Source organism: Pezoporus occidentalis, unplaced genomic scaffold, assembly GCF_034315485.1.
Source record: "Pezoporus occidentalis ecotype Australia unplaced genomic scaffold, CSIRO_AGI_Poc_V1 ctg342, whole genome shotgun sequence".
NCBI lineage: Eukaryota > Metazoa > Chordata > Aves > Psittaciformes > Psittacidae > Pezoporus > Pezoporus occidentalis.
Window position 1 is genome coordinate 1 of NW_026915397.1, and position 56,781 is coordinate 56,781.

General features: G+C 42.3%; 2 protein-coding genes and 2 long non-coding RNA genes across 6 annotated transcripts; 2 read left to right on the forward strand and 2 right to left on the reverse strand.

Annotated features, from left to right (window-relative positions):
- The first annotated feature begins 10,244 nt into the window (after positions 1 to 10,244).
- TMEM123 (transmembrane protein 123) lies at positions 10,245 to 27,977 on the forward strand. 2 transcript variants are annotated; one of them, XM_062629850.1, is made up of 6 exons: positions 10,245 to 10,449; positions 16,100 to 16,168; positions 18,916 to 18,984; positions 24,194 to 24,385; positions 25,818 to 25,971; positions 26,898 to 27,977. In XM_062629850.1, the coding sequence occupies exons 1-6, from the start codon at positions 10,362 to 10,364 to the stop codon at positions 26,920 to 26,922; spliced, it is 597 nt and encodes a 198-aa protein (XP_062485834.1). In that variant the 5' UTR covers positions 10,245 to 10,361; the 3' UTR covers positions 26,923 to 27,977. The 2 variants fall into 2 exon arrangements, with proteins under 2 accessions (XP_062485834.1, XP_062485835.1); XM_062629851.1 differs by having other exon boundaries at positions 10,426 to 10,443.
- Positions 27,978 to 28,445: 468 nt separating this feature from the next.
- Positions 28,446 to 33,172, reverse strand: LOC134169371 (uncharacterized). Its single transcript, XR_009966865.1, has 3 exons — positions 33,036 to 33,172; positions 29,908 to 32,579; positions 28,446 to 29,375 (listed from the first exon to the last, which is right to left on the reverse strand). It is a non-coding gene; the product is annotated as an uncharacterized LOC134169371 (long non-coding RNA).
- On the forward strand, positions 32,731 to 33,506 carry LOC134169372 (uncharacterized). Its single transcript, XR_009966866.1, has 2 exons — positions 32,731 to 32,862; positions 33,095 to 33,506. It is a non-coding gene; the product is annotated as an uncharacterized LOC134169372 (long non-coding RNA).
- Positions 33,507 to 37,778: 4,272 nt separating this feature from the next.
- Positions 37,779 to 48,242, reverse strand: LOC134169366 (inhibitor of apoptosis protein-like). 2 transcript variants are annotated; one of them, XM_062629836.1, is made up of 9 exons: positions 48,091 to 48,242; positions 44,375 to 46,473; positions 44,175 to 44,274; positions 42,944 to 43,022; positions 42,331 to 42,370; positions 41,065 to 41,307; positions 39,422 to 39,676; positions 39,226 to 39,267; positions 37,779 to 38,414 (listed from the first exon to the last, which is right to left on the reverse strand). In XM_062629836.1, exons 2-9 carry the CDS (start codon positions 45,246 to 45,248, stop codon positions 38,221 to 38,223), a joined length of 1,827 nt encoding a protein of 608 aa, XP_062485820.1. In that variant the 5' UTR covers positions 45,249 to 46,473; positions 48,091 to 48,242; the 3' UTR covers positions 37,779 to 38,220. The 2 variants fall into 2 exon arrangements, with proteins under 2 accessions (XP_062485820.1, XP_062485821.1); XM_062629837.1 differs by lacking the exon at positions 48,091 to 48,242 and adding an exon at positions 47,682 to 47,881.
- Between the last annotated feature and the right edge of the window lie 8,539 nt (positions 48,243 to 56,781).

Genomic DNA, 56,781 nt, shown 5'->3' on the forward strand with positions numbered 1-56,781 from the left:
CAGGGTGTCTGATGTCTACATTCTTATCCTGTCTTGAACAGCTGCAACCCTAACAGGGAATGGACCAGACCATGGTGCGCTCCTGTCCTCATCCACACAGTCAGAGAGTCACTTCCTTCTACGGAGGACACTGACACAAAGTTAAGTCGCCGAGACCTGCAGAGCCCTGAGCAGGGGTTCCCCATGTGAGTGACTGTTGCTGCTGCTTAGTTTGCTGTCCTGCCATTTCCAATTGCAGGCCCAGACAAGGACAGGACCCAACAATGGCTCACTCTTCTCCTCCACCACACTGCCAGATTTTAAATGCCTTCCACAAGGACAAAGACCAAAGATAAGTCATTCACTGCGGCAGAGCCATGGGCAGGACTCGCCATGGTGAGTCAGGGTGTCTGATGTCTACATTCTTATCCTGTCTTGAACAGCTGCAACCCTAACAGGGAATGGACCAGACCATGGTGCGCTCCTGTCCTCATCCACACAGTCAGAGAGTCACTTCCTTCTACGGAGGACACTGACACAAAGTTAAGTCGCCGAGACCTGCAGAGCCCTGAGCAGGGGTTCCCCATGTGAGTGACTGTTGCTGCTGCTTAGTTTGCTGTCCTGCCATTTCCAATTGCAGGCCCAGACCAGGACAGGACCCAGCAATGGTGCTCTCTTCTCCTCCACCACACTTCCAGAGGTTAAACGCCTTCCACAAGGACAAAGACCAAAGATAAGTCATTCACTGCGGCAGAGCCATGGGCAGGACTCGCCATGGTGAGTCAGGGTGTCTGATGTCTACATTCTTATCCTGTCTTGAACAGCTGCAACCCTAACAGGGAATGGACCAGACCATGGTGCGCTCCTGTCCTCATCCACACAGTCAGAGAGTCACTTCCTTCTACGGAGGACACTGACACAAAGTTAAGTCGCCGAGACCTGCAGAGCCCTGAGCAGGGGTTCCCCATGTGAGTGACTGTTGCTGCTGCTTAGTTTGCTGTCCTGCCATTTCCAATTGCAGGTCCAGACAAGGACAGGACCCAACAATGGCTCACTCTTCTCCTCCACCACACTGCCAGAGATTAAATGCCTTCCACAAGGACAAAGACCAAAGATAAGTCATTCACTGCGGCAGAGCCATGGGCAGGACTCGCCATGGTGAGTCAGGGTGTCTGATGTCTACATTCTTATCCTGTCTTGAACAGCTGCAACCCTAACAGGGAATGGACCAGACCATGGTGCGCTCCTGTCCTCATCCACACAGTCAGAGAGTCACTTCCTTCTACGGAGGACACTGACACAAAGTTAAGTCGCCGAGACCTGCAGAGCCCTGAGCAGGGGTTCCCCATGTGAGTGACTGTTGCTGCTGCTTAGTTTGCTGTCCTGCCATTTCCAATTGCAGGCCCAGACAAGGACAGGACCCAGCAATGGTGCTCTCTTCTCCTCCACCACACTTCCAGAGGTTAAACGCCTTCCACAAGGACAAAGACCAAAGATAAGTCATTCACTGCGGCAGAGCCGTGGGCAGGACTCGCCATGGTGAGTCAGGGTGTCTGATGTCTACATTCTTATCCTGTCTTGAACAGCTGCAACCCTAACAGGGAATGGACCAGACCATGGTGCGCTCCTGTCCTCATCCACACAGTCAGAGAGTCACTTCCTTCTACGGAGGACACTGACACAAAGTTAAGTCGCCGAGACCTGCAGAGCCCTGAGCAGGGGTTCCCCATGTGAGTGACTGTTGCTGCTGCTTAGTTTGCTGTCCTGCCATTTCCAATTGCAGGCCCAGACAAGGACAGGACCCAACAATGGCTCACTCTTCTCCTCCACCACACTTCCAGAGGTTAAACGCCTTCCACAAGGACAAAGACCAAAGATAAGTCATTCACTGCGGCAGAGCCATGGGCAGGACTCGCCATGGTGAGTCAGGGTGTCTGATGTCTACATTCTTATCCTGTCTTGAACAGCTGCAACCCTAACAGGGAATGGACCAGACCATGGTGCGCTCCTGTCCTCATCCACACAGTCAGAGAGTCACTTCCTTCTACGGAGGACACTGACACAAAGTTAAGTCGCCGAGACCTGCAGAGCCCTGAGCAGGGGTTCCCCATGTGAGTGACTGTTGCTGCTGCTTAGTTTGCTGTCCTGCCATTTCCAATTGCAGGCCCAGACAAGGACAGGACCCAGCAATGGTGCTCTCTTCTCCTCCACCACACTTCCAGAGGTTAAACGCCTTCCACAAGGACAAAGACCAAAGATAAGTCATTCAGAGCCTTGGGCAGGACTCGCCATGGTGAGTCAGGGTGTCTGATGTCTACATTCTTATCCTGTCTTGAACAGCTGCAACCCTAACAGGGAATGGACCAGACCATGGTGCGCTCCTGTCCTCATCCACACAGTCAGAGAGTCACTTCCTTCTACGGAGGACACTGACACAAAGTTAAGTCGCCGAGACCTGCAGAGCCCTGAGCAGGGGTTCCCCATGTGAGTGACTGTTGCTGCTGCTTAGTTTGCTGTCCTGCCATTTCCAATTGCAGGCCCAGACAAGGACAGGACAGCTGCAGAGGTTAAACGCCTTCCACAAGGACAAAGACAAAGAGGGTCATTCATGCGGCAGAGCCATGGGCAGGACTCGCCATGGTGAGTCAGGGTGTCTGATGTCTACATTCTTATCCTGTCTTGAACAGCTGCAACCCTAACAGGGAATGGACCAGACCATGGTGCGCTCCTGTCCTCATCCACACAGTCAGAGAGTCACTTCCTTCTACGGAGGACACTGACACAAAGTTAAGTCGCCGAGACCTGCAGAGCCCTGAGCAGGGGTTCCCCATGTGAGTGACTGTTGCTGCTGCTTAGTTTGCTGTCCTGCCATTTCCAATTGCAGGCCCAGACAAGGACAGGACCCAACAATGGCTCACTCTTCTCCTCCACCACACTGCCAGATTTTAAATGCCTTCCACAAGGACAAAGACCAAAGATAAGTCATTCACTGCGGCAGAGCCATGGGCAGGACTCGCCATGGTGAGTCAGGGTGTCTGATGTCTACATTCTTATCCTGTCTTGAACAGCTGCAACCCTAACAGGGAATGGACCAGACCATGGTGCGCTCCTGTCCTCATCCACACAGTCAGAGAGTCACTTCCTTCTACACTACACAGGCCCAGACAAGGACAAAACCAGACCGTGGCACACTCACTGCCTTCTCTTCGCAGCCACATAGCCAGAGATTTCTGTAGCGTTCCATAAAGCCATTGACCTAAAGACAAGGAACCAGAGCCAGCCTGCACCATGCATCTTCCCTCAGGCATCTGGAAGCTCCCCACAGCCATGGATAAGGGGAGCTCTGTGCTACTCACCCTCCCTGTGTGAAACTGACCTGGAATAAAATTTTCTGATTCCTGAACCAGGCTGATTCTTCTGCTTTGTGTGGGTTTTGGGGACAAATCTGCTGGGCCCTTTCCTTATTATCATACAATTATAGAGTGTTTTAGCCTGGAAGGGACCTTCTAATCCAACACCCCTGCCATGGGCAGGGACACCTTTTGCTAGACCAGGTTGCTCAAAGCTCCATCCACCCTGGCCTTGAACTCTTCCAGGGATGACACAGCCACAACTTTTTGGTCAACCTGTCAACCTGTTCCAGTGTCTCACCACACTCTCACCACACAACTTTTCCCTAATTTCTAAATGTACCCTCTTGCAGTTTAAAGTCATTCCCTCTTGTCTCATCAGTACTTGCTCTCACCAAAAGTCCCTCTCCAGATTTCTTGTAGGCCCCTTTAAGTATTGGAAGGCTTTTGTAAGGTCTCCCTGGAGCCTTCTCCTCTTCAGGCCCTACAAGCCCAGCTCTCTCAACCTGTCTTCATAGGAGAGGTGCTCCAGCCCACTGATCATCTTCATGGCCTCCTCTGGACTTGCTTGAGCAGGTCCATTTTCTTCTCATGTGGGGGGCCCCAGAGCTGGATGCAGGATCCTCCTGGCCCTTTTCCTTATTGTCCTGTATACACCAAATGGCTGTATCTTTGCATATGCCTATGTTTTAAAATACAGGTATCTTTATATAAAGACATATAGAAAGTGGACATTTCTTTTCCTGATGGGAAGGAAGTTAGGAGCCAGCCAGAGACTGCTTTGAGATCACACTTTTAAAAGAAATCAGGCTACCACTGGGTAGTCTGAAAACACAGATGGGAGCCAAGATCAGTGTCCTTGGGTCAGTGTGTTGAGGCAGATATCAGCCTGTGGTACACAGGCTCCATGCACACTTCTCCACAAGTCGCTTTTTGTCAGTTGTGCAGCTGGGATGTTCTGTGCAAACTTACAGGCTTACAAGAAAATCAGGACACTTCTAGCAATGGCACTTCTGCCTAATTGGGCATAAAGATGTATGCGACTTTCTAGAAGTGTTTTTATTTCTTATTCTTTAAAAATGAAGTCACTATTAGCAATTTGTTTTGATTTACAGAACAGTTCATTAACACAAGAATTCATAAAGACAAGACTTTAATACTTAGGAATATGCACCCAACATTCTCTCAAGCAACCACTACTGACAAGTACCCTGGCTGCTGTGTTAGAAAGAAATGAAGAAATCTGATTTAAGTACAGAAAGAAGAAGAACAAGGCCTGTGAAGAGCAAGGAGCTAGACATGGGCTGGTATGAAAGAAAGGATGATAGCAATAGGCTAAAGCAAAATGATACGGCAACGTGAAACAAGACATACGGTTGCTCCAAGGGCTGTGCCATTAAGGTTCCATAACGAACTTTGTTAGAATAGGTGTTTCTTCATACCATCAGACTGGCCAGGCTCTGAAATCCACTACTCACTTCCAGATCACTGAAATTTACCTGAAGTTCCAAGTAGGGTATTCTGTTGTTGCTGTTTCATTTGTTGCTTTTTTTATTATTTTCTGTTTTCCACTACTACAAACACCTGCGGTATCATCTCTGTAAGGTGGCTGCATTGCACTCAGCCAACAACCTCCTCTTTCAGTCACAGCACAACAGAATGACATTAGCTGTCTTGCTGAGCATCTTAAACTCCCATTCATCACTAAATTATCTGTGCACTTTCACTGGAAACTGTATAGTCAAGAAGTCCACCACATTTAATTTTCATAAACCATTTTCATCAATGCTTCAGTGTGGAAAAATTGCTGTGTAAGAGGAAACCACTCTATATTTATCATTTAAATTATCCATTCAAATTATGTCAATTATGACTGGAATTTTTTTCCTTCTGATAACCACACCACCACATAAGAGGCAGCTGGTTGTCACACTCAGTTTCTTACTCATTAGAGTACAAGACAACAGAAAGAAGTGGCTAAGGACTTGGCAGGTATGGTTCACACATTCCTGGCCATTCATACTCCAGACTCCATACAAGGCTCCATGCTTTACCAGATTCTTGGCTAAAAGGATGCATGCCTCAAGACATGCAAGCAAAATTATCTGCCAGGCACAGCACCCACAGAAATACAACACTATTCAGTTTTAGTACAGAATTTGCTATAGGAGATAGCATTATAGAGTTTGCAGAACAGAAAAGACATCATGAGGTTCACACTTAACACCAGTACCATACAGTGATAAAAAAAATTGGTGAATGGATTGGAAAATTTAAAGCTGTCCGGGAACAGAAAGAGTTACAGGCTTTTCAAACAACCACTCATACAGATCTTTCTGACTGAAACACTATAATTATGGTTGATTTTCATTACAGTTGTTCACTTCTGGGACAACACTGAGCTCAAGGAAACACAGTATTCATTCATAGGGTGACAATTCTTCATGTGGGCACTGCTGCTTAACAAAATATGGCTAATCCTGGCAGTATCAATGTAATTTAGAACTTAATTCCTTACTGTTTAAAATGTATGCATAAAAAAAAACCCTAAGGAGACTGCCAGTGTGATCAACCTTGGTTCTTACCACTCCTTCTACAGAGCTGAAGTGTTAACTCTGCATTGCCAAGAAGCCTGAAGCTTAAAGCTATCCTTTGCTACCCAGCAAAACACATTGCATGTTCCAGTCTTTTCCTGATTAGAAATACTTTGCTGTTAGCTGGCAGTGTTGCTCTAACTCTGATGACTAAGACTATAAAAATGACACGGTTTGTAAAGTGAGGTGTTACCTGTTATATTTGGAATAAGACATTTTGGGGTGGGGAATGAAAACTCGTTTACAAGGGTTTTTTTTCTGTCACAGCACAACAGAGAGAAGCTAGCCATCTTGCTGATCATCTTAAACTCCCAATTATCACTCATCTGTGCACTTTCACTGGAAACCAGAAACCGTAGAGTCTTTATAGTCAAGCACAAACAGCAGACATCAAGGTAAGTACATGTTGGGAATGACTGTTCTGGGTGTAACCTAAATTAGTATTCAAACACAGGAAGTCTGCTGATCAAGTATGTCAACTAGGAAAAATGACAGCCTACAGAAGTGAACAACAATGCGTTAATAGTTGATGAGATGTATGGAAAACTAGTGGTCATAAAACTTTTACTGAACAAATAGCAACTCCACAGCTTTCAACACTGAGTGGAATTGGCACTTCTGGTTCCTATGTTTGCCTTTGTAGGTCTTTCCTGAGGATCAGGTTTCAGACATGAAAAAAAGTTTTCCTTGTTCCAGCTGAGTGTTTCTGGTTGTTATTGATAGTCCTTGTGAGTTAACCCTGCCCTGGAGCTGTTGAATAAAGAGTTCTTGTTCCAACTGGGTGTTTCTCTTTCTTTATTGATCATTATCTTTGTGGGTTAACCCTGCTTTGGAGCTGTTGTTTAGTTTCACCTGCACCATCTCCACAAAGACATTTCAACATCTCATGGACAAAATGGATCTGAGATGCTTCTGTTTAAAACCCATGGATTTTGACAATTCCACTGTGGGACTTTAATACTTGTGTGAATGTCCTAGAAGTTATAAACCTACCTCACCTACACCTACCTGATAAAGGACAGCCTTTGCCAATCAAAGACATTCCTCTAAGAGGTCAGATTGTACCTCTGAGTGAACTGCCTGAATGTCAGGGCCACGAGTGCACTAGTAAGCCTTACAAGGTAATAATAAGCCTTGACCAACCTCTATCCACATGCCCTCTGCTCATTCATCCAGGAGTGCTGCTTCAGCTCTGGCCTGAGCCTCAAGTCTGCCTGAGCTGCATCATAGCTGTGCCTGTCCTCAGCTGCCCTGATTTAGTGACTGCTTTTCCTGGAGGGGCTCCAGACTGACAATCCTGTCTGATACCCTGTCCCCTGGACTGACACTGGATCTATACTATAACCTTGTTTGTGAGCCATCTCCTGCTGTTCCCTCCCAGATGGACTCCCTGGATGAGGCTCATCACCTTGACCTGGCCAAGCCTGCCAGTGGACCCTGCCACTCTCACTGCCCTGCTCACATCCTGTGGGGCTGTGCCTTGGTTGGTGACCTCCTGTGGCCACTCTCAGCACCCAGCTCATCTGCACTGTAGGGTAGCCCCATTCTTGCTGCTGACACTGGATATTGTGCCTAAAATTAGGACAGAATTTCCACCTCACCAATCCTATTTTCATGTGGGAATCCATATGAGAAATCATTCAGTATGCCATGTACCAAAAGGAGACGATAACTTCCTTGACATTTTCTCAGAATGCTTCCTTCTTGGCATATAAACAACTTCCAGCCCCCTCCAGACACACTGTCAGAAATTTGCTTTCCACAGAACAATAAATACCAGATCAAACAAGATCATGCCAAAGCAATCAACACAAGACCTTCCAACACCTCTGCCTTTACACAGGAAAGAGCCTTGCAACACAGCCAAGTTCCTGCTAACTTACCACTTCTGCTGTAGTTATGTCGCTATGTCCCACAAGCCTATGACTTCTCTTTGTTCCATGTATCTTAGCTACTCTTTTCCAGCAGATACAAGTTGGGCAATGTCAATTAGGCTGCTCCAAATTAAAATTGCTTCCAGTGTGTTCTAAGCCTGACATTCACTGGAGTTCTGCAAGAACATTCGTATCTTTATCTTCTACATATACATTAGTTTAATAAAAATTATTAGAATCATATAATAGTTAGGGTTGGAAAGGACCTTAAGATCATCTAGTTCCAACCCCCCTGCCATGGGCAGGGACACCTCACACTAAACCATGTCACCGAAGGCTCTGTCCAACCTGGCCTTGAACACCGCCAGGGATAAAGCATTCACAACTTCCCCAGGCAACCCATTCCAGTGCCTCACCACCTTTACAGTAAAGAACTTCCTCCTTATATCCAATCTAAACTTCCAAAGTTTTAACCCTTTACCCCTTGTCCTATCACTATAGTCCCTATTCTATGAGCTTTGCCTCAGTAATCAGAGGTCTTTTATACTTAGCTGCATATGGGTTACTAGTATTTCTAAGCTTTACTGCAGTTAAGCTAGCTGCAGATACTACTCCTACTGTGCTCATAAAGAAAAGCTTTGGAAGATGATCTCAAAAAATTCACAGGAAAAAAATGCATGTTAGTCTTCAGGTACCTCAGTCATGACAACCACACAGGAAGCAATGCAGAACAAAGGTGCAGGAAAATGCTGGAAGTATAACACACACAGCTATTTTCACCAAATGAAAACTATGGGACCTATGTAGGCTAGAATTATTTAAAGCAAACAAAATAAAATCTTCATTCAACATTTTAGTTTAGCACTGGCTTGCTGACACTTACAGGGCAAATGCCTGTATAATTCTGTCATTAAGGAAGGGAACCAGATTTCACACAGTACCCAAGTAGTTTCACAGCCTGCCTGTGTGCTCCCAGGCCAGTCACTTTCTATTGCTGGCTCAGATGCATCACTTGACATGGAAACATCACTGTGCTGCAACAAACATAAATGTAGTAACATGTGGCAAATATTCTACCGCATTTTTGGTGATGATCACCCTTACAGTTATCCAAGTTACAAGTGGGTTTTTTTTTCTAATTTATTAGAAAGCAATATTTAGCAGTACGTAATTTTCCTTCCTTTTAAAAATAACCTGCAAGTTTGATTTTACTCTTAAGAACATATTAATAAATTCCCTTTCAAAGATGAATTTCTAGTATCAACTCTCTCTTAGACGTACACAAGAATTGAACATGGCTGTTACTTTTCACTTTTTCTTACTGCCTTTGTGGTTGGTTTCAGAATTTTGTAAGCACATAGTGAAATTTCAGAATACCTCTACTGCATTAGCTCTGGTGATTTAGCAGCATAAAACCCGACCAGAGAGTGTCTGAAAATTGGCACCACTTAAACAGGCTGTGACCACAGAATCATAGAACCGTAACTAGGTTGGAAAAGAACTTTAAGATCATCAAGTCCAACGATTATCCCAGGACTGCAAAGTCCACCACTAAACCATGTCACTAACGGCCTCATCTACATGGTTTTTGAACAGCTCCAGGGACGGTGACTTCAATACTTCGCTGAGCAGCCTGTTTCAGTCACCCTTTCAGTGAAAAGAATTTTCCTAATATCCAATCTAAAGCACCCCTGGTGCAGCTTGAGGCCGTTACCTCCTGTCCTATCACTTGTTACTTGGGAGAAGAGACTGACCCCACCTCACTACAACCTCCTTTCAGGCAGTTGTAGAGAGCTGTAAGGTCAGCCCTGAGCCTTCTTTTCTCCAGACTAAACAACCCAAGCTTTCTCAGCTGTTCCTCACAGGACTTGTGCTCCAGACCCTTCTGGAGCAATCAACAAAGCAAACAACCAGTTTTGTTTCTCTTCTTTGGACATGCTCCAGCACCTCAAAGTCTTTCTCGTAGTGAGGGACTCAGAAACAAACACAGGATTGAAGGTGCAGCCTCAACGATGCTCCAGTACAGGAGGATGATCACTGCCCTGACCCTGCTGGCTACGCTGTTGCTAATACAAGCCAGGATGCCGTTGGCCTTCGTTGACACCCGGGCACAAGCTGGCTCATGTTAGGGGGCCGCCAGTCAGCACCTCCTTTTCCTCTGGGCAGCTTTCCAGCAGCTCTTCCCCTAGCCTGTAGCGTTGCGTGGGGTTGTGCGAGCTAGAAGGGACCGGCTCACACCAACAAGGTGAGCGCTATTTGCAAGCCGCACTCCCGCTGCTCCCCTTGCGCCCGCTGGCACTCGCGGTGCCCGAGCACCTCCTCCAGCACTACCTGGTCTCTCCTTGGGGTACCACAACACGCGGCCGACCCGCCTGCTGTAAAACCGGCGGGACGATGAAGGGGGCGGACCTCGGCGGGACGTCCCCGTGGAGGGGCGGGCTGAGGTCGCGGCCTGCGTTGGGAAGGCGGCACTGCGCGGCTCAGCCTTCCGCTTCTCTCCGCTGTAGCGGCCGGGGCAGGTGGCGCCCGGCGTGTTCCGGTGGTCCCGCAGATCCTCGGTGGCCATGCGGCTCCTCACCGGCGCTTCCAGCGCAGTGCGGACGGCAGCACTACTGCTGCTGCTGCTGCTGCTGCTGCTGGCTCCCGGTTCCCGTGAGTAGCGGCCGCGGCGGGACGGGCGAGCGGGCGGCGGCAGCGCTGCTTCTCTCTGGTAGCCGTGCGGACCCAGGCCTTGCAGTGCAGCCGGGAGTGCGGGTGCGCCCTCGCTCCCCAACGAGTGCCCCTTGGCTCGGGTTTCTAGCTGCGAGCAAGCTTGGGGGTTGCCGGTTCCTTCTTCCCACCGGCACTTAAGAGCCGGGAGCGCACCGTGCGCCGGGCCGTGCCGGGACCATAGCGAGAGTCTCGGCACTCGGGATGGGTTTGAAGTGCAAACCGTAACTGAAGAGCACAGAGAGAGGGATGGGTGGGGTGTGGGGGTTCGCACACAGCGGGGGATTCACAAACGCGCCCGACCCTGCCCGCTCGCGGCTCCCATCTCCTTGCTCCCCTGCGAGTGCGAGCATGAGCTCGGAGGCGGGGCGAGCGGGAGATGTTCCCCAGAGCCCGCAGGTGACGGGGCCTGCCCGTGGTGGTGTCCGGATAAGCGAGTCTTTGGAGAGCCGAAGAAGCTGCGGTGCCCTAGGCCGGGCTGGGAGGAAATGCTTCCCTTGCGTGTTGTCGCTGTTCCCCGAGGCACGCTGTCGCTGTGGCCAGTGGCTTTTTGCAGCTTCGGGGATGCGGTGGTTTTGCTGCTGGGGCAGATGGTGTGTTTTGTCGTGCTTCTGCCGGACGCTTGCAGCGATGCCTCTTTCAACGGCAGATTCTAGTCAATGCAAAGCCTCCTGTTTTCTTGTGCTTTAAGTCGGGTGGTAGGAGACCGGATTCGGGGGATAACAATCGACATTCACTCAAAAAAAATGAGAGACAGAAAAGTCTGAGCTCCTAGAACTGCCTTTTCAGAAGACTGAAATGCCCCATAATTTCCCAAATAAGCCAAAAGATAGGTACTATAATTAACTTGCCATGTATAATGTTGAGGATTGTCAGTCAGTCCAGCAGTGTTAATATGTTGTCTAGTCTAAATTATAGATCGATATTAAAAAAGTAAAATGAGGGACATGTACAGATTTATAATTGCCCTAACAACAAAAAAAAAAAGAAAAAGAAAACCCCAAGCCAAACTGTTTTTTAAGAAGTTTATCAGTATCCTGTTTACTGCTTTGCCTTTTGGATCTTATGGCCTTCATTTCACACAGTAGACTGTCATTTAATTTCATGTAAGATTGGCCTGATCTTCTATCGTGCTGCTTCCTGAGTGCATGTGCTGGTTTAACTGAGCAGTTAGTGCTGTCTGCTGGGGCAGAGATGATCTCATCTAACTTTTGATGGTCAAATATAGTCTTTCCTTTATATGTGAATTTCTGGTATAGACCCTGTTTATAATGTATGGAGAGTTGTGCCCTTTTAAGGTTCAGTCTAGTGTGTCTATTGAAGTATCCTTTTTTTCTGCACACTTAATCAGAAACTTCCAGAAGCAGCTGCTGAGATTTGTGTTGATCTCAGCAAAAGCTATGATTCACTAATGAACACACAAGAGAAAGTGTGAAACGCATCAAATACCACAATTTGCAAAAAGTGAAAGTGGCAGTAAGTTTGCTCTTACTTCCAGTAGATTTCTCCTTACTCCAGTTAATTTTTTTGGGCAAGCTGGTTTTTTCAATGTAATTTTGTTCTTTTACTCTGCTGGACAGTTTATTTCAGTATGTCGGTAAAGTCAGTAGAAGAAAGCTCACCAAAATGTTACGGTTTAGGAAAAATCCATCCCACTATTATGTAAAGTCCAGCTGGCTTCCTGGTATCTTAGCGAGTAAGAAGAATCATGCTCCCTGGCAGAAAGGTGCTCCCATCCTCTTCCTGTTCAGACCAGATAGCTAGCAACGTCTTCCAAGAGCTTACCTGTATACAAAACGACTTGCAGTACAAAAAAGCAGCAGCAGCCTCCAGACCTGAAAACAGGCATAGCATCTCCTTACTTCTCTTAGATTCAACTTCTTTTAGAAACAACAGCAAAAGATGTTCTTTTTCATTCTCAAATTGACCAGTGCTGAGGATTGGTTAGTTTCATTTATGCTTTTCCTTAAGCATCTACGCAATGGTGTTTACACTTCATTTTGCAAGACTGTGAGATAGTTTCACAATGTTAAGGCATGTCTGTAAAGTTGCTGGGGTAATCCTGCCTGACCTTTGTCTCAGGATGACCTACTTTTTTGGTAAGTGAAGAATGCCACTTCAAATAGGTACCAAAAGACCTTCTTTTGTCAAAGGGAAAAGAAATAAAGTTTCCAGATAGCAGGGATTTGATTTAAAATTTGTTAAAATTGCGTGGCAGATGTTACAGGAGACTTGGGGTCCTGGGTTGTTTCTGTTTTAATCTCCAGAATTTGAGTTTCATTCATTTCAGCTGAGAAGAACGAGTATGCTGATGGTGGAGACTCTCTAAGCCAGAGTTATACTGAAGTTGCTGCTCTTACCATCTCTGCTTTAGCCATTGCAGCACCTCAACTGTTACTCATTTAAATTGCTTTGAGGTTGGTGTCCAAGTCTGAGATCTTCCTGATGGACTGTGCATTTTCAGTGCCTCTGTACTTTCTGGTTTTTAAACCAACAAAACTGTAATGACTTGATCATAAACCTCTCTTACTTACCAGCAATGCATCAAACTTGAGAAGATACAAAGGCAAAATTTTATGTATGACTTTTGAAATGTCCGCAAAATGAACCTGTAAAGTTGTGCTTAGCAAAAATATGAGTTTATGTATTAATGTCTTTCTGTAAAGAGGTTCAGTTAAGACTAGACATAAAGCTTACAAGTCCTTACAGATACATTTCTTTGTAAATCTTATTTGTCAAGATAAATATGTTTATCTTAAATAACTTTGCAGGAGTGGGTAAATTGACCTTTGTTGCATGCAGGAAATTGAATGAGTAGTAACCACCCATCTGTGGATGCTTCTTCTACCAGGCTTCATCTACAGAGAACAGTAATTTTGTATTTGCCTGAGCTGGAAACCGCAGGTTCCTAACATTAAAGGTTCATGGGTGTTATCCACTGTGTTGATCTTGTCATGATCTGCTGAAATCAAGTCCATTTAAAATCTTGTTGTGTTCATTTTCAGTAAGTACCTGTCACCCTGCAGCTGTCTATGTGGCTGAAAGAAGGCAGATTCAGATGGGGTATTAGGAAGTTCTTTACTGTGAGGATAGTGAGACACTTGCACAGGTTTCCCAAATAAGTTGTGGCTGCCTTTTCCCTGGCAGTGTTCAAGGCCAGGTTGGACAGGGCTTTGAGCAGCCTGGTCTAGTGGAAGGTGTGCCTGTGGCAGTTTGGAACTGGATGATCTTTAAGGTCCCTCCCAACCCAAACCACTCTGTGATGCTGTGTGTTTAGCACAAAGTTGGATCTTCAGCTCCTGTCTGACTGCCACTTCTGGAAGCTGAATTCCAACTATAAAGCTAAAAAAACTGTCCTAATTTTGCCCTTTTGAAAGTTTGCTTATCCGGATTGTCTCCAACTTCTGTCGTCTCATGCAGTAGAGCAACAAAACTGCGAGGGGCCCCGCAGGCACTCGGTGTACCAGACTGTGCCTTAGTGTTTCACAGGAAGCACACTTGCCTTCAGATACACCCCAGCCAGCCACAAGCAGTTATATTTTGAGCTGCAGCTGCACCTAGCCTTAAACACAGGAAAACAGTTGTTTGACAAAAATGTTGTTGACGCCTTTTCTCTATTCTTTTCCAGTATGTGGTGTGCTGTTTTACTTTGGGTATTTCCTTGGTTCGGTTCTGTTTCAGCATGAAAAATTAACAGGGAGATCCTTCGTTTCTCTTCGCCTTCCTCTTTTCCCTGCATCACAGGGGAAACAAGCATCAGCATGGAGTTTCTCTATCAGGGTTTGTAGAATCAAAACTCACACCTGTATGTGTACACCTCGGTCAGTGCAGAATTCTGGCCTTGGCACTTCTGCTCCCTGGAGAAGGCCAGAAACCCACACTGTTTTGCTTTGGGCCAGGTGCCCTGTGTAGTCTGTGGTCTCGAATGAGTCTCTGGCTCTTGTCAGAGCCATTGCTGTGTAAAAGCTTATGCTGCTTTTCCTTTTGCCTTAACCCAGGAGTTCTTCCTGCCTCTCTGGATGAAGTCTCCTACTGTCCCTGCAGTAATACACACTGCTTCAAACCCAAAACCACAGTCTGAGGATAGACAGCGGTTTGGGAATAGTGTCATATAAAGATTTTCTCACTTGTCTTATTCAGTGCCATGTATTGCAGTGTGGCATATTCTTTTGCAGTATCCCATGTTAGTATGTGCTTGTATTTTGGAGCAGCTGCTAGTGATCCAAATTAAGAAACCTGTCAGTGTTCAGGGTTTTTTTGAGGAGGAAAAAAAAAAAGTATCTTTTAAGCTGGATAAGGTCCCTGGTGTCTTTTAAGGTGTGCAATCCAAGCTGATCTGAACTAGGACTAATACAGTCCTGTCTTCTCTTCTACCTCTAGTTCTTGCTTCTGTCTGTCATCTAATCATGCAGGGAGCACATGCTGCTGGTTGAGGCAGCAAAAAAACCCGTTGTGTGCTGTTGTTGGGGGGGGGGGGGGTAGTGTTCTGTTGGCTTAGCTTCCTCAGATCATTGTTTAATGTGGGGTGACTTCCTCTGCAGGATTGGGTCCTTCGTTGGGAAGCTTAGTTTACCTATGTCCCAAACTCCTTTTTTTCTTTTTTTTTTTTTGTTTGCTTATTTTGCCTAAGATCCCTAATTAAAAAGTCTGACATATCTTGCAGCGCTGCCCCCAGTCTTCATATTACAGGGGTAAGATACGACGAGTGGTTTGCCATTTGTATTTGCAAATTTTACATTTCTGAGATCTTAACTAAGGTTTTGGAGCCACTAAGAAAATGCCCTATTGCTGTGATACTTAGTTCAGGTTATTTGCTTGCCTTTAGCAGAATATTGTTGTAAGTGATCAAAACTGAACGCTGCTTAGCAAAGGCAGAATCCACACAAGTGATCCTCTTGCATGCATGTGAGTGCCAGACTTTTCTTTTTGTGTCGTTTCTAAATTTTACCACTTGTCTGTAGACCAGGCCTAAGGACAGAGGAACCTTTTAGGGTATGATGATACTTCACTGGAGATGTGATCCTTCTCTATCCCACTTCCCACCTGTCAAATGCTCTATGGACACATTAGCATGCTGTTAGCCCTAAACTAAGCAATGTAACTTCTGAATGGAGCTTAACTGTTTTACCATGCTGCCCATGTAGGGGCAGAGCAAGTGCCCGTCTGCCTGCAAAGGCCTTGCAGGTTTTATAGGAAGCGATTTACATGGGAAGTTCTTTCTCTTCTACTGTAGGTAATGTGAGTCATGTTATTACTAAAGGAAGGCCTGATTTTCTGCCTCTTCAGTCTCCTTTCATCTCAAGGAAGAGAATTTGGGATGGCGATGATGGGGAAGATAAAACTGAGGATGGGAAGGAGTTTCCAGTTCATTTGATGGTTGAGTAGTGCAGGTGTCATTTTTAATGTGCTAAGAGCAGGCTGTAGTGGTACCATGCTTTTACATCATCATTATACCTAACTCCTGTCCATAATAGTTTAGTCACTTCTATGCCCAAAGCAGTTGACAGATGCTGTACAAACTTCCTCCCCTCTCCCCCCACTTCTTATTAATAAAGCACCTAAAAATATCTTATTTTTCTTGGGTTTTATGTAGGAAGTGAAGAGATGATGAATACCAGCAGTACTACACCCTTCACAACGATTCCAGACCCTAAGTTGAAAGGTAATATGCATTTCTGTTGGTGTTCCTCAGTAGCATCAAGAAAAACAGTATGTATTTTGTATACCTTAAACTGCCCTGTAATAGTTTTCCCTTTATTTCATTTTATTGAATTGTAAACAGCTGCAGGGTAGGAGGGAGGTACTCTAATTGCCACATCTATTCCAGGACAACTAAAGATATTTAAGAATAGCAGAACACAACTTAATCCTCATATACTTAGGTACCCCAGAGCAACAGAGAAAGGAGAAGTGGGAAAATTTGATTTCTAGAACTAGAGAGACCAATTTACAGTTAAAAAGACAACCACCAGCTCAAGAAGTCTGCTAGGCTGGAATTGAGTGCTCTTGAGAAAAAGACAAGGCATTCTTTCATTTTATTTTTAATGTCAGAATGAATTCTAGGTCCACTGTGCTTGAACTCATTGCTAAAGCACACATTTATTTCATAGTGTAGTCTCACTTTGACAGCATTAAGCTGTACACCTTTAAGCATGTACCATGCAAAAGGCATATTCCTTGAGACATTTTTGCCCTGTACTCCTTCACTCATATCACTTGCTGTTGGCCATCAAGTGGAATATATAGCCAGTACTCTGCTCATTGACTCACTCAGTCATGAGTTGATTTCATTGCTGACTCCCAAACTCCACACCTAAATCGCAGGCTTCTTTTCATCTGTATAAGCATGCAGTCCACATCCAGTTGTTTTCCCAGGATTGCAGAAGTAAGCACTCTTAACGTGGGGGAGACCCAAAGCTGTGTTCTGGTTACAGTAGTGGGCCAGTATGGGAAAGGTTTAGCCGCAGGTATATCCATGGCTTACGTTGTTATAAAAGTCAGCACATCCAAGAAAAAAATGTATTTGTAATTGTACAATCACAGACTGTTTCTCAAAGGCAGTTTAAATCTGCAGCTTAATATTCCAGCTATGTCAGTATGTATCCAAGGGTTGTGTGTGCAGTACACAATGGTGGGTGTCCTGGATTCAGCAGTAGCAGTCATTTTTTGTCCTTCTTAGTAGCTGGTGCAGTGCTGTGTTTTTGACTTTCAGCCTGGGAACAGCACTGGTAACACCGATGTTTTTAGTTACTGCTCAGTAATGTTTAGTCTGACCAAGGACTTTCTGAGCCTCATGCTCTGCCAGGGAGGAGGGGAAGCTGAGAGGAAGCAGAGACAGGACACCTGACCCAAACTGACCAAAGAGGTATTGTGTACCACAGCATGTCATGCCCAGTATATAAACTGGGGGCAGTTACCCAGAAGGGCGAGATCACTGCTCGTGTCAGGCTGGGAATAGGTTGGCTGGTGGTGAGCCGTTGTATTCTCTTCCCTCGTTATTACCTCATTATTATTGGTGGTAGCAGCAGTGATTTGTGTTATACCTTAGTTACTGGACTCTTCTTATCTCAACCCGGGGGAGTTACATTCTTTTGATTCTCCTCCCCATCCCTCCGGGAGTGGGGGAAGGAAGGGGGGAGTGAGCAAACGGCTGCTTGATACTGAATTACTGGCTGTGCTTAAACCACAACAGTGGGTTATGTCAATGAAAATGCAAAGTGATTCCCTCTGTAATTTCCTCCCTCCTCTTTTTGGTAGGTGATATAAAGATGAAAATTTGTTGCATTTGTTTTTACACCTGAGCTTGTTCAAAACATATATGCAATTGCAAAGAGGGTTGCCAGAGCTGGTTTAGACTAGACTTCTCCAGTGGTAAGAACAGCACGTCTGTTAAAAGGAAATAGGCTTCTTGATTTTGGTAGCTGTGTTGCTGTTCTCATCGTCTCTGAGGTCATGCGTTTTATTTTCCAGCTATGCCGGAAAGCAGTAGAGCTGCTGCAAGGCAGATAGCACTAGCAGTGTGGGATGATGCTGTAAAAGATCATTCACTTCAGAGAAAAGAATAATCACAGAATGGGCATAGACAACAGTGCAGAATGAAGGGAGGGAAGTATGGACAGTGGTACTCCCACGAATGGGAGTTACCAGAAAGCTCAGTAGCTCTTTGCCTGGAGGAAGAGACCATTAATCTGTAAGAAACTTGGAAGATCAGTGCAGCAATGAGGACAGAAGTGAGAGGGTGCCTGAGAACCTAGAAGTAGCATGAGTTGCTGAAAAGAAAACTGGTAAAGTAGAAGTGAAAGAAAGGAAGGAAGGACAAAACCATTAAGACTGAACCATGGTTTATATTTTAAGTTTTTGGAAACAGGTACATTCTTAAGACCGTCTTTGTGTGGAAAGAGCTTAATCTTACTGAAAGATGCTTCCCAGGGCATTGGTCTTTCCCTCCCTGACTACTCTGTGCCAGCATGAGACCAGTTTGTAGCAGAGATGGGGAAAAGTGAAAATAAAAAAAAAAGATTGAGGGACAGGAAGCAGAACTGAAATAGGGGAATAAAAGCTAGGGGGAAAAAAACCCTACAGTGCTTATGTAGGTCAAGAATGTCAGTGACAGTATGGCTGGTAACAGCAACTGGAATAGGACATGGTGTAGACATGGATGAGAGAAAAAAGAGGGGATGTAAAGAATTCAGATTTGGGCACTGCTGCACATACACTGTAACAATTTTCTTGCTGCGCTGAGATCTGGAAGCATTTTGCAAAGGAGTAAACCCATCTGGTTTGGGATGGAATGCTTTCTGCTCTGCTCACACCTGTAGCCTTCAAACAGAGATAGCCCGACTATTGTGTTGTGGGTACATTAAAATGAAAATTAATAATATTTCTTTTCTTGTTTTGTTTTCCTTGAAGGCAGTAGTAGTTTGCCCTCCAATCTCACTGTTGCATCATCTACAAAATCAACAACAACATCTACAGTAGGTATGTGTGTGTTCATCTGTGTGTTACTATGAACCTAGAAGCTAGCTGCAAGTATACCCCAGATAACGCCAAATTTGAATGAAATACCCAACAAAAGTGGGTATTTGAGAGAGGCATTATCATTTTAGGGCTGAGAGACAACCTGTAAAACAACTCTGAAATTAAGCTATACTGTTTTTCATGTTTAGATAACATGCTTCTCCAGTAGGAGCAATGATGTTTCTGGTGCCATTGAAAAACAGTTATCAAAATTAACTTTCAATTCTTTTTTGCAATTTTATGTTAATTTTTTCACTCTAAGTAAATTTCTTCCATTTTCATGCATCAGTTATTGTGCAAACAGTGTGTATCTCTTTAATGTTATTTGACACTGAAGAGATTTAGGGTATAATGAAGTCCTTACTCTTGAGTTTCAAGAGTAAGAGTCCGTTTCCTTTTAGGTAAGACTAATGGCACCTTATACCATAGAAAATAGTCCTTATAAAGAGTAGTCCTTATAGAGCTCATAACACCAAACACTGGAGTTAAGTGAGACACAAGCAGCAGATCTAGGACAATCTGTCATGGGTACTTTTCCCATTGTTCTACGACTGCCCTCTTCCTTCACAACTTGGCAAAAGAACTGTAGGTGAGCATGATTTCCCAAGGCAGCAGTGTTGTAGCTGTGATGCTCCCACGTAAGTAATGTGTTTACAAAACACATCTTTGTAGGAAGCGTGAAAGCAGATATTTAACCTGTGACACGAACACTTCATCCATTTGTATATGCAGTGCTCCAACTGTTGGATATGTCAATATGAGATTATTTTAAAAAGAAATAAAAAAAAAAAATTCATCTGGGCAAACTTCCACAGGCATATTTCACCACATCAGTAAAGATCAGATAAGAATTAACGTCATGCAGTTGTTCAGTCCGTGATGCACAGATCAAAGGTTGTATCTGAGGGAAGAGAAGCTATTTCCATGCATTAACTGGATCCCTTTTGTGCTAAGAGCCATGTGGAAGCAGGGCAGAAATATTGTGCCTACCCTAGGATTCTTTGTGTGTTTGTGGAGCTCTATGCTGATCATGAGGTCCCAGCTATGTCATGCCATTTCCAGTACAACTCTCACTTTGTGTCTCTCTAGTCTGCAGAGGATAACCTCTGAGCTACCACACTCAGAAGTTGCTTGTTACTCATTTAAGAATAAAATACCCGGGGGGAGGGAAGGGAGGAGGAATCTCTGCAAAGATGCAAAGACCTTCCATTTGATAGCAAGGAAGTAGTGTGGTGTCTCATTCCATTGCCTGCAATGTACCAGTTTAAGCATGTCTAACTTGAATAGTGGAGAGAATTTTATAATCCCCTTCTTGCCTTAGGGCCTTCCAAACGAGTAAAGTCATTGTTAACACAGGTGTTTCATCCACCCTGTGTTCCAACCCTTCCACCCTCTGCTCCAGCACTGATTATGGGTTTCTTGCAGAGGTCTGAGCTTTGCTGTGTTTGGATAATAACAGTAAAAAGAGGCCAGAGCCTTTTTAAGCACAGTACAGCCTAACAGACAGCTGTGCCTTTCTTCACAGGGTTTATGATTCATAAACTTTTTTTTTTATTTACTTTGTTAGAAACTTCATAGATTTTAGAACATCCAGTTCATCCAGTGTTCATCCAGTTTGATTATCTGTCTTGACCTCTTCAGAATAAAGACTGCAGGATATGTGTACTTAATTTTCTTAAACTCTTTTTTTCTTTTAGTTTTTTTTTGGGGGGGAAGCTTTTCATGGCAGAAGCAAAAGTCTCTTCCAGTTATTCCCCATGCAAAAGAGAGTATTTATTTGTTTTAGGAAGAGCATTCAGTAGTAAGTACTTTCTGTGTCAGCACCGTGCTTATACAATTTGAGTAGTGTTTGGTCTTACTGAGTTAGAACACCAAGGGAATAGTGCATGCTGCTAAGAAATCTTATCTTTATACTACATATATAATTTGATGGATATAGCATGTCTAATAAAGACAGCATACAAAGTAAAATACTTATTTCTTTTAAAATAAAGCATCATAAACCTTAACTACATGACTGGCATGTCTGCTTTTTAAATAATAAAATTCACTCAGGCAGTCTGGGTTTGATTAGAGTGAAGTTCTGTGAAGCCCAGCTGTCTTTTGGGTAAAAAATAATTAGGAAAATAAAAGATAAAAGGACAGATGTTGCTAGAAAATGTTCTTCATCTTAACTCTGTTGGTAAAATATCTTTCAAATACACAGAAGAACAGATTGGTGCCCAGTTCATGTTTGCTTCCCAAATTCTCCAGCTGCCTCAGTGAGCCTCCCACTGATGTTTCGAAATGACTGATGCTAAATACATCATGAAAGATAAGTCTGAAAGGGATTAACCAGATTTTGCTCTTTATGTTACATCAGCAAGTGCTGTAATCTTGGTAAAGTAAGAAAAATTACTAGTAGGAGAGGCAAAAGGTAACACACAGATTTGCTGAAATTCCTCATGACAGCTGCTTGGATATTGTTTTTGCTGACTCAGGTTTTATGTAGGGTAATTTAATGTTTGTTAAATAAACACCATCTTTGTGTAACATCATTTGATAATGTTACATATGGAACAATTAACCATTATATTGCTCAGAAACAGGAGCCAGTTTGACACTCAGAAATTATGGCTTAAAGAAAGAAACAACAACAATAAGAAAAACCCACAGAAAACTGACTGGTTGACACTTGCTTTCAGAGTTACCTTTTTTTTTTTTTTGGTATCCTTTCTATTAAGGATGCAGTAACCAGGTCTGGTTTCATGTCATATAACTGTAGATGGTTTCCACATAGACATTTCTTTGCTTATTTCCTACAATGAAGAACCATTTGATATTTATAGATCATTGTGCCTTTGGGGAGTTTACCTGTCAAGTGTTAAAATGTGCCCTGAATTTTATCTGATGTATTTTACACATGCTTCATAGAGGAACTGAATTTCCTAATTGTGACAAGGTAAGCACATGAGTATAGTACTCCAACTGTTCCATCGCAATGAATGCTCATTTCAAAGCGTTTCCCAGGGTTATGGCACAATACAATTATAACATCAAAGAACAGGAAAGTAAAAAACATTTCCTATGGGACTGAATTGGGCTGCTTAAGTAGTTTTAACATTAAATGTGTCAAAAATGTTGTGTAGATCATTTCCTTTCTGAATGCTTACACTGTCATATTGTTTGGGTTTTATGTTTTTGATGTTCACATCTGTATTGTAAGAAGATATACATAAGTCTTAGCAAAGACACCATTCTGTGTGTAAGTTCACATGTTTTAAACAGCGCTTAAAGGAAGATTGTTCGATAGAGAAGAATTTTAGATACTGCATAAAAAAGCAGAAATTTATTAAGTGTGCAATGGTATTGAGATGAAACTACCTATTGTTAGTTGTTTTAGAAAGTTTGAAGAAAACATGGGTATAATTAAACATTTGAATATCCATCATGAAAAGCTTTTGTGGCATTGAAAATTAATCCAGTTTGTGTTAGGTTATAGAAATAATACAGAAGAAGAGAAACTTATCATGGTTGATGAGAAACTTAACATGAGCTGCAGTGTGCACTTGCCACTTTCTGCCAACCGTGTCCTGGGCTGCATCAAAAGGAGCGTGACCAGCAGGTCGAAGGAGGTGATCCTGCCCCTCTACTCTGCTCTCGTGAGACCTCACCTGGAGTATTGTGTGCAGTTCTGGTGTCCTCAACATAAAAAGGACATGGAACTGTTGGAACAAGTCCAGAGAAGGGCCATGAGGATGATCAGGGGACTGGAGCACCTCCTGTATAAAGACAGGCTGAGAAATTCGGGGCTGTTCAGGCTGGAGAAGAGAAGGCTGCGTGGAGCCCTCATAGCAGCCTTCCAGTATCTGAACGGGGGCTACAAGGATGCTGGGGAGGGACTCTTCATTAGGGGCTGTGGTGATAGGACAGGGGATGACAGGTTCAAACTTGAACAGGGCAAGTTTATAGATTGGATATAAGGAGGAAGTTCTTTCTTGTGAAGGTGGTGAGGCACTGGAATAGGTTGCCCAAGGAAGTTGTGAACGCTCCATCCCTGACGGTGTTCAAGGCCAGGTTGGACAGAGCCTTGGGTGACATGGTTTAGTGTGAGGTGTCCCTGCCCATGGCAGGGGGTTGGAACTAGGCAATCTTAAGGTCCTTTCCAACCCTAACTATTCTAAGACAGCTGCAAAGAGAGCTTCTTCCTAAAATACCTTCATACATAAAAGCCTCATACTGTCTTCTTAGAGAAATACTAGTTGCATAACAGTCTTTATGTTTCTTGTTTGTTCCTTCTTAGAAAAATAGGTAATTATTCTTAAAATCATTCTAGCTGGTCGCCTTCTACTGAGGTTCTAAAGATTTTGCTATAAATATCAATCTCTATTATTATTGAATTTTGCTTCATGGCATTCTGAACAATTCATTATTGCTTTCTGAGGAGGGAAGGGGAAGTGTTAAGTAAAGCAAAGTAAAATTTAAAAGACATTAGGTGTCACTTGAACTTGTGAAACAACATTCCAGTCTTTGCTTTAACCTTGAAAGAAAGCTCACTACTAAGTAAATACCAGCCAGCAGATTTACTGTAGTTGAACTTTTATCACATGTGGAAAACTTTTTGAACCTTAAGCTTAACATACATACAGAATTCTTTCTGGTAAGTTTAATATACATGCAGCCTTATTAACGTCAGTGTTTCATTCAGAAGCAAATTAAAGATTAAATCATTAATAAACAGAGGTGGGAGGGAGGGCATTTTCCCACGGAATTCCTTCTTGTCAGAAAAGCTTACTTTTCTGGAAGGTTGTTTGCTTCAAATGGAAAGCTAATCTTGATCCAGGATTTCATCACATTTTAAAATACTGTAAGTTTGGCATGATTCTATGGAATTGGAGAGTGTTATAGGACCCTTCTTCTAAAAGTTATTAAATATTATCCAGATTTTCTTTACTACTTTTCCTTTGAACCACTCTTGACCTTGAGCTTTAGAAATCTGAAGTTAGGTCTTTCCAAATGAAATGCATAGGGGAAGAGTCTGTATGCAAGCCTGGATAGCCATGCAGTGGCATTTTCATTGTTACTCTGCCATTCTCTTTAGCCATGATAAATACTATTTTATTCAGTGAGTATGCAGTTTATTTTTTTAAGTATATTTTTCTGTGTGATATCACAAATAAAAATTTCCCAGGTACGTCCACCCATACTACTCACCCAACCAGCACCAGTCAGCCTATCAACACCACTGTGTCTGTCATCTTGACGACTCAACCCACCAAAACCAGCCAGACAACAAGATTCACCACAGCTCCATCAGTCACATCATCACAACCGAATATTACAGTGGTGACCACTTCCAAGATTTCTTTCACTTCTGTAACAGGTGAGTTCACATTTCAAGATGCTTATAAAGGTTTGTGTATGTGTTGGCACACGTTATACATGAGTTTTTTAGAGTTGGTAATTTTATGAAAGAAGGCATTTGCATGCTGAAAAATGAGAGTAAGGTGGGGTTCTGTTAATTGAGTTGGCTACAATGATGTTGCTCTGAGCAATCCACTTACTTAAATAAGGCTTCACTTAATCTGAGAGACCTGATACATTTAGGAAATAAAATGCAAGTGGTTTGAACCAGCAGCTACCAGCAAGGAGATTAGCAGTATTAGGAGAAAGCCTGGCTTTTAAATACAACTTCTGCATTTGTTCAGCTCTCCCTTCTGCAGCTTACTTGAACCCATCTCTTAATACTTCCTTTTTTACAGCTGATATGTGGCTCAAAATATGCCTGCTACCTTGATAGAAAGACTGAGTTTTGTTAGTAGTGTACTGAATTTTATCCCTAACAGAGGATAGGGTATGACTATGAATGAATCTCTCTTCATGCAAAAGTTGTCAAATACAGTTTCACAGTACCCAAAAACAGGTGTAGCATTCAGTATTTCCTTATGGTTAGTTCGCACCACTTCATGCTTACTCTTCCAAACAGGTTAGGGTGACTGACATGTCAGCAAAGTGTTGTCAGGTAGGTAAAGCTGTCATCAACAGAACTTCTCGTTAGCCACATAACACTCCCTGTAGCAGGTACAACTAGAGACAGGCACAGACCAGGTCTTTTCATGGGAGTTTGTAGCAGATAAAAACAGTTTTCACACCAAAACTGCTACAGCTTACCTCAGGTCACATTATCTCTGTCAATATTTGTGTTGGGCTGCAGAGCTGATCTCACTTGGACAGTGAGAGTACAGTTCCATGAGACAAAGTAAAGCAATCCAACGGCTCATTGCCACCAAAAGTATTTTACTCCCATCACATAACTACACTGGCTGACTTGGTGGTTGTTGGATCACTCTGCAGGCTGATGCACTATGCTCGTCTGATTTAAAGCAACTTCCTTTTCTTCTTTAGTTTCATTTCTGGCATTAATTTCAGGCCAGCTTGGTGAGTTAAATTGGCTCATTGAAGGGTGTATGAAAAACACCAGAACAGGCCTAAGAAGGGCAGGAGCTGCATATGTGGAAAGAGGGGAGAGTAGGGGAGAAAATAGAAGGGGAAAGAGGGAAGCGGAGAGAAGAAGTTACAGTCAGTCTTTCAAAGACAGCAAGCAGTTGAATCCTGTGTAACCAGAGTCTGGCTCTTAAAAATGGAGTTCTAGGTTTCCGTGTGCTTGGCTGGTGTCCTGCCAGTTGATGTAAGTTAAAGTTGCCTGACTGGGTCTTTAGATGATATGTCAGTGGGGTGGGCACAATATAAACAAGTCCCACAAAACACAGTTTTGCAAGCTCTGTAAAAAGTGCCTTTTGTTATCTTTTTTTCAGGCACATCAAAATCTAAGGCTGTCATAGCCAAAACCTCCAGATTTGATGTGGGCAGTTTTGTAGGTGGCATTCTGCTGACGCTTGGAGTCTTAGTTATTCTCTACATTGGATGCAAAACCTATCACTCTAGAAGAGGCATTCAGTACAGAACCATGTAAGTTCCCAGGGGATTGTCCTTGTTAATGTATTACTTTCTTGAGAAGACACAGACAAACAAGGAGAATGAACTGTTGCACACGTTGGTTTAATGTACATTATATTATCATCATTAAGAGGTTTAACTGTGATATTTTGTCTTTCACCACATCAGCTATTCCTTATTATTATGCCTCTCCTCTGTGAGAGAGCTTTGTCTTGTACCTCACCCCTTTTGTAGTGAATAGCTCAATCAAAATTGTACCATCTCATTTGCCATTTATACTCAGCTCTACATAGTTTTCTTCCAGGCTTCTAGACTTGCCTCCTTGTCTAATAATTACTTTAAGAACTGTGAATTCTGAAAAACAGGTTGCTTTTCTTTTTCCTATTGAGTATCCTCCATCTTGGTTGAGAAGCTTGTTTTAAGTGAGGTGATGTCATTAGACTTGTTGGGATGTTACTGTTTAGGCCTCATGTTTTCTCTCTATCTTGAATTTTGCTTGGTGGTCATGGAATTTAACCAGTCCCTACTGCACATTTTCCCATGTTGGTGTTTGAACGGATATTACAGAATTTATATCGGTATCTGAAACAAAGGAAATCTGTCGCTGAGCTTTTAAACTGGCTTTGATTGCCTGTCACTACTGCATGTGGGTAAGATAGGATAAAAATGGCACTGCAACAGCTGATGTAAAAATAGATACTTGAATGAAAGCCAAAATGAAGCTAGTGAAGCTGGAGGAGTGTTGGCAAAATGCAATTGTTCTGTTAACTTCAGATTTGGCTCAGAGAGGACTGTAACTCCCAGAGCAATGTGCCCTTAGTCCTTCCAGCAAGATGTTCTCTGTTCACAAAATAACCTCCTCAGCAGCAGCTGGGTGGCTCTTTCTCATTGACAGTTGCTTGTACTGCAGAACATTAATTACTGTGTTTCTATTACAGTGATGAACATGATGCCATCATTTAAAGAGACTTCAGGGAAGAAGAAACCCATCCTGTCACAGCTGTTTAACTTGCTTCTGGAAGAGTATCTTTCATAAAGATGATACCAGTCTCTAGACCTGCCTTCAGTGTGATCCTGCAAAATGTTGAAAAGCTCTTTAAACATCCTGATTTTTTTGCATTGGCTTTCATAAGGAGAAGAGGAACTCAGTGCTCTGTAGAGACAGTATTTTCTTTTTCCAGTATTTGTAACCAGATGTAAAGAAATGCACATCTTGAGTCATTTTCAGGTACACACACAAGTCTAAAATAGCACAGTGGATCGCAGCCTTGCAATTAAGTTTAGTTATTTCTCACATACTTTATAAATCCGGTGTGTTCTATAATGGATATAGTAGATTTAATTAGGATACATTTGAGAGTAGGCATAGGTTTTTGCAAGTAAAATGGAGTTTTTTTTTTCCTAAGATTTTGTATTAAACTTATTTATTTTGAAGTTTGATGCAAACTATAGTTTAGAAATTTTGGATTTTGAACAACTCGGTTAATTTTTATTGCGCTATAAGGGGATGTGGTTTGCTGACTCTATAGAAGGTAATAATGGGTAAAAGGCCTTAAGTTGCACCAGGGGAGGTTTAGATTGAATTTTATAAAAAACTTCTTCACCCCATCCGGGGGTTGTCAAACACTGGATTAGACTGCCCAGGGGAGTGGTGGAGTCACTGTTCCTGGAGGTTAAAAGATGCGTAGATGCAGCACGGGGACATGGTTTAGTGGCATGGTAGACTTGGCAGCACTGAATTAACAGTGGGACTTTATCTTTCTTAAGGGTCTTTTCCAACCTAAATGAGTCTGATGTGTACTTATAACTTCAGTTATTATCTCACCAGTGACCTGCAAAGACTTTCCTGAGCCTAGCTGCAGGAAGCGTGGACAGGCTGGAGATACCCCTCCATCAACCCTTTCCTCCAAATGGGTGCTTACAAGAAAACAGCCTATATGATCCGTAGCTTCTTCCTTATAGCATGTTGTACTAATGAAGCATGTGCAATTGAAAGTAAAGTAAAAATGGGAAAATCTAATTGCACCTTCATAAATATGAAAAAATATGAAAACGGCTTCTGAAAATTGGCTTTAAGTTGAATGTAGCAGTCCCTTGAATCTGTATGTAATGTTTTAGCAGCATTTGATAAGCACTGGAAGTTACAAAGAGAAGTGGAAAATGTGTAAGATAGCATTTTAGAAGAATATAATTTGCATTTTTACAACTATTTTCAGAACTTGGTACTGTTGCACACGTGTACAGAGGCCTGGTCAAAAGGCCACTGAAGGCAATGGGCCATGTCTTAGAAGGCCTTTAGATTAAGGCCCAAATACACTGGGGGTCCTATGGAAGATGGCTGATGCTGCTTCTGTATCAGTTCTGCACTGAGGTTAACTGAGGTAAACCTGCTGGCTTCAGTAGATGGGCTCCTGATTTACACTGGTGTAAGGACAACTAGAGCAAGAATCAAGAAACACTGAATAATCATTCAGTGCACTGAGTTAGTGTGGGACTTGACCATCCTGGTTACTGCTGGCACTATCCATCATGCATGGCCCAGTGGGGAGGTAGGCACAGCTGAGGAAGGTCACAACAGGAACTGCGTGTACCCCTGTCAGGGAAATGGGATACAACTCATCAGGGAACATAAGACTACAGCTCTGACACAGGTTAACTTTTTTGTTGAGCAATACTTTATTCTGAGATGCAATGTTAAAGTGGCTGTATTTTTCCAAGTAGTAAAACTGTTGAGTCCAAGGCACAGTTGACTCCAGCAAACCATGGCTAATGAGTAGCCTTAATAGCACCAGCTAGGCACCTGATGTGGGCATAGCAGGTCTGGTTTGGTTTTTACTGAGGTCAAGATCCAGGGCGAAGAGTAATTTGAAGTAACTTTTTATGATTTCTTCTAATTGCATTGTTTAGTGGAAAACCTGGGTTTGACTTGAAGAGTTTGTAAACAATTCTTCACTAGAACTGTAGATCCTTTATAAAAATTAAGAAAATTAAGTGCAACTCAGTTACTGGGATTACCTCTATTGTACAGATGAGTAAATAAAATTTAATCTTTGGAGTTACTATATCAAGTTTAGTTGGATTTTTATTTTAGTGGATGGTGTCATAATTCCCTCAACCTTTTCCAGTCATAACTACTGATTAAGAAGTACTCACTTGCATATGACTTTAAAATCTTAGAATAGCAGCTCAAGGGCATTTTTGCCCATCTCACTCATTTGTAATGTATTTTGCAATCGTGTTGCTATAGTAAAGCAAAATTATGTGCTTAAGACTACAGATATGTCAGTGCAAAGGTAGAACCTGGCCTCCTTCAGGTGTTTGGGTACTAGACAAAGTAAAAGTGAGGTGCAACTGATAAATGTAAAATTAAAGGTGAGATTTGCTTCCCAATAGTAAGTGAAAACCCAGGTTTGTTACTGTCCTGGGTTCAGCAGTAGCAGTCATTTTTCTCCTTAGTAGCTGGTGCAGTGCTGTGTTTTTGACTTTCAGCCTGGGAACAGAGCTGATAACACCAATGTTTTTAGTTGCTGCTCAGTAATGTTTACTCTGACCAAGGACTTTCTGAGCCTCATGCTCTGCCAGGGAGGGGGGGAAGCCTGGAGGAAGCAGAGACAGGACACCTGACCCAAACTGACCAAAGAGGTATTGTGTACCACAGCATGTCATGCCCAGTATATAAACTGGGGGCAGTTACCCAGAAAGGTGAGATCGCTGCTAGGGTAGGGCTGGGTATCGGTCAGTGGGTGGTGAGCGGTTGCATTCTCTTCCCTTGTTATTTCCCTTATCATCATTATTATTGGTGGTAGCAGCAGTGGTTTGTGTTATACCTTGTTTACTGGACTGCTCTTATCTCAACCCGTGGGAGTTACATTCTTTCCATTCTCTTCCCCATCCCTCCGGAAGGGGGGGAGAGTGAGAGAGCAGCTGCGTGGCTGACTGAGTTTAAACCACAGGTGTAAAGTGGGAGGAACAGGACAAAAACCCCACCTGCAATACTGTGTTCAGCTGTATGGCCAGCAACACAAGAAGGATGTAGAGCTGCTGGAGCAAGTCAAGAGGAGGCCACAAAGATGCTCCAAAAGCTGGAAGATAAGCTATGCTCTGCTATGAAGAGGCTGAGAAGGCTGGGGATTGTTCAGCCCAGAGAAGAGAAGGCTCATGGAGACCTTAGAGCAGCTTGCAGAACCTAAAAGGGAACTACAAGAAATCAGGGGCATAGAATGAAAAGGAAGGATGGATTTAATCTGAAAGAGGGTAGATTCAGATTAGATACTAGGAAGCTCTTTCCTGTTAGGGTGGTGAGGCACTGGCACAGGTTGCCCAGAGAAGTTGTGGCTGCCCCATCCCTGGCAGTGTTCAAAGCCAGGTTGGATGGGACTTTGAGCAACCTGGTCTAATAGAAGGTGTCCTTGTCCATGACAAGGGTTGGAACTGGATGATGTTTAAGGTCTCTTCCAACCAAAACCATTCTGTGATTCTATGACAGCCTTTCAATGTATCATACCACCAATTAAGTATAGGTTTAGGCCTCAGTCCTTAATGTCACTCTACAACACTGGAAGAAGCAGTGGACCTGAATTTAGCTATGCTTTACACAGGTAAAGGGGTTGACTGTATCAGTAATTTAACTGATTTAGCCTCATAATCAAAAATCTTGATTATGTTAAATAAAGACTGGTACTTAGGTTCTGTAAGGAAAACATACCTGAAAGGGTTTGCCACAGGAATCTACCAAATTGTAGACCAATATGAAGTATAAAGCTGAAGTAGGAACAAAAGGCAGAGAAGAGGTCTTTTGGCTCAGACTTAAGTCCAGCACTAGCCCAGATATGTGGGGAATAGAAAATATAATAGTTGGAAGGGATCTACAATGATTATCTAGTCCAGCTGCCTGATCACTTCAGGGCTGGCCAAATTAAAGCACTGTCCAAATGCCTCTTAAACACTGACAGGCTTGGGGCATTTACCTGTTCCAGTGTTTAAGTATCCTCTCAGTAAAGAAATGTTTTCCAAGTACAATCCTTCCTCACAGAAGTATCTTCCCATTCACTTCTCTGGTGATAAATTATTCTAAATTCAATCACAAGTTTATGATTTGTATTCATTTTATGCCACAATATTCTAGCATAAGTAGCTCCTCCCCTTCTCTAGGTATACTTACTGTACAGTCAGTCTTTTCAGCTATTCCTTAGCTGAGTTTAATAATATTGTAAAGTTGATTCAACAATTTGTAGTTTATCCTCTTGGCAGGACTGTGTATCTGTTGCCAGTACTGATGGCTGAGCCATGTAGTTCATAGTTCTGTCTTGATTAGGAGCCCCTCTGGTGACATAATAGAGAATTACATTTACAGTATCATGTTTTAAGCCCATCACCAGCATTCATCACCAGTCATAGTTGATCACTACATCTCAGTCACACAATTCCTATATCCATTCTTAGTCCAAACATTCATGGGTTTGTGCTTCATATCAGAATTTATTTTAGTTAATACTACAGGCTTGGGAAGTCATCTGGTGGCTACAGAACATAGCTGCCTTGAGTCAGGTATCATGAACATTGCTTTTGCCCTTCAGACACCTCAAAATCAACCATATGACCACATCTCAGGACTGCAGCATCCTGCCTTCCTCCCACAGTGCTTTCCTTTTTCGGCAGCTCTCCTTTAGCCTGTGTTCCACTACCAAACCATAGCCCTTCCACTGTAATTGCTTTGATGGGGACCTGCATTTAAAGGCTTCAAAGCAGTCCAGAAATGCCGCAGTGATAGATTTGGGGGTTTAATTTAATTAAAAATATATATAGAGAGATATTAAAGCATGTTAATGTGTTAATATTCAGTAACTTAAACATTAATTCTTTATAAATCTACTTTCATACCTTTCCTTTTTATTCAGAGACTGTTAACACTCTTACATACACCACTCTGGTTTTGCCCTGAGGACATACACAGCATTCTTAACGTGCTTTATTGAAAAACATATAAGCAACAGAATGACAATATTGCCAAAAGCAAAGTGGAAGAGCACCAGAAAATTGCCTGCATAACTCAAGAGGTTAAGAATTTAGCTGTGATATGGAAGCAGACAATAAGAATGGATCTGTGCAGGATGTAAATATGCTGTCTGGGCACCACTGAAGGAGTCCCAGTTGGTGTATGACCAAGATAAGTCTTGAAACCCAGGAAAGTTAAATGACCTTAGGAATCTGCATTTGACAGTTCTCACAAACAGCATAGCCACAGGGACTGCCAGTTCCTGGTGTTGATCCTGCAGTATCTAAGCTTCAGCTTGTGTTAGAGTTTTGTGTTTGCTTAGCTATTGAAACACTACTTTGAAGATTGGATCAATGATTAATTTTATCCTTCAGTGTCAGGTCACCCCTACACTTCAGAACATCCAATTGAGGAGCTCCAAAAATTGAAAGTACACAAGTGACCCCAAGTTCTGGAGGCTCTTCAGTGTCCTTTTAAGAATACCAAAAGGAAATATATTCTTACCCCCAATACTCAACCTTCAGTTTATCTTTTGTTCTGACCTTCTCCACATCAGGATGAAAGCAGTTTGGAAACCAAGGTGTTGGACCTGGCCAGCACTGAGATGATCGGTGCTTCTAAAGTGCTGGAAGAAAAACTATGTAAGCCTTTCTTATCAGAGTTCATAAAGAAAAGCCACAAGTGTCTGTACAACTGAGGTGTGTTTTGGTTTTGATTGTTGCGTATATGACAACCCCTTCTAACGACTTTATTCTTCCCTTAGAATTGAAGCTATATTCCATTGGGAGATCACAACCTTAACTAATACCCTATACTTCATAAATACCAAGTATTTCATTTCGCTACCTGCCAAATGAAGAGAGCATCCCAAAGATCTTCATTCTGACCAAATCTGCACCCTCCAACATGTAAGCTTGGAACCCTTCGGGAAGTTCTCCATCTTGTTTTGCCTAAAAAAAGTTTCCCCAGGCCACAATTAAATGTGAAGGCTACTCCTAGGACATTACTTATTGTGCAATTTCCTGTTTTGTTCCAGCAGGATTTGGGGGGGGGGGGGGGGGGGGGTGCAGAAATACCTCACCTGCTTTTTTGAAAATAGCACATCAAGATCTGTTTGGATTTCTGTTCTTCCTCACACAGGATGCATGCAGTACCCTAGATTCTTGGGCTTCAAGGGTTCCATGCCAGCAGCCACCAGTGAGGAAGCAGGGCTGCAGCACTGGTAGCTTCTGTGCACATGCTCAAAAACAGAAACAAAAGACTGGTGCTTTAATGCTGTCTCAGGAAGTTAACTGCCTGCACCAGTAACCTCCGGAACAAGAGCAACAACTGCGTGTTTTAAGTAGTTCAGCAGAACAGGGAATACCTTCAATGTCCAGAAAACATGTCCTGCCTAAATTCACGTACCTGAGGTGGCTCACCAGGAATAACACGCAGCAAGAAAGCAGAATTTACAAGCTCAGTCCATCTGCAGCATTAAACACGATACTGCACACCCAGCCTCACTACACTGCAACCACCACAACACTGAATTAAAGGCAGGTGAATACAGTTTGCAATTTCATGTGCTTTCCTTCTGTCTCATGAGGAATACAGCAAAGAACCAAGTTCTGAGAGCATGGTACTATGGAGTTACAAAACAACCACAAACTCTCAGCTACAAAAAGCAGCAATATAAGAATTTTTGTTTATCAATATCATGCAAATGCAGTTTCCAGATATTTCATGTATGGCCATTTATTTTGGCATATAAAGGCAGTGCCCTGTTACAATGAGGGGTGGCCGTCCAATCACTTGTGGACACTAGGCCTGCATGCTGGCTTCAGTCTGAAGAGCTCTGGGCTCACTGGTCAAACAGAACAGAAAGATCTGCATTGTTAAAAAAACACGCCACACATATACATGCACAAAAAAAACAAACCCAAAAAAGAAAACCAAACAAACAAAAACCAAAAAAAAAAAAACCAACCAAACAAAAATAAACCACAAAACCACCCCCCAAAAAAAAAAAACACCAAAAAAACTAACACCACCACACATGCAGGAAACTACTAAGTAATTACAATAAAGCTTCATGGTACTTTGCTTAACAAAAGATACAATTGGTACCTGGGAAGCCACTGTACCTTACAGTATCCCAAACCAGTATCAGAAACTGCAAGTGCTCCAAGCTAGATCCTTTGCAGATAGGATAAGCTTCATTCAGGTAAAGAAATTGCTCATTTATAGAGCATTTATAGAGGCTGGGAATATCATCTTAGAATAGAATCATAGAATCATAGAATAGTTAGGGTTGGAAAGGACCTTAAGATCATCTAGTTCCAACCCCCCTGCCATGGGCAGGGACACCTCACACTAAACCATCTCACCCAAGGCCTCATCCAACCTGGTCTTGAACACTGCCAGGGATGGAGCATTCACAACCTCCCTGGGCAACCCATTCCAGTGCCCTTACAGTAAAGAATTTCCTCCTTATATCCAACCTAAACTTCCCCTGTTTAAGTTTTAACCTGTTACCCCTTGTCCTATCACTACAGTCCCTAATGAAGAGTCCCTCCCCAGCATCCCTATAGGCCCCCTTCAGATACTGGAAGGCTGCTATGAGGTCTCCACGCAGCCTTCTCTTCTCCAGGCTGAACAGCCCCAACTTTCTCAGCCTATCTTCATACGGGAGGTGCTCCAGTCCCCTGATCATCCTCGTGGCCGTTCTCTGGACTTGTTCTAACCTTCATTTACACCAAGTCTGACCAATGATACCAAGCTTCCCACCCTCTAAACCCCCTAAGCTGTGCAAACATGCTCTGCAAGCTCATGACAAGCTCCAGACCTAGAATGCTGACATCTGAAAAACCTGAGCTGCTGGGTCAGCAGAGTTGCACAGGAAGCTGAGGGCACAAGGGCTGTTTGCTGCTGTTTAACCCAGACAAAGCTCTGGAAAATGCTTTTAAAGGAGGAAGTGGACAGAACAAAATGTAAGCGTGGTCAGCTTGTTCACAGGGAACAGAAGTCCCTTGATCCTCTCCAAACTTGACAGTATGCAGGCAGTCTTCTCTGTGGTTGAAGATTTTGCTAAGGTGCTGTTTGCAACGTGCTACAGAGTCAGTTTCATTACAGCTGTCTTGGAAAAGTACCAAGGAGAGCTTGACTGCTCATGCAGCACTAGAGATCAGGGCAACCACAACCATCATAGTGTGGAGTAGTTGAAAGCCATAACCTAGACAGGCCTTCCTGACAAAACAAGGTCAAAGAACTTTACCTAGCAGTTTCTGTATCATTCACTTCTCAGAAGGTAGTTCAGGTGCCCAGATGCAAGCAGCCAGTGCTGACTGGAGTTGGGCTGACAGGTATGTTGCAGGCCCAAAGATACCCTCAGGCACCACAAATGACACCAAACATCTGCATCACTTCTAAGGCCCAGCATATCCTGTCATCAGATCTATGTGTAGTAACAGCAATGGTTGAAAAACTCTAATTCCCTATGGTTCTAAAGAAAAATGCATTAAAAAAATGCTTAAGAAGTCTGCCTACTACTGTTTTCCCCTATCTTCTTCTCTGTTCAGAAACACATACTAACAACTCTACACTTTCCAGGTGAACCTGATCTCTCCAGCTCCTCCTGCAGACTCATCTTAATTTGTACTAAGCACACTTAGGGTTCCAATATTACCAGTTCCTAGGTCTGAACATCAAATTTCAAGTCATTTGCTTTATTCCTTAACAAGCTTTCATAACCTTTGACAACTTTTTAAGTTGCTACACAAAAGAGCCTTCAAAAACATTTCAAGACCAGAAAAGCAAACATATGTTAATCAAAACTGTTTAAAACTACATGCTACGTTTGAAATATTTACATGTTTAACACCAAAATTAAAAGGAAGACATGTACATGTAATGAAGTTGGACAAAAGATATGAATTTAGAAGAATTACAGCAAGCCAGCTGACAGTTAAAGAATCCTACGTACACGGAACATATTCCAAAGCATTGAAACAATTAGTGCCAGCTAATGCACAGCATTAATTGGTGCTGCAGAAATTATGAAAACATGGGTGAAACCAAACATCATTGTTGCTGAATTCACACTAAAAATGTTTAAAAAGACAAACCAGTCCATATTCTTACACCTCTCTCCTCACCCCCAGACAGCAAAGCAAGACTTCTCAAAATGAGCAACTCCAGTAGTATTTTGATAGGGACTCCAGCCCATGACATGCTGCTTGGAGATACAGGATAGATGGCAGCTAGAACGTATTTGTCTTCCTGTGCTCAACTGTCCTCACCAAATTTAAAGTGATAAGTTTTACTGAAACAACCTGAATCTATTAACAAATCAGCCTCAATCGTGTCATTAACAAATAAAAGTACATGGTTTTGCCCTTTTTAGCTATCCAAAACTTTGATATAACATGCAGGCTGCAATTATGCTAGAAATAAAATTTACTGTTAACTTTGCATACAGCCTAAACCCCAAACGCAGTGGACAGATTGCCCTAGATGGCAGGTGATTATAGCAGGAGATCCAGAGTTTCCCTTCACTGACTCAGAGGGGGACTTTACTAACTTACAACTCAGATGTACCACAGGAAAGATGTCTACAAGCATCAAACATAACAGCACCTCTAAGCATTAGTGGGAATTTATTTGCTAGTGACAAACATTTCCCCCCACTAAACACAGGCCTTGCTCTAAGCATTGGGCAACCATTACAGAGGGTGAATCACGAGGAGTCACAAGCTGCACAGCCCACACAAGCTCTTTTCAATGTATACACTTTACTTTTTCACACACACATGGGGGGCTCTCCTTTTAAAGGTTACACATGTATATCTAAAGCCACGTATGAAGTGATGAAAGCCAGTTACACGCACACAACTTGAAGTTTGAGGAAGCCAATGTTTGCAAGGTATTTTCACCTCACACTACAGAATGTAAAGACACCACAGTACAGTTAAAAACATCTTATTTCTAGCAGGGATGAAGATTGAGAGATTCACACTTGGGCATGAAGATATGACTGAAGACAGCTGACGTAAGAGCCAGACAAACCGAAATCACCACTGCAGGATCTGATTTCATCCTGCATTCCAGTGTTTGACATTGAATCCCTGTAAAATACCTACGAACCCCCTTCCCTCCGTGGGTATCTACTATGCAAGTCTACAGATACAAAGCTTAAAAGGATAAAGTAAGAGTCAAAGAGTAAAGAAACAGAAGTCCCTGAACTACCAGCTTACAAAGTAAGACCCCATGACTTGAGATGGGGCTAGAAGATCCTATATAATTGCACAATCATAATTAAGTTCCAAACACAGAAAAGTAGCTTTTACATTTTAAGCCCTAGCATAAAGGCTATACTGCTGCATAGCTACCCTCTGCCTCATCTCTAAGGTCATGGGGGGCAGGATTTCTATTCTTTGAAAAACCAAGGAGAAGGAAGTTCCAGATGCCATTACGGTGGGTTTTTTTCATGGGGTTTGTTGTTTATTTTTTTAATGAGGATAAAAATCAAAACCTTTTGCTTTACCAGTGGGAATCACCAAGCAGCAGACTCTCACTCTCTGCTCAAAAACAAATAAAAGACACACAATTAAATTTTATTGTACTTTTACAGGTAAATAACCAACCCCAAACTTCTGCCAGGAGAAGCAGTCTACAGATAAAAGCCAACAATGGGAAGAGAGAAGCGCTTGTTTGGGAAGCAGAAATATTTTAATTCAGTCTTCATATACACTATAATTAAATACACATTACACAAGTATCTACACAAGGCAAAACTTTAAAAAAATAACTCCTGCTGTCCCTGCAACAGATACCCTCTTTTCTCCTCAAGTCCACAATAAAGCCAGAACAGAAGCCAAAGCAGTAACTGAAGTTAATCAATATTAATTATTAATAAACAGCAATCTTAATGTATTTCCTCACATCCACATGGAGGAAACTCATGAGTTACACCAGGCTCAATTTTAAGATCCAGAATTTTTTTTTATTCAAAGTGACACAAGGGCATATGAGTGAAACTGCTTTCCTTAAAAAGGAAAGTTACACAAACTTCACCTGAGTACTGAGCTAGCTTTATGAACAGAAAGTCTTTGGCAAGGATGGCCTGGTATCCCCATAATGGTGATAGAGTTTACTATTACACAACAGTGTTAGGTAGTTGATTAATCATCTTCTGTATCACAATTTTCCATTCTTAGGACACTGCTGGCTTAAGCTTCAGCAGCTAGAAGATAACACTACCGAAGACATTTTGGAAGTTTCCCTCTTTATGAAAGGAACGTACGAACTGTGCCCTTTATTGTCCCCCTGCAGATAGGGCATTTTCTAAGGGATGGTGCACAATGTTTGCATACCACTAAGTGACCACATGGAATAAAAACAATGGAAACTTCTCTGTCCATGCAAACTTTACATGTTCTTTCCTCCTGCAGTCTTCTTAATTGCTCTTCCATAGGTAAACCTGAAAGAAAACATTTAACTTTTTAACAAGCCTGAACATATACATCCATGTTACCCTTTCTTTCCCTCTCTGTATTCACTAAACAGCAGTAAGACAGTAAGTACATTTTCAGAGTTCAGAAAGTGGCATGCAAGGAACTAGTCTGTACATTCCACTTCTGTGAGATAACAACAGCTCAAGGGTTGGAGGCCAGCTATAGCTCTTGAGGCCAACCCCATGTTAGCATTTTAGCAAATGCTGTACTTTTCTTGCTTGGGTATTTGAAGCCCAGAGCACAAGCTGGCTGGTGGAAGTGAGCTATGTTCAGGCTTGTATACTTTTCTGCAGCCTATTAACTTATTAAACTACAGGACTAAGAACCAGAGCAAACTCAGCCCCACACCTGGTAAGTTTTTAGCTACCCCACTGTTGGTCAAGCTACATTTTAGGACACCTATAACCTACTCTGTAAAAGCAGAGATGATGATACCTGTTGTGAAATGCTAACCTATTGACTGCCTAGTCTCTACCAAATGCCTGAAAAAAAATACTGTACAAGGATCAAGTCCAGTACGTGCTTAAATTGTCAAGCTCCAGAAAGTTCTACCTATGACACGAAAGCGTATGTAAGAACATAGCTTGCAGCAGACACACTTGCTTTCAACTTTGCGCATGCACTTAACTTCTTCAGGTAAGTCCATTTTACCAAAGCAGAATTAGGGACAGTGTAAAGTGCAAAACCTATTTCTTTAGCAAAGTCATTTTCTTCTTTAAGATGTTAGCTGTTCGTCTCACAATACCCTTTAAAGTAAGAAGGTAGAGTCTGAGATACCTGAAGCATCTTCTGCAGGAATATACTTCAAGTTCTTCTCCACTAAAATAAGAGAAAAAAAAATCCTTAGTCATTTGGCTAATCTACATTCAAACAGCATCTGACTTTTTTTTTTTAATCTTTAGGTTGCTATGACAGCACTGATTATGCATTTCTACAAAGTTATATCTTTAAAAAAAGAAAGAGACACACATACCAAATAAATCTTTGTACAGTATGGGGTCACAATCTTGTAGACAGTTTCTGAATATGCTGGCTGCTTCATTTCCTTTCACTAAAACTGTATCTATCAGTTCCCTTGCCTGCAGTGCTGTCTGAGTCTTTTGCTTAATAACATCATGCGTAAGTTCTGTGATCACTTTGGCTGACAGCAAACTCTCGAGGATTGGAAGTACACATGTTAAACGTTGGAATAAAGCCATTCGGTTCTTCCGGATTAAGGACAAATCATCTGGAATGCAGAGAATTAGATGTTTGTTAAGCAAACACTACTCCAAGTTGCATTTCTGCTTAACAATAACTGACACGTATTTTAAACTGTTTGAAATGTTCACTTACTACACATTGTTGATTAAGAACTGAGTACGTTTTAGTGGCACTCACACATGCAACAGACTTAAGAAAACCACATACAAGCAGCTTCTGAGCTGAAGCCTTTTCACCAATGAAGCCTCCTGCTCCCACATCTAACTTAAACTATCTGAGGGGATTTTGTCTAACTTCACACTAGCAAGACTCACTTAGAATTACAGAATACCAGGTTGCTAGGGACCTCAAGCATCATCTGGTCCAGTCTCTCTTGGCAAAGCATGACCTAGACTAGATGTCCCAGCACCTTGTATAGATATATCCTAAGTGTCCAGTGCTGGGGAATCCACCACTTCGCTGGGGGCATTACTCCAATGGCTGATTGTTCTCACGTGAAAAATTTTCCTCTTCTGTCCAACAGGAATCCCCCTGGGAATAATTTGTGCCAATCACCCCTCATTTTTAACACGTGACTCCTTGTAAAAAGGGAGTCTTCATCTTCGTAGGCATCCTTTCAACTTAGGTTCTCCACAGAATTTCAAGAACAATGCCTCTGCATAACACCAATGCTGACTCACTAACCAAAAGGTTTAGTCAGTGGCAGTCAAAATCATGTCCAAGATGCAGATATAAATCAAACTTTTGTAAGAGGTGTCCAACAGAATTATGTGGAAGAAAATCAAGTACAGCACAACCAGACTTGTGAGATTGCCTTTTTTTATATAGATTATCACAAAAAACAAAAAAAAAAAATTTATGAAGATTTAATGGCTGAATTCATCTGTGCTTTTTTGATATAGAATGCAAGTAGGAAAGCAGCAGTCTTAATTCAATTTATAACTGAGAAGTTTCAATACTGCTTCACAGACTCAAAAACAGTAGGTTTTTTTTAGGCTTCAAAACTTGTATGTTATTAAAGCAGTAGGAAACATTAAAAGACACTCAAACACAGTTAAATAGCTGACCTGAACGGTTGAGTCAGACACAGAAAAAGCTGAATTTTAGCAGTCTTACAGAACGTAAATTTGTAAAAATTTCTGGCCTCTTCTATGAGCTGGGTATGGCAGCTTACCAGCAGGTGAAGAGGGTCGGGTGATTCTGAACCCTCAGCACCCATATGAACCATCCTCCTGAAGGGAAATGAAACAATTCCCAGACTGCTAGCTCCATACAGATACCCTGACAGTGCTTTTAAAGAAGACAATCCTAACAGCAATTAAGTAAATCACTTACTGAATAAAAACAATTATAAAAGCTCTACATCACACAAGACACTTCTGCTTTCACTTTTTTTCAATGCTTCATGCATACCTGATGCCACTTCTTCAGATTGTTTCTCTTTCTCTTCTTCCCTCTCTTCATGTTCAGCAGTGAGCAGATCAGACACAAGATCATGAATATCCTTGTAGTTTTCCCCAGTGGCCAAGATTTTGCTTTGCACCGTCTGCTTTATTAGCCTTCTACAGAATCCCATCTCCAACGCAGTTTTAACCACAGGTGTGTTCATCATGATTACATCTTCTGAATGACTCTCTCCAGGTTCAAAATGAAAAACTGATTGGAGGAAAAATACCATCAGTAAAATACCTATACAACCCAGAAGTCAGACACAGCAACATCATCCACACATATGCATATATACACGAATACCTAGCATTAAAAAGCTTCAATGGTTAAACAGCTGGTTTTAAGTAGCTAGTTCAAAAGTAGTTAGTTAGAAGCCAGTTTCTTAAATACAATTGAACTGAACACATACTAAACACCAGTCCATGTGAGGCTTTCACTAAAGAGAAGTCACAGATAATTCCATTGTTTCTTAGCAGCGTTTTTTATACTTATTAATAGCCTTGAAAAATGTCGGGGGTGTGTCAAAATTCAAAGTTCACAATAAGACAATTGTTCTATTGCAGCTCTTCAGTATTATCAGTATTTTCCATTCAACATACTAAGCACCAGACACATGGGATTCCAACTCACTGTCCTCAACCAGCAGGAACTCCGATAACCCACACACCCTCTGGGAGGAGTTTATTTCCACCCTAACTACAGTCCAACTCAGAAAGACTTCACTCTATCAGCTTGTCCTACCCTCTCCTTGACCACTACTTCTCAACTCTGAGCATTTATCTAGCTACACTAGTAAAAATGGAGTTGCGTAACTACATAGTCATGACACCCTCTAGCAACCGTTCCACCAAGTTCTATAACATAACTCAATTTAACAAATGCCAAATTGATTTGTTTAACCCAACCATGAAAGTAGAAAACACAGATACAGCAGATGCCAAATCTCAGTGTGATCTGTCAGTGTGAAAATAAGAAAAATGAAAGACGAGATATCTTAAAGGTGCTTCCTTAAAGTTTGTTCATGTAACAACATTAGATAGAAAATCTTTACAATAGTGTTCTTTCCAAGAAAATGTAAGAATTGTTATGCAAATCACCTCCAGATAGCATATCATTAACTCTGCAAAATAACCGCATCACAGAACAGCTTGGGGTGGAAGGGACCTTAAAGACCATCTAGTTCCAACCAAAATGCTGAGGAAGTTTAAAAACACACTTTAATATACATACTTGGGGGATGAGCGTTTTCATCTACAGAGGTTAACAAGAGCTGTGGAAAACAACAGAACGACATTAGTATCAAAGTATTGCTTTTCCCACTACATAGCTTTCTAACACATTCTTCCTTCATCAACCATGCTAAGATTTTTATTTGAAAATGTATTTGTACAACTATATAATCAATATAAAGTTAGCGCTGATCACTTCCATGAAAAAGAACTTCATGGAGAGTTCTTCTTCCATGAAGAAGTTCGCTTACTCTTGCCATAAGAGTTATGGATGGAAATAATTCAGGCTATCCACAACGGATTTCTGAAATAACAATTACTGATTGGCATTACTCACTGAAATTTATATAATCAGAATTTCCCTCTCCTGACACAAAGGAGCTCACTGGCTCATGACACTTTCCATACGTACCTGTACAGGTTAATCTCTACTAGTCCCAGTCCATTAGCCATGGTTCAACACTGGCTTAATTTCTGTGCTCATGAAGAGCATTTATCACGTCAGACACCTAGTTGAAAGGTATGTAGAAACGAGGCAGAAGGATGGACTGAACTCCCCAGAAGAATGTAGCAGTCTTTTTGAAGGAAAAAAGTTACAGAACAGTAAAGTTTACCTGTTCAAGAAGATGGGGGAACCTGGCCTGAATTTGTCTTACAAACTCTCCTCCTTTTACACGAAGCAGATACTCACATCTGAAAGGTTAAGTATACTGAATTATACTTTCTATTGCCAAAGGGAAAAAAAAAATACATAAGAACGACACACTTTACAGTAACACAGCATAACTTAATTATATATTTCTTTTCCTTCATAAGTGAAAAAGTTCTCTTAACTGGAAGCTTGATGTAGCCTGGTGACACTTGGATAAAGCTTTCCATGACATTCAGCCATCAGTAGGCTTAGGTATATAAATGCAGCAGCTTTACATTCTGCTACCACTTCTAATCAAAATAGCATGTCATGAGAAATGACACAGTGTCAGCATCACTACACAGTACACTGATAAACTGTTTTTATTTCACATCTTGACATTCTTATCCCCCACTTAAGTAATTCAAAACAAGTTTGCAACATTTAAAACCACTATCAAAGCCAGACCTACTTCACTAATGCAGAATGGATCTCTTTAGTTCATCTACTGACGGGTATAACACAGAAGGTAGTAAAGGTGTCATTTAACTCTATGTATATCATGTAGTCCAACAGTAGCTGGTAAATTGCCCATGAAAGACTAGTTGATCTGTGATGTAAATTATTAGCTTTCCTGAAATTAAGCGCAGCTATCTGTCATGTAGGCAGAGATTTCCACAGGCACAGAGAGCAATTAAGTATGCAACTGCCATTTAATTATGGGGGATGTTAAAAAGTTACATAATTTTTCCAAGAGACATATTAACAGCTGCTGAAATCTTCACAAGCCTTACCACACCCATGAAACTAAACTGCATGAGCCGAAAGACTGGTTCAATAGCTTTCAGCATGGGCACAGAACTAGAGCAAGAGGGTTAGATGTTCCTTCTACTTCATTTCTCAGCAGCTTTTGCTCTCCCCAGTCTGCCTGCTGACTGCTTCTCTTAGGTAGGTATGCTCATTAACAATGCTGCCTCACAGCTTTTAATTATGAAGTGGAAAGCATTAAATATCATGCTTAATGAAGAAATGTTTTAAGGTCACCTTAGCACTTCAGAGCTTTTAAACAGAGGTACATGAAATACATCCAAATAAAGGAGTGAATTTGTACATCACATAATGAAGTTAAACAGAACTATGAACCACAGTACATATCTGTCCAAATCAGAAGTATTAAGGATGTGAACAAATTATGCTAAAGATTTTCAAGTTACCTTGGAAACCACTTTGCATGCTCAATCCATGGATCATCTCCAGATTCCCAGCACCTTAAACCACCATCACAGCAAAAACACCTGACATCATCATTGTGGCCTTTAAAAGAAACAAGGCAAAATATCTAGCAAACATTCACACCATTTATGTAAATGATGACACAGCAATATGAATAAACCCAGAGACTTCAGTTTCTTACCTACATAGTAGAAACCAGCATCTGCAAGCTGTTCAGGCTGAACTAGAATTCTAGTTGGCCAATTTATGAATGTTTTAACACGTGCTTCATGAGTTTGCATGCTCACGTTTGAAACATTGAAACTTTGCTGGTCTCTGGTGAGGCTCTCCAAAAAATGGCAGTTAGGAAAATGTCTCCGATGTTCTGACATAGCATTATCTTTTGGTTCCCAGTTACTCAGCTGACCACCACAGCTGAAACAAGCAACTTTGTCTGCTGTCCCCAGGTAGTAAAGTCCAGCCCTTGCCAGATCAGCAGGTGAGATAAACGTCAGTGGCCATGAGTGAAAAGTGCGTAGCCTAGCATCTTCTGTACTCATGTGAGGATTGTGAAACTTAGGTCTCAAGAATGAAAGATCTTCAACTGCCCTAGCAGTTACTGGGTCTTGAGGAAAACTGAAAAAAGAGCCACTGAAATATCCAACTTGTTCTGAACCTTGAGAGAGTGTCATGGAATGTAGAGATGGCAAGAGACTGTTTACAACTGGAGACGAAAAGGTAGAATGAGAGGGCACTCCAAGGTTGTTAACTGAAAGCATGCTTTGTATAAAACTGCAGCTAGGATACAGCTGTTTGTGTCTTTCCATAGCATTATCTCCTGGTTGCCAGTTGTCCAATGTTAAGCCACAACTGAAGCACTTAACTTTATCTTGCACACCAGTGTAATAAAACCCAGCCCGGGCAAGACTCCGTTCTGACACCGGCACATTAATGGGGAAAGTAGAAAATGTTGACATTCTGTAGAGTTCACAGGTTAAGTCATATTTCAGCTCACCACACACAGCACTCCGCTTCATGATGCTAGCCAAGAAAGGGCTGTTCTCCACTATGTTCATAATGGACTATATTTGGAAGAATGGGACAAGTCTTCCTCTGGGAGGTAGTTGTGTGCACTAAAGGCAATTTGGAATAACCCGTCTGTACAAAAGAAAGCTTGAAAATTAAATGCTTTAATGTGCAACTTTGAATGCATATGTGAACAGAATAAGTCCCATGATTAACAGCCTTTAAACATCCAGGAAGTTTTTGTATTTTAGTTTATACAACTGCTATCTGTGCAAAAGCTGCCCTATCCCATTTTGGGAATTGAAGAAAGCATGTCAAAAAGGACTTTCCCTTGTAAGATCTAGTCATAACATGATTTCCTTGTACTGTATATCTGGGAAAGCAGTATCAATTTGTCAGGCTAGTGGAGGTGGGATCCAGACTGGGAAAACCTCAAATGGGTTTACCAAAACCCTTTGTCAATAAAGAAACTAAAATGGGGAGCAACTAAAACTACACCATTTTTAACTAAAACATGTATTACGTGATTTAAGAACTATTTCACCATAGACAGCTTACACATGTAAAGATTTTAGTTTGTGTATCTCATTAGGAGGCTGAAAATAATGGTTTACCAAGCTCAAATGGCAGATGAAAAAAAGAGCCCCTGAACTAACATTACTGAACTGATCTGGAGTATTTGCTACTACTAGACTTAAAAAAAAAAACACAAAAAAAAGCCACCAAAAAAAAACCCAACCCTCAACTTCCGTGTACTGTTGTAACAGTTGCTGAGACTAAAGAAGTTAGTTTATACTCAAGTTCACATATCTTGACTATTCAGCTATGAGATAAATCCTCTACACTGCCTCTGATGCATGAATTCTCCATTAACAAGCCTGGAGTAACTCCAGGCTTTTCTGTTTATAACACTGTCAGCACAGAGAGCAAAGCATTTCAATTTTAACCTGGTGCCTTAGTTACAAGTATAGAGTTATCAAATTTAAGATAAATTAATTGCTTTGTGTCAGGACATTCTGATGCTTTATGCCACTGAATTAAGTTGTTCCTGTATGCCATCCTTATGGCATACAGAAGCAAACAGAATCCTCAGATTAAAAAAGAAATAAAATTTGAAGCCTTAGTTTCTTTATTTGTGCACAGAACTACCTCCCAGAGTTCAGACTGATGTCCCTTTAAGGTGCCTACGCCTCCATATTTATGCTGAGTGTTCACAAGAAGAAACTGTAAGTATCTATAGTTTCAATCATTGAATTCTTTCGGGCAGAACAAAACCTGCAAAGAAGAGAGAGGAGTGTTTCAAAATACACAAAATCAGGATAGTGTAATGTCTATGCAAACAGAGACTACACAAATTGAAATACTAACATCTCAAGATAAACTTTTTTTGTAATGTTAGTGGAAAGCTTCAGGGATCCAACTTTACATACTGTTACATGGAGTGGATTTTACACAATTTCCCAGTTCCTGACATATGCAAATCTATTTAATCCACAATTAAATATTAAATCCACATTCATCTTCTAAACACTTGCTAAACCTTTCTGGCAAGCGGATGAATCTTACAGTTTGATCACAAGCTGTATAACTGAACACAGTATCTTGTACGAAAGAAGATGCATCCATTTAAATGGGTTTGCAGATTCTCAAACAATGACGATCCAGTTTTATTGCACTAAGTTAAATTAAGAGTACTGAAATTTCTTATTTACGCAAGTCCAAAGATACCTAAGGCACAGGACACCAGCAAAACTGAACTTCATAAGAAATTCAGGTAAAAGCAAAGATGAAATTCAAACATTTTTAAATACATAATTTCACATTTATTCATATACAGCAGTCTGTTTTACAGTACCAATTCCTTAGAAGTTCTTCCAGGAAAGACTCAAAACAGATATAGTTGTCATGATCAGAAGCAGCCCTAGGAAAAACACCTACTGGAAAACATCTTAGCATTTCCTATTCATCTCAATAGCTCTCAGCAGATTTGTTCTTAAGATGGTCACACTATTACTACTAGCTTCTTAATCACCGAGCACATTAGTTACAAACGTTTTAAACCAATCCACTCCTTTAACACCAATGGTAGGTCTAAAGGTATCAGCACAGGCGTATTCTGCTAAGCCAAGAAATTAATTCAGCTTCTGTACTGGAAAGTCAGATCCCTCAGAGCAAACGCTGGAAATACCAGAACAAACCGAGACCCTAGTAATCTTAAAACATTTAGGATCACTTAAAGGTGAGATACTGAGGTCATTTTCTGCCAGACACTCTTCCGGTATTATCCTCCACTATAGCCCTGAGTAGCCGTGATTTCCACAGCTACCCAACTGCTCTGAATCTCAAGGGCATTTCTTCTTCTGTTATCCTGCAGTATCACCAAGAAGTTAGTTAAGTCTAGAGCAGTGAAATTTAAAGTGCAGCAACCTCAAAGCTCAATATTCTTCTGCTCTGGCGCTATAACCCAGGTAGAACACGTTCACCTTCTGAGCACTTTCCGCTAAATTCACAGATCACGTCCCCAGCGGGGTACAGCAGCTGCCCCGTACTCCTCCGCGGTCCTCACCGGCACGGCCGGGCCCCGCCCGCTGTTCCTCCACCCTCACGCTGCCGCCACCGGCCTCCCGCAGGGACCAAGTCCCGCTCCTGAGCGGCCATCCTGCAACGTCCCCCTCCTCCACCGGACCCCCGTGCCCGGGGCAGAGCAGGCCCTCAGCCCGCCCGCCCTTGTTCTCCACAGCCCCCGCCGTGCCCAGCGGCGCCGCTGACGCGCATCTCCCTGCCCGCCGCCCCGTCAGCGGGCTCAGCTCCCGTCACGGCCCACACAGCAACAGCAGCGCAAACCCGGCAGGGCCCCGGCCCTCCCCGCCCGCACCCTTCCCCCACACTCACGGTCTGCGGCCGAGCCTCTCACAGCAGGCGGCCCTAGTGCGCGCCGCAGCCTATATAGAGTGCCTAGCACCGGGACCGGGAAGGGAAGAATCGCCCCCCGCCAGCATCGCCCAGCCCGGGAAATGCCGCACCGGGAAAGCCCCGGCAAGGGCCGGACGCATGCGCGGCCGGAACGGATGTCGCTTCCGGTATCGGCACCTCCCGCTGGCCCTCGGGGTTCTCCCTTCTCTGGACCCCGGTACCCCAGCGAGCGGCTCCGTGTGCTGCCGCCGGCGAGAGCAGCGTTCCCCGGGGCTGCCCGTACCCTTCACCCCTACCCCTGTTCCTTCAGCCCTACCCCTGTTCCTTCAGCCCTACCCCTGTTCCTTCAGCTCTACCCCTTCAGCCCTACCCCTTCAGCCCTGCTCCCGCAGCCCTACCCCTGCTCCTTCAGCACTGCCCCTCAGCCCCTCTCCTGCGGCTTTGACGAGGCAGGGCGCTGGCAAGGCAGGGGCAGGCCGTGGTGTCAGCGGGCCGTTAGGTACTTTCCTCCCGGCCGGGGAAACCCGCCGGAGGAGCGTGCTTCCCCGTGGTGGGGATTTCCAGCTGCGTGGGGCTCGTGGGCGGCCCGCGTGGCCTCTGCACCCCGCCGCCGGGAAGGGGAGCGGCCCCGGCCTGCTGCCTTGCCTGCGGGACGTCGTGCTGCGCTGACGGAAACGAGACCGGCTGCTGCAGGGGAGGCCTCGGGTCGCAGCTGGGTTCCCACTGGCACTGCTCTCCCCACAGCGACCGGAGCCCGCTCCTACAGCTTTGCTGACCGCGAAGGAGCGGCCAGGAGGGGACTTGCTGCAAACGCGGCAGGTTTACCTTGTTCTCCTGGGCAGCAGCGTGAAACTGGCCATTTTTACTAATACAGGCAGCTCTGCAGAATGCAAGAGGGGAAACAACACTGCCAGTGAAAAGACTTTAGTTACTGAGAGTCACAGGGGAAGACCAGAAGAAAGGCGAAACACAGTATAACTTTCCACTGGAGGGGATTAAGACAGTGTCTGTGCGTATAGAAATGTGAAGAACTTCCACAGCAGGTACTAGATCACTGACCGAAGCTCAGAATCTCCCCACAGTCATGGTCTTGTCATTTCTTGTAAAGAAACAGCAGATGCATTTTAAGAAGCCCCATTTAGCAATGTCAGAATGGTTGAAGGGAGTTTACATAACTGAGAACTGAAGAGTTAAAATAAAGGAAGTATAACTGAACAGAGCATTATGACACTGGCAGGTAATTTTCTGTAACAGAGTTCCAGTAAGATGAATTTGCAGGAGACTCAGTCATATATTTCCTAAAATTGTTTCAAATTTCCTGTAATGTGATGGCATTTATGGTGTATAACAATACTGTCAAATTTCAAACAGCCAGCTGCAGTAGCACTAGTATAGCATAGCTTCTACTGTGACACCATTTAACTCCACATAATTATAGACATAACATTTGCTGTTTCAGCAGTTGCACAAAAATACCTCTGATTAAAAATACCTCTGATTAAAAACTCCTTTTAAGAGTTTAAAATGGTTATCAGATCGCTCATAAGCCATTTTAAGGAAGCTGGTGACATGGAGAAGACAAGATTTAAAAACTGAGACAGCTGAGAGTGGTGGGGTATGGGATTTGGAGTTTTATTGGATGTGGGGAACTGTTAGGAAGCCAAGCTCTGCATATGTGTATGTGTGTGTAACTCCACACATAGCCACATATCTGCCCATTCCCTCTCTGTACCCTTGCTTCCTTCCAACTTGCCAATAAAAATCGTGCTTTTCCTCCGCTCCCAGGCATCCAGGTTAGCAGTTTCAGGCCCTCACATTCTGCTTGGCAAGCCTCCTGTCGCAACGAGGAGGGAGTTGAAGGGGAGGAACGAAATAGCAAGTTCAAGTGCTTGTAATAGCAGAAAAAGAGGTGTAGCTGCCCTGAACTGATGGACTCTTTCTTCTTGTTTTGTCTCTTCCAGTATAGTAGCAGCTCCCCAAGTTCTCCATTCCCAAAAATCCTTAGCTTTTCAGAGAAAGAGGGAATGTTACCCACCAATTTAGCTGCAATTATGGATACTCATTTCCCGAAGGACATGAAGTAAGAACATGACTATAAGTTCCTTCTTAGGACTGAAATTCCCGAGGAACAGTGCGTTATCATCAGCATCCTGAATCTGGCTTCAACCTGGGACCAAGGTCACTCTCCAGAGGCAGAGAGAGGACAGCAGTAGTGCTCACGTCCTACCTGTGAGGATGGAGGCACAGACCCAGAGGTAGAGTGCAAGCTGGATCGTTTATTGAAAAGATTACATGATATTTATATGCTTCCAAGCAATTAGCAAAGCACATCTGTGTTTGCCTTGCGGTTACATCAGGTGAAAGGGCTATCTGACTTTCTTATCGACATCCTCTTTCCAGTTCCGACGTCCTTGTTCCTTGCCAGTTCCAACATCTTCCAAGTACCAGTCAGGGACAGGTCACTCTTAATTGCCTGCTGTAGTTCCTTCTTCTCATGGTCACTCTTAATTGCCAGCTGTAGTTTCTCCTTCCCATGGTCTCTGACAGCTTTGATACATTCCAACCCCCACACCTACCCAAGCTAAATGCAGGCTTCAGCTTTGGTTCTCAGGCTGTGGCACATCACAGTGGGACTGAACCTTATTATTCCAGCACTTTTACCTGCTGCAACAAGCTTTCAAGATCACAGTTTTGACCAAAAACCAGTAGGATTAATAAAGTGAAGCAAGACACTTGTAGACTCTGATAAAGTCCTGCATTCAGAAAATGTCCTCAACCAAAGGAAACTGCTTTCTTACAGATGTCCATCTAATCACAGAGGTGAAAGTGCTAATCAAAGTTTGGCTGCCACATTACCACAGGTTATGTAAATAGACCTAATGGCAGAGTTGACTGAAACAACAAAGGTGATGCAGCAAATTTCTGGAGGTGAAACACAGTAACCCTACAACATGAGTGCATTATCAATGCCAGCATGAAACAGCACAGACAGCCCTTGAAATACCTGATGTACCACATTCCCTCTCTTCTCCAAGGGGCCTGATGAATGTCAGTCTCCCCAAGTTGTCATCCTTCTCTGACACCTTCTTCAGTGTTCTGTCTTCCACAGCATTAAAAAGCCTGGCTTTAATGGTGCCTCTGTAACACACCCCTAAACATCTATGAAGGGGAAGAGAGGAAGAAAAGGCACTGTTACTTTCCTTTCCACTGCTAATGCTCTTCTCTCCCATAAATTACAGAAAAAAAAAAATACTGTTACCTAGTTTCTCACCACCATAAGTGACTGTTGGAATATCTCAGTAGGATTTCAGTTACACAACTTAAGGACAACCTTAACAAGCTGACATGCACAAATATTAACTATGAGTTTTATCTTGTGTTTTCTGGAGATACAACCAGCTCAAGAGTAGCCAATTCATCATGTCAGTGCTACCAAGGATAAGATAAAAACATAATCTGCAGTTTCAATGATACTGCTCTGGTCTTTAATCCTGGCCAAGCGTTCAGGTAGGCAGGAAAACAAACTCTCTAAAACATTAAATGTATTACTTCAAGTGTTTCTGTAGCCTACCTCACTGTTTATATATAGAAATTACAGAAACTATCTTAATTCCAAACTCCTTTTATGAGTGAGAAACAAGGCATTTCTCCAAGGCCTCACAAGGCTTCATCAGGAAGCCACACAACTCAGCTAGTGAACTGAGAGATGGAAGGAGACTTCTATACCCACTCTCCCACTAATCTAAACCCACCTATAAAACCTGTATTAAGAAACAGAAACAGTTATTGCTGGCTAGTGCCCACAGTTTTCAGCTTACCAAAGGTATCAAATGACTCTGTGGAACATGATCTGCTTATTTTGAACATTGGAGCATTAGCTTCATCTTGAGCATCAAGCCCCTTTCCAGCAGTAAAAGGGTGGTTTTTAGTTGTTAAGCTGATCTAAGATGGCAGTTAGCACTCCACGAAAAACTACTGAACAAATTTTCTTTGGAAGATGTAGTTCATCAACTCCTTCAGGTCTTAAGAGAAGGATAATGATGAGAGAAATAGGAAAAAAATAGATATTAAGGAAAACTTAGGAAAACCCAACTTGATGCAGAAAATATTAACTGCAGGTAAAGTTGCACTACCCATTTAATTTACAAATTAATCGAAGTCTCAAGAGCAGAGTAATTCTGACATGCTGTAAACATGAGATCAGCAAACTGTGTTTTGATAAATCAGTGGATGCAAACTGCCCACTTTGTTTCGGCTAAACACAGCAACAGGGCACCTGCTTCTAGACTATCAGTAACTATTAGTTATTTTAAAAAAATTAGACCTTTTAATTTGCATTTGGGCATATAGCAAAAAAAAAAGTGTAAAAAACTCGTAAGACTCAAATATCATATCTAGACATGAAGGGCACCTGTGACTCATTGCAATAACCTCAAATGTTCAAGGGATTAAAAAAGCAAAACCCAGAGCGTACATCTCGCTGCTTCCTTACTGAAGGTCAGTATATTTGCAATCTGGAAAGTTTCCATTCCCTTTTCATTCAGACAGTTTTGTTTTCCACATCCTCCTACTCAAAGGATCATGAGTACAAAGGTTAAAGTTTACCTGAATCAGTTGTGGGTTTTCTCAAGTTTAGTGCTTAGTTAAATTCTCCCATAAGCCATAAACAGACTCAAAAATGTATCAAGGTCACACTGAGTAAGTTGAGGCTTTTAGATCAGTCAAACTCTTTCATTGTTACTTATTTGGATGATAAAAAGGGTTGGAATGAGTTGCTGAAAGATCTTGGTAAATGCTGAGTTCAATTCTGTTTTTTTTTAGATTTGAGAATCTACTGACTTTTCTCTGCTACCAGGAAGACAATTTTATTCTTCCTGATGGTAAAACAAACATTACATTCAGCAGGAGAAAGGAATTTGAGAAATGCCAAAACAGAAAGGATTGAACTAAAATAAGCCACATTTATATGGGAAGAGGACCGCCTATATATCAAGGAATTTGAAAGGCTGCTATTCAGCTGCATTGAACTGTGTAAATTCAGAGCTCCACATTCCTGGTTCTTCCAAAGGAGTTCTCTTTCTAAAAAGCAGGTTTCTTCCTGCTGTCATAGTAAGAATATTTCTCTAGATCTTATTTCCCTCATTCCTCATCATTCCTCTGCAAATTTTACATCCTTCCTAAAGGGTTTAATTTGCTTTAGTTGAACTAGCTGTTGCTATTCATGTTCTTGGGGGATCTTGTTTGTCAATACTCCTTCAACTGAAAGAGAATCAGATGTGGCACTGATTTCCTGAGGATAACACTGGAGATTTACTACTAAGACTACTACTAGGTCCAGAAATATACAAGTGGTTTGTGAATCACGCTCAGTGTGACTGCATCACACCTGACCTAGGAACTGGATCGTTGCTGTGCTGAAGCATTTTATTTAAAAGGCCAGCTACCTCAGAAATTAAATCAGAGGTTAATATTCAATTTGTGGCTGCTAGCCAGAAAATACTAGCTTAACCTCTTAGCAAGGCTCATCATCCTTCTTCCTCTTGCCAATATGTTTTTTCTTCAAATACACTCTCATGAAAATATTACAAATTTAACATAAAGTCTAAGTATGTGCACTATCTAATATGCACTATGTAATGTGCGCTTTTCTTTCAGTAGTGCACATTAGATTACTTCTCATTTATTTACTCCTGTAAGTACTGAAAAGACAGGGTTTTCAGTACAACTGCAAGTCCTTTCTCAAAATATTCTTAAGAAACACAGTGTATACAAAAAGAAAAAGCTGAGCTTTTTTGTTTGTTTTGTTGGTTGGTTTTTGTTTGCTTTTGTTTGTTTGTTTGTTTCCTTGTTGTTTGTCTGGGGTTTTTTTTCTAGCATCAACCCAAGCCTGCACTGACTTAAAATCCATCTATCTCAGTACCAGCCAGTACCAGCCATCCCAGGTAGGAGATAATCTGTTTATGCAGTGGAAGCCATATCTACCTCTAATGCAACCATTTGGGCCTATTACCTGAAGTTCAGTGTTACTAATTATGATAATCCAAAAGGTCACTCAGGTCCTTTTTTGGAGAAAAAAAAGCTTGCATCCAAATAGAAACATTCTTGGCTCAGAAATTTGAAGTACCTGTGAGTGCAACTGGCTGGAGGAGCAGCAGCTAGATCCTGAGTTCATTACCCTACAGTGTTGCTGGGACGGAGGATACAGCAGCCTTGGAAGAGCAAAGGGTCCTTTGTTACTGTGTTGGGTAGTTTCAGCAGAGAGAGACAATTTTCAGCTGGAAAAGCACTGTCCTAAAAATCACTGGGATCAAAGAATGGGAAGGGAAGGGACGAAGTAAGGTTCTCCTGTCTTTCCATTATGTGAGATTAAAGAAACAAAATAAACCACCCCGTTGCTAACACCCAAAAGCAATGAGTGCATGTTTTCAAGAAAAAGGAAAACCTGGTAAAATATGCTTGTACAATGTCTGAAAGACAAAACCCCAGCCTCTGAGGCTTTAAGAAGTCATTACTTTAGAAAACATTAATGTCATAACTAGATCTGAAATGGATTTTATCCTGCTTGGAGAGTAAGGCACAGACTTGAAATAGACAAGACCACCAGTTGTGAGATTCAAGGTGCTGTGCTTTCTTCAGGCTCTGGTAATAGTGAAGATTAAATTACTGTCTGAGGGCTGGCACAGAAGAAATCTGTCTCAATATCACATATTTCAAAGCTTTAAGCACACAGGATCACTTCTAGCACCACCTGCCCATTGAGAAGTACAAATGTAAGGGTCTGAATACAAACACTTTGTGGTTTGATACTGGCCTCTTGCCACTTCCTCACGACTTCCTTGGTTTTGTTCTAGAGAAGGTTCACTCAAGGCTCTTCCTAATGCAGTGTTGAATGTGTATCTAACTGTGAGCCTGATTTTTGTCTGAGCTTTGTTAAACACATGCTGTAGGTCTCCAGAATGCTGTCTCCTTCATTTGGCCACACAATTATAAGCATAAAATAAGCTACTGTGAGAACATATCCAAAATGAAGCAGGATATCTTTCTCCGAAAGAATATACAACAGTTTGGCATCAGCCCAGAACTGTAAGAGTTTCTGTTTTCTGCAGGTCTGTTTTTCTTACTTGGAAACAATAGTGGTATTCATGCCTGGGCAGCTCATGAGGTTACCACTTCTGAAGCTGCATGTATCAATATGCAGCAATCACTATAAAAGATACATCATCATACTTCAGACCTTAGCACATTCAGTGTTACCCCAGTGATTTCCCTTCTGCTGGGTCCTACGGCGTAATTAGGAAATTAATTTGTTTTGAAGTGAAACATTGCATGTACATATGAAGCAGCTCAATCCTGCACACGGACATGTAGATCTGTGGGCCAAGGCTTTGTAGGCTGAAATACATGTACACAGTGAGGGCTGTTCTTTTGTTTCTGCCCTTTCAAATCTCTCTTTCCCCTTCCAGTCAGCTTCTTTCTTGCCAATGTTAATCTTCTGCACACAGAAAATGAGCACATTTAGACAATAACCTGTTTGTCAAACGTTGTTTTGTCCCTTTAGTTATTCCACACAAGTGGTTTTCAGCTGACAAGTTGTCAGCTACATCGTTTGCAGGTTGTCAGGCCTCCCAAGTTACAGTATATTTGCCCAGCCCTAGCAAGAAAGACTATGGCTTTTTCACAGACAAAGATAAGCTACAAAATTCATTGCAAACCAATTTCTTCTGCTCAGTAAATAGTTGAACAAAAGGCAAGCCTCTGCAAAGCAATGCATGTTTGTCTTCTGTAATATAACACTATGTCAGACACCACAGAAAGCTATAGAAAGCAGGCATGCTACAGCAGCTCTGAAAACAAAGAGAGATGCTGACCGGCAAAACTCTTAGGAAACACCAAGAAAAAGGGTGCAGAATTTAAATGTCAGGCAAGAGAAGAACAAAGGTTTCAATGATGCCATTAGCAAGCGACAATAATCTAGTAAAATGTGGAAACACTGTAGAATAGGTATATATATCTGATCAGTCTTTACAGTCAAATGAGGAGAAAAAGGTGCATTTAGGATGCATTTTTTATTAAATCCTGGAATAGATGTTTAAAAATGGATTAAATGCACCATGCTGAAATGCCTTTTTCCCTATGTTAATTGCCAAGGAGGTGAGAGTGTTAAGTCTCTAGTGAGCCTCTTCTGAGGCTATTAGGACAGATAATACAAATCTGGTTTTTGTCTCATGTTTCTGTAACATCATAGGAGACTAACGTAACTAAAATAGGCAGATGAGGGAAAACTACAGATAAGTCAATGATTGCTCCAGATCTACATGCTTTTCAGTATGTGTTTTATGAACCAAAGGCAGGAACCCAACAGTTGTTCCCATGAACTGGACCAGTGGTCTGACTGGGGCACTCTGCTGCTGCTTCTAGGAGCTGCAGAAAGTACAAGAAATTCTACAGCAGAAAATTATGAGTAAACACAGCAGATCTTCAAATACCTCTGTCTTTTAGTTTCTGTCCATTTTCACTTTTGTTTCATTAAATACAGGATTTGATAAAACTGCAGAGAAATGAAACTGAAATGTTCCCTTCTGGGTCAAGTGATCAGAACCTATGAGCTAGTTGTTTGTTTTTTTAAACATACTGCTTGGGAGTGTGTTTTTTTAAGAAGATGATCAGGAA

Bases quoted from the DNA above. Each gene is read 5' to 3' on its own strand.
- TMEM123 (XM_062629850.1), top strand. From the start codon at position 10,362: ATGCGGCTCCTCACCGGCGCTTCCAGCGCAGTGCGGACGGCAGCACTA. The intron at 10,450-16,099 runs GTGAGTAGCGGC...GGTTTTATGTAG, and splicing joins GCTGCTGGCTCCCGGTTCCC to GAAGTGAAGAGATGATGAAT. The intron at 16,169-18,915 runs GTAATATGCATT...TTTTCCTTGAAG, and splicing joins TCCAGACCCTAAGTTGAAAG to GCAGTAGTAGTTTGCCCTCC.
- LOC134169366 (XM_062629836.1), bottom strand. From the start codon at position 45,248: ATGAACATAGTGGAGAACAGCCCTTTCTTGGCTAGCATCATGAAGCGG. The intron at 44,275-44,374 runs GTAAGAAACTGA...TTTCTTTTAAAG, and splicing joins TGCTGGTTTCTACTATGTAG to GCCACAATGATGATGTCAGG. The intron at 39,677-41,064 runs GTATGCATGAAG...TCTGCATTCCAG, and splicing joins ATCTGAAGAAGTGGCATCAG to ATGATTTGTCCTTAATCCGG.